This window comes from Perissodus microlepis, chromosome 23 (genome assembly GCF_051167445.1).
Source record: "Perissodus microlepis isolate ML-2025 ecotype Zambia chromosome 23, ASM5116744v1, whole genome shotgun sequence".
Classification (NCBI taxonomy): Eukaryota; Metazoa; Chordata; class Actinopteri; order Cichliformes; family Cichlidae; genus Perissodus; species Perissodus microlepis.
The window spans coordinates 4269261-4330208 of record NC_140482.1 but is presented as its reverse complement, the minus strand read 5'-3'; the positions used below and the strand labels follow the sequence as shown (position 1 = coordinate 4330208).

General features: G+C 41.1%; 1 protein-coding gene, 2 long non-coding RNA genes and 4 other non-coding genes across 8 annotated transcripts in view; 4 read left to right on the top strand and 3 right to left on the bottom strand.

Annotated features, from left to right (window-relative positions):
- Positions 1 to 2045: 2045 nt before the first annotated feature.
- Positions 2046 to 5298, bottom strand: LOC146360779 (uncharacterized). The gene has a single exon (XM_084921129.1). It carries the CDS (start codon positions 5093 to 5095, stop codon positions 2759 to 2761), a length of 2337 nt encoding a protein of 778 aa, XP_084777255.1. The 5' UTR covers positions 5096 to 5298; the 3' UTR covers positions 2046 to 2758.
- Positions 5299 to 14840: 9542 nt separating this feature from the next.
- Positions 14841 to 16486, top strand: LOC146360778 (uncharacterized). 2 transcript variants are annotated; one of them, XR_014799415.1, is made up of 3 exons: positions 14866 to 15566; positions 15809 to 15918; positions 16105 to 16486. It is a non-coding gene; the product is annotated as an uncharacterized LOC146360778 (long non-coding RNA). The 2 variants fall into 2 exon arrangements; XR_014799414.1 differs by having other exon boundaries at positions 14841 to 15566; positions 15809 to 16486.
- Positions 16487 to 23253: 6767 nt separating this feature from the next.
- Positions 23254 to 23336, top strand: trnal-uaa (transfer RNA leucine (anticodon UAA)). Its single transcript has one exon. It is a non-coding gene; the product is annotated as a tRNA-Leu (tRNA).
- Positions 23337 to 25462: 2126 nt separating this feature from the next.
- On the bottom strand, positions 25463 to 25581 carry LOC146360776 (5S ribosomal RNA). The gene has a single exon (XR_014799604.1). It is a non-coding gene; the product is annotated as a 5S ribosomal RNA (ribosomal RNA).
- A 7833-nt stretch (positions 25582 to 33414) lies between these two features.
- On the top strand, positions 33415 to 33497 carry trnal-uaa (transfer RNA leucine (anticodon UAA)). The gene has a single exon. It is a non-coding gene; the product is annotated as a tRNA-Leu (tRNA).
- Positions 33498 to 35623: 2126 nt separating this feature from the next.
- Positions 35624 to 35742, bottom strand: LOC146360774 (5S ribosomal RNA). The gene has a single exon (XR_014799603.1). It is a non-coding gene; the product is annotated as a 5S ribosomal RNA (ribosomal RNA).
- A 23357-nt stretch (positions 35743 to 59099) lies between these two features.
- LOC146360773 (uncharacterized) overlaps positions 59100 to 60948 on the top strand; it is a 10938-nt gene continuing 9089 nt past the window's right edge. Inside the window, exon 1 of the long non-coding RNA XR_014799442.1 lies at positions 59100 to 60948. This exon is cut by the window's right edge and continues 4136 nt beyond it. This is a non-coding gene — a long non-coding RNA (uncharacterized LOC146360773).

The window sequence follows — 60948 nt, the reverse complement described above, 5'->3', positions numbered from 1 at the left end:
AACAGGAATATCTAGACATGAGTGATTACTGCAGTGGGGCACTATCTGTGCTATCTATAAGAAATGTTAGGAACAATAAAACTCTGAGGATCAGGGCTCCATTTCACTCCAGTGTTCAGTGGCATTTTAAGAGAGTGAATACCGACGCTAAATGTCTTTGTAAAGCAAAAGCACGTTGTTAGCCTTTACAGAGCAAAGCTATGGATCAATGTGCAGTGAAGAAAAATCGAGGTGGCCAGTCTGTCCTTTCCTAACCAATCACAGAGCTCCTTACATTGTTGCGCTGGAGAATAACTAAATATAATATAAATATAATATAAAGATGATATTGAAAATAATCTTTTGTAGAGTCACTACTTAGTGGGCAGAGGACAGTTATCACTTTGCTGGATGCTTTAAAGTCGCATGTTCTGTATTTGCTGTATGCAGATTAACAGGATATTAACAGATTAACAGCTTTCATTAGACTTCATATGATAATCAACAGTGAAGTGTTTCTCTTTCAGTGTTTATTCTTGCTCATTGAATGATCTCTGTTCAGATAATATGCTGCACTCATCTCATGTTTCTTTAAATACGGCATCACTTGTCCAGCTGTCAAACTCTGAAAGAGTTACAGTTTCACCACTGAGCACTTTGAACGGTTATTCTTTTATTTAAAAGTATTTATTTGAGCTGCATTATCATCAATACGACAAAAACAGTGACTTCAACAAAAATGTATCTAAAAATATTTAGGGGGAAATGTTCCTACACCCCTCATGTAAATGTTACACCTCCAAAAGGGAGAAATAATCAGAATAAGGCGTAATCATTGTCTTGATAATAATGACCATGAAAATGAAACTAGGCCTACCTTTAGTTCAGCACACTCAGTGTTACATAAAGACATGCGAACATCCCATCATCCATTCTGGAGCCTACTTTTAAAAGAGCGAGCTGTTTATTCTGGCTGAGTAGCAAACAGAACCAACCATGAAAACCTAAACTGGGAAAACACTCGGAAACCTTGAACACTGGGAATATGGAGACACAGGGGGTAGGTGAACAGACACTCTGACAAAGGACAGAGGAAAACAGAGACAATATATATAAGACAAGAAGTAACACAGACACCCTTTTCGGTGACAAAAAAGAGAAAATATCCAGTGAAAGGCAGTTCTCTTGGAAAAACTGCCTTATTGATGTCAACGGTCAGAGAAAAATGTCTGATAGGAAGGCAACCGTAGCTCATACAACCATTTGTTCCAACCAAAGAATGCAGAAGAGCGTTTTGGTCAGCTAAGAACAGGAAATTGAAGCTACAGTTCTCAAAATTTGACATGAGTAGATTGGATAAATGTTGCCTGGTCTGATGAGTTTGATTTCTGCTCTGACATGCAGATGGTCGGGTCAGAATTTGGCATAAATAGCATGAAAGGATGGATCCATGCTGCCTCATGTCAGCTGTGCAGACTAGTGGTGGTGGTGTCACTGTGGGGGGGAGGGGGGGTATTTTCTTGCTGAAACGTTACATAGTGTGTGTGTGTGTGTGTGTGTGTGTGTGTGTGTGAGAGAGAGAGAGAGAGAGAGAGAGAGAGAGAGTGAGAGATAGTAAGAGAGAGCTTGAGAGAAGCTGAGCTTTATTCAAAGTGATTTGAAACAAACTGCAGCAATAAGGGCAAACTAGTGCACAGTTATGTTTACGTGAGCATTATTTTGTATGCATTTGACAGTTCCATAACTGTGAGAATACATTGATAGCATTTAACTCTAGTAACGGGCATTTGTACCAGTAAGCATGAAAAAGTAGGGAAAAGAACTAGTATGTAAGCACTGACTAGTACTGTAAAGTATATGTGTATATAGGGCAATCGTGGCTCAAGAGTTCGCAGTTCATCCTGTAATTGGAAGGTTGCCAGATTGAGCCCCGCCTCCGACAGTCTCGGTCGTTGTGTCCCTGGGCAAGACACTTCACCCGTTGCCTACTGGTGGTGGTCAGAGGGCCCGGTGGCGCCAGTGTCCGGCAGCCTCGCCTCTGTCAGTGCGCCCCAGGGCAGCTGTGGCTACAATGTAGCTGCCATCACCAGTGTGTGAATGTGTGAATGACTGAATGTAGTGTAAAGCTCTTTGGGGTCCTTGGGGACTAAGTAAAGCGCTGTACAAATACAGGCCATTTACTGTGCGTGTGTTTATGCTCAAGTGTATGAATAAATTAGTCAGTATTAAACAGTTGCAATTTAAACAGTAGAAGAGTGGCACTATATTTATATATTTATAAAGAATTTCAAACAACAATTAATTGATGCTCAAAGCAGGTTTATTTAATTAATATTCAGATTTCCAATTAGTTCCGAATTCATTCAGCAGCAAATCATATCACCAGTCACTTCAAGGCTGTATGTATTATTGTAAGGTAGACCCTACAATAATACATACAGAGAACCCAACAATCATATGACCCCCTATGAGCAAGCACTTTGGCGACAGTGGGAAGGAAAAACTCCCTTTTTACAGGAAGAAACCTCCAGCAGAACCAGGCTCAGGTTGGGGCGGCCATCTGCTGCGACCGGTTGGGGTGAGAGAAGGAAGACGTTTGTTGTAGGTCTGATTGAAGGACTGATGTGATGGTAAGTTGTCTGCTGCTCCGCTTTGAATATTGAGAGATTAGTTGATGGATTTCAAGCCAAATTGTGCCCAAGTTTAAGACCATATTCATTGGTTGTTTTTGTTGATGTTATTGTTTTGGGCTTTTTTTCCACAAGAATTTCTAGCTCCCCTAGAATTCTGGCCACCCAAACGATGATTGCTGCTGAGAGAGCACAAGGTTTTGTCCCCCTGTGTTATTCATATCAGTGCAGGGGGTTCTCCTTGAGAGGCCAGGGTCGAAAAAGGGATGCTTCAGAACCTCCGAGGGTGTTATGCGCTGATTTGCATCCAAGGCCAACATTTCTTTGATTAGCCTTACAAATAATGATTGGCCGTTTTCCGGTCCTCGCCTAACCTTCAGCAGTTGTTCGAGGTCATCGAGACGCTTAAGTTTTATCCATCGAGTTTCCTTGGATCGATAATCTGTCTCGTATTGAAATTGTTCTTGGGTCTTAAATGTCCAGCGCTGTTCGTTGTAGTTATCCTCGATGAAATAGCAGTCAGTGTAGAAGCCAGACTTTAGAAGATGATCTGGTAGCTGACCCTGAGTTTCAATTATGAATTTCAAAACATCATAATCGTCTTCCCCAGGATAGAGAGGCACCCCTGTAGCAAGCTCCACAGCTACCAGCCCCAGAGACCACATGTCAATTGCTTCATCGTATGGAATGCCAAGCATAACCTCAGGTGCACAATAACCAACCGTCCCCACACGGTCACCAGGAATCACTGCAGAAGCAGGACATGCGAGGCCAAAGTCTATGAGTTTGACTTTGACGGGAGACTCACTGCGGTTCACAACCATGATGTTTCCAGGTTTGAGGTCAGCATGAACTATTCCCACAGAACCCAGGTGGAACAGAGCATTTGCGAGCTGATGCAAAATTGGCCTGAGTTCTCTCATTGGGAGACCTCGGTTATTCCGGTCCCCAATGTAGTCCCACAGGCTTTGGTCGAGGAGTTCGAAATTCAAGCAAATGCGCTCTCCATCGAGGAAATAGCCGTTCCATTCGACAATGTTGCACCTGTCTGGATCCAAGCGTCGTAGCTGCTCCAGGATGAAAATTTCCAGTTTTGCCTGGAGCAGAATTTCAGGGTCGCTTTTGTTGACTTTAATAGCAACAGTTTGGTTGTTTTTTGTATCGCGACATCTGGTTACCAAACCAAAGCCTCCTTCTCCAAGGAAGGCCTCTACCACGTGGTGATCTCCTAAAATGGTCCCTTCCGTTATTTGAAGATCATCTTCAGAGGCAGATGGGTTGGCTGAGGTGTTGATGTCTCCTTTTTGAGGAAATTCAACTGAGTTTTGGACACTGCAGCTGAATTTTTGCGATCCATGACTTTTCCAGCTTGAAGGCTGCTGAGAGAGCACAAGGAGTTCTCCCCCTGTGCTATTCATGTCAGTGCAGGGGGTTCTCCTTGAGAGGCGAGGGTCGAAAAAGGGATGCTTCAGAACCTCCGAGGGTGTTATGCGCCGATTTGCATCCAAGGCCAACATTTCTTTGATTAGCCTTACAAATAATGTTTGGCCATTTTCCGGTCCTCGCCTAACTTTCAGCAGTTGTTCGAGGTCATCGAGACGCTTAAGTTTTATCGATCGAGTTTCCTTGGATCGATAATCTGTCTCGTATTGAAATTGTTCTGGGGTCTTAAATGTCCAGCGCTGTTCGTTGTAGTTATCCTCGATGAAATAGCAGTCAGTGTACAAGCCAGACTCTAGAAGATGATCTGGTAGCTGACCCTGAGTTTCAATTATGAATTTCAAAACATCATAATCGTCTTCCCCAGGATAGAGAGGCACCCCTGTAGCAAGCTCCACAGCTACCAGCCCCAGAGACCACATGTCAATTGCTTCATCATATGAAGTGCCAAGCATAATCTCAGGGGCACAATAACCAATTGTCCCCACAGCACCACCAGGAATCACTGCAGAAGCAGGACATGCGATGCCAAAGTCTATAAGTTTGACTTTGACAGGAGACTCACTGCGGTTCACAACCATGATGTTGACAGGTTTGAGGTCAGCATGAACTATTCCCACAGAACCCAGGTGGAACAGAGCATTTGCGAGCTGATGCAAAATTGGCCTGATTTCTCTCATTGGGAGACCTTGGTTATTCCGGTCCCCTATGTAGTCTGACAGGCTTTGGTCGAGGAGTTCGAAATTCAAGCAAATGCGCTCTCCATCGAGGAAATAGCCGTTCCATTCGACAATGTTGCACCTGTCTGGATCCAAGCGTCGTAGCTGCTCCAGGATGAAAAGTTCCAGTTTTGCCTGGAGCAGAATTTCAGGGTCGCTTTTGTTGACTTTGATAGCAACAGTTTGGTTCTTTTTTGTATCGCGACATTTCGTTACGACACCAAAGCTTCCTTCTCCAAGGAAAGCCTCCACCACGTGGTGATCTCCCAAAATGGTCCCTTTAGATATTTCAAGCTCATCTGAGCCGAAGGATGGGTTGGCTGACATGGTGTAATGTGTCTGTTTGCGCTGTAAATTGGTGAGAAACAAAACTGAACTTGTTTTGGTTTCTCCTGTAAATTGCTCTCAAAACTTCTCGAAAGGGTTTTAGTTGCTGCAGGTCAACGTCCGTTAAGCATAAAGTAACAGGTGAGCGCTCCTATTTATGGGTTTTGGGATCAAAGCAAAGTTATGACGTCAGAAAAGATCGAAGCAAAGTTACCACTCAAAAGCGATCGAAGCATTCTAATATGTGCGCATGCGCACATATTCGAAGCGATTCAAATATGTGCGCATGCGCACACACGTGCTTGTTTGTGTAATATTGTTCACACTAAATTTGACCCTAATCAATTTAATATCAGTCAGTCAAAGAAAATGTCAGTTTTGGAAAATTTTAAAATGACATAACTGACAGTTAAAACATTTTTTGTTCATGTATTTGTATTGTTTTCGGGGTTTTTTGCATACCATGTCAAGCTTTTCTGTATATAGTCATGTCGTAGATTTCGGAGCAAACAAGAAATTGAATTGGATTTTAATATTGCAGTGCTTGGATTTCGGATTTGGTGCTTAAAACTTCTTGAAACTGTAACCGTATTTCATTCACCACAAATAACTATCTGATTGAATAGTTTCTTATCAGATAGAGAAATAAAATGAGTCGCAAAGTCTAAAAGCAACATTTCTCTGCCTGGGCTGTACCTCTGCACGTTAGTCTGTTTCAATGTGTGACCCCCCACCCCCTCCCTGATCAGTCGGGGGTGAGTGCACTAATGTGCCTGGAGGCCGTTTTAATGAGTGTTTGCTGGAAAACGAAAAATACAAGAAGGATTTGTACGTTTTCACAACGGGGGAGTTGCGTAAGTACTAGTAAATAATTTTCTCGAGTGTGTACGTTACACATGTTATTTTTTAAAAAATTGGTATTATTATTTTGCTAGCTAGCAAACTCGCGGGATAAAGGATTGAAGTGCACTCAGTGCGATACAATACGGTGCCGCTATTCTAACAGTTAGTTATTGCAGGGTAACGTGTAGCATATGCTGTGAATTTAACCAAGATTACACAGCAGTAGCAGTAATACGAGTTACTTCCCTCAAGTGAAAGCGTTAAACGTTAGCCCGATGCTTAACTAGCCAACGTCAGGCTTTCTGATTGAAGGCTAAAAGCGACGTTGTCACCAAGTAAACAGAATATTGATGATATTTTTGTGTCTTGCTGCAGCTTTTTCAAGTATTAACCTGGTGTCTTTGGGAACACCTTAGGGGGAAATGACGGTAATATGACTGAACCATATGGGAACAAAGAATAGGCACTTTTTTGTGCTACCGAAGTTTCCTCCTTTCATTCAAAATCTGTTTATCATTAAACAATTTAAACATAATGGCTTCAAGCTCACATTGAGGCCTGTGGGGCACTATCAGCCACTGAGACAGTAGACAAGTGACTATTTCACACTTTAAGGCTGCCTGTTTATTTAAGGGAGATGAACAGTACATTATAACTGTACATAATAATATCAATGATGATAGATTAAATAAATAGGTTTTTGAAAGACGCTTGTGCATTTTTAAAGTCTAAAGTGTTGAATTGATCTGAGTATGTCATCTGTTCAAAGCCTCTCCCAGTCAGTGCTGTTCTCTATGCCTGTCTTACTCTACATGATGTTATTAGCACAAACACTTTAAAGGTGATAATTAGGTCTACAACAATAACACAGACTGCAATGTAGTTAAGCGTCTTACAGTTAGTTTTGAATGAATGAACTTAAAAAACAACACAAGCAAAGATCTGTCTCCTCCTGTTTTTTGTGTCACATAAGAAAGAAGCATCAATATCTGATGAGAAGACTTATTCATTTGGCCTTTCACGTGGTCTTACTCAGGTGATGCGAAGTGAAATATGCATCCTTTTTATGGTAATGTGCTGGAAAAGTTTGAAAATGGACATTAAACGTGCTTACAAAGTGCTTGAATTTGACCCTGAAAGGTGTATGAACCCAGAAAAAGTCACACTTGGACTAAAAAACTCTCATAGCAAGTTAATCATATTCAATTGATTTGATGCTTTCAGCACAAAATTTAGCCACACAGTCAGGACAGCGTCTGATTTGCCTTCATCGGTAAACGTGTTTATGCAGTACATAGTAACAGTGTGGCTGAGTCCTCTGGTTCAAATCAGTTCCAGTACATTTGGAGATGTAAGTCTTAACCTTTCACATGCATCGGGAAGGAAAATACAACCAACATTTAAATGTCTTAATTCAATTTATTTTAAGTGTCTTAATGAGCTGCTGCATGTGAAAGTTAGCAACCGTTGATTTTACTGGCCAACAGTTACTCAGTGTTAGCTCATTACTCTTTACTCTGAGTTGTTGGAAGAAAGCTTGTCTGTTGTTGGTTAATCTGATTCCTGAGCGCTTGTGTTTGTGCTCAGCCAAAGACGTTGTTTTTTTAAAATGATGAAGCAGCTCCGCTCTCTATAGTATTTATTTGTTGGAGGGAATGTGTTTTGATCATCCTCATGTTCATTTCCAACATGATATTCTTATTCTTGGACTCTACTAGAGTAGCTTTGCATGCTTCTTTATCTTAAACGAAGCTCCTCTTTTTCTCCTCTGCCTGAAAAACAGGGGTTGTGCCTTTAAGCTAACTTTACTCTTATTGGTTGATATTAAAAAGACTTGCTATTAATGATCAAGGCTTTTTTAATATCATGGATCGGGTGTTCTTTTTATTCATGCTTTTTTCTGGGGTCTATGATGGATATTTTTGCATAAATTAAGATCTGATTAAAAATATTAGTCTCACACGTTGCATTAATTTCATTCAAAAGTGAGTCAGGTAGGTGTTAAGTAGAAATACAGCAGAATAGTGAAATTAATCTTGTATTTATCGTCTAATCTTGATCACATGTTCAGCGCTCGTAAAAATATATTTGGAAAACAAAAATATTTGTGCTTATTATTTAGTTTATTTATTACAGAGGAAAAAAACATGACACTCTTCCTCACCACTTCCATTCAACCTCTTTCCTCAGGACTCATTTTAAGCTGCGTACAGAAGGATTCAATCAGTCTGCAGAACACACACATGCATCTGCTTCAGTGGCAATGAATGAAAACATCTGGCTGTGTTATCATGCATACTGAAATAGGAAAATAAAGTAAGATGAATGAGTTGAGCGCTCTGAGCTGGATGTCTTTCTGAAGTACAACTCTCCTGCCTCTGAGCTTCATGTGAAATGTCTTTACTTGCTCAAATTTAATCTCGTAAAAGTCGATCAGAAAACTTATGAAAGCGTGTCTAACTTCCTGGGATCTAACTCATTTTAGATATTTGTTTCTATGTGCTGCGTGTGTTATTTGTTATTCAGATGTGAAGTTTAAAAAGGTTTAGCTGAGTCTTCATTTAATAAATGTTATTTCTGGGGTTTTGTTTTGCTTGCTAATCGTCGATACTGTGACGGTGTGTCACTGTACAGATCCTCCAGGGAAAATGTTTTTGTTTTTTCACATTTTGACTGTTGTGATTCATTATTTCCACCTTTCAATCTTTCCCGTTTCATTATCTAACACACACATTATTCTCTCCCACTGCGCTCCGACTTTTTAATTCTTTCAAAAAAACATTTGATCTGCACAGTACTGCCGAAGTGCAGCGATACATTGTGAAGTGCACATTTCCATTTCTCATACAGTACCGAGCAAAAGTCTTGAACCACCCCCTTACTTTTTCATGTTTTGCCAGGTCAGTCTGTGTTAACGGTGTTATTAACTGCATTCTTCAACTAAAGAAGTGAGAACAAATGATGTGGGGTCTTGTTTTTTTGCAATAGGCTGCAAGTAAATGTGTAAAGATACAATTTCAAATTGGTTCTTTGTTAAGTTTTCTGGTCCTTTCCGTGACTTAGGTGTCTGTTTATGTTTGAATGTTTCAGAGATTAGTGTGAAGGGTCTTAACAGACAAAAACTGGTCAAATACAAGCCCTGGATTAAAAATCAGAAACACTTTAAAAAGCCTGGAGAGCTATTCCTTAATACCACTTTAAAGATTACAGGGAAGTCCGGATCCCTGGAAGCAAATGAGGGATGGCTCAAGACTTTTGCACAGTGCTGTACATGTCATGTTCCCTGTTTTATAGCTCAGCTCAAACTGACACGTTCTCACTAACTGCTTCTCATTTTCTCCACAGTAAACTTTGACCACTTCCAGATACTGCGGGCCATCGGGAAAGGAAGCTTTGGAAAGGTAATGCGGCCTCCATTTTTCACGCGACTTGTATATTGTTTGCCCTTAATTACCCACCACAGTCGTCATCTCTAAAGAATCGGTGCAAGCGAAGCGAAATGTGCTGGGATTACACTTTAGTTCTCGTGTGCTGCTGTTATTTAATAACAGTTATAAATGCAGCTTATGTAATTATTTCTATAAAGTCAGTTAGAGGAGAGCCGATTTATATTTCATCTCACTCAATCTAGGCGGGAATTTTGACCCCACGTCTCAATTTAATTACACAGCAGCAAAATTCTGCGGCTCTATTTGTCATCGCGCTCAACGGTTGGGCTGAAGGCAGGAGGAGAACTTAGTGAGTGAGTGAGTGTGTGTGTGTGTGTGTGTGTGTGTGTGTGTGTGTGTGTGCGCTGCATTTTGTGAGACCAAATTACCCACAGCTCTTTTCAACCTTGTCACAGGTGCCAAAATCACCGCTGGTGGCCATTGTTGATAAAACCGTCATTTTGGATTAACTTGTGGGCCATTTTCTTTCACCTCCTGCCGAAGAATTCCTTTGTGTACACATTGAACGTCTGGATGAGACTTCAGTAATGAATTCAGGACTGTGTGTGTGTGAGATACACAATTGGGGCTCCAGAGATTGGAATAGTTTACCTTCATTTTAAATATCACTGCCCTGTGCACATTGTCGGCTTTAAAATTCAAACTTAAAGAGTTTGTAAGTAAACTGGCTGAGATGAGACAGACGATGCACCGGGTCCTCGTCTGAGTGCTGGCTTTCAGTTGTGCTGTCTCTCTTCCCCAGCCATGCACACACAGACACTGTGCTACACTTACACAGTGAGACAGATGCTCACAGAGACGTCCAGATACATTTTGTCCTTGCTGGAGGTCATCTTGTGTGTGTTTTTTGGCCCACTGTGGCCTCACACCGAGCTCCTGCTGTTTTTTGAACACTTTAACAGCTAACAACTTTTAGCTTCCTGTTGAACACACTTAAGTGGGGGAGGTGTTATTATTAGTGGTAAATGATTTGTGTATTTGTTGGATGCACCTCAGAGCAACAGGAAACATGACACGACACGCTCCAGTAACCTGCAGTCTTTACAGTGAGGACACACAAACATTAACCCTCTGCTCCTTACAGAAACTCTCTAAATCCTTTAAGTTTCTTGACTGCCACTTGGAAAGTTGAAACTTCAGCTCCCTCCACAGATTTTCTACATTACTGATGTCTGGAGGTGGATCAGCTGTGAGAGGGCGCTGCTCTTGTGGCGACCTGCAGCAGGTGTTTATTGGCATTTTCTTTCTCTTTTTCTTTTTGTTTTTACCTTTGTTTTAACTCTGTTCTTAACCGTGGTTTTAACTTTTTATGAAGTTTATTTTGCCGAGATGGAGATCTTCTACACCTTAGTTTTATTGTTGTTGGCGATATTCACCTGGAGTCATTCACTCTCACTGACAATCACTTATACACGCGAGGAACTACTTGGATTACGGTGGTCCTGTTTGTCTATGTACGACTCTTCTAATGCTCGGACAGATGTGATTCTTGGTGAGGATTTATTTTCCCGGTCAAAGACTAATTTTGGAAAGCCCCGCCACTTGAGAAAACGCGGAAAGAAAGGCGGCGTGCGTCAGCGTGTAAGAAAACTTCGGAGGAAGAGTCGTGTTCCTCTGCCTTCTATGATTCTGGCCAATGTCCAATCTCTTAGGAACAAAACGGATGAATTACAAGGAAATGTGCTTCATCTACGGGAATACAGGGAGGCTTGTCTGATGGCGCTTACCGAGACGTGGCTGACCGATATGGACAGTGACACTTCACTGCAAATCAGCGGCTTTGGGACCCCTGTCAGATTGGATCGGAACTGTGGAGTAACACGCAAATCTCACGGAGGAGGGGTATGTTTGTATATCAACCAGGGCTGGTGTAATAACTTTACTGTGCGGGAGCGGTTGTGTCTTCCTGACATCGAGCTCCTTTCAGTATCTGTCAGGCCTTTTTACTTACCGAGGGAGTTCCCTCAAATTTTTGTCACTGTTGTTTACATTCATCCTAAAGCTGACGTTAAAGTTGCTGCCGACGCCATTTTTAAAGTGGTACACAATCTGCAGACTCTCTCACCGGATGCTCCTAATTTTATTCTTGGTGATTTTAACAATGTAATCTTAAGAAATCACTGAACAATTTCTTTCAATATGTCACTTGTCCTACAAGGAATAACAAAACGCTGGATTTGTGTTATGGACCGATTAAGGGGGCATATAAGTCTGTGGCCGGACCTGCGCTAGGTTCTTCGGATCACAATGTTATTCATCTCCTCCCTGCTTACAGATCTGTGATTAGGAGGGAGAAGGCCTGTGTGAAGCGGACTCATGTCTGGACAAAAGACAGTTGTGTTGCCCTTCAGGGGTGTTTTGATTGCACTGACTGGTCCTTGTTTCAAGAGAGCACTTCTGATTTGGATGAACTCACTGATGTGGTGTGTAGCTACATCTCTTTTTGCAAAGACTCTGTGGTTCCAGTCAGAGAATTTAAGACTTTCCCTAATAACAAACCGTGGCTCTCTAAAGATATTAAGGATCTGATTCTTAAAAGGAAAATTGCTTTTAACGAGGGAGACGTTCCCACTATGAGAATATTGAGGAAGGAGGTGAGGGCTGCAATAAAGATCGCCAAGATGAGGTACAGAAATAAGATTGAGGCAGAACTCAGCAGTAACAACCTCCAAAGAGCTTGGCTTGGTATGAAAACAATGGCAGGGCTACACACGAAAGGTAAAAGTAGCATTACCTTAGAAGGGTTTACCTCTGACAAACATCTGGCAGACAGTCTTAACAGTTTTTACCTTCGTTTTGAGAACTTTGACTGTTCTAGGCAGACCAGCACACTGAGGGAAAAGACTATCACTCCCCCATCAATTTGTATTGATGAGACGGGGGTAGCTAATCTTTTTAGACACACCAAAAGCAAGAGTCCTGGACCTGACAACATCTGTGGACAGGTACTGAGAACTTGTGCTGATCAGCTGAGTGGGATTTTTCACTATATCTTCTCACTTTCTTTAGAGCTACAGACGGTACCTAAGATTGGGAAACAAGCTGTCATTGTTCCTGTTGCTAAGGGCAGTTCTCCTAAGGTGCTGAATGATTTTAGGCCTGTGGCTCTGACTTCTTTAGTGATGAAGACATTTGAGAAGATAATTAAGAAGGAGATTTTAATGCATGTTGAACACCATCTTGACCCCTTCCAGTTTGCCTATAGAGCAGGGAGAGGTGTGGAGGATGCTGCTGTCACACTCCTGCATCTTTTGTATAAGCATCTTGAGGCCCCCCACACCCATGCAAGATTATTATTTGCTGACTTTTCATCTGCATTTAATACAATTCAACCCTTCTTACTTGCTGACAGGCTTTACAATCATTTCAAGCTTGACACTAGTCTGGTCGGCTGGGTGACAGACTTTCTGATCAATAGGTCACAATGTGTGAGGGTGAATCATGTATTTTCTGATGTGCTCTCCTCCTCTACTGGATCACCCCAGGGTTGCTGCCTCTCTCCCCTTCTGTTCATTCTGTACACAAATGAGTGTTGCAGCAAATTCACGAACAGACACATCCTGAAGTTTGCTGACGACACAGTAATCGTCAGTCTTCTAGTGGGGGACGAGTCAGGCCATGGACAGGTTGTAGATGATTTTGTGAATTGGTGTGATGAGTCCTTCCTTTCACTTAATGTGTCAAAAACTAAAGACATGATTATTGATTTTAGGAAGTCCTCTTATAGCTCATCACCTACTATCATTAAAACTGCCGATATTGGGATCGTTGAGAGTTATAAATATCTAGGTGTGGTACTTGACCATAAACTGTGTTTTGAATCTCATGCTGATGCCACTACTAAAACAGTTCAACAAAGACTGTTCTTTTTAAGGAAAATGAGATCTTTTAATGTCTCATCTGAGATGTTGTCCTTGTTTTATAGAAGTTTTATCGAATCTGTGATGTCCTTTTGTATCGCTGCCTGGTTTGGTAACCTGACGGTGAAGAATAAGAATCGGTTGGGACTTCTGGTAAAAACTGCTAGCAAAATTTCAGGGCGCTGGCAAGATGGACTTTTGGCCATTTACAATAGAAATGTGCTTAGAAAGGCTCATTCTATTATTAATTGTGTGAACCATCCACTTCACAGTGAGTTTGAGTTGTTGCCTTCCGGCCGCCGTTTTAGAGTACCTGTGAGGAGGACTAAAAGACTCCAGGTCTCTTTTATCCCTACTGCGTCTTGTCTCCTAAATGGCAAATAACTGTCCTTGAACTTTCTATCATTATTATTGTCATTATTATTTTATTGTATTGTTCTGTTTATTTTTATCCTCCTGCTGCTAAACTAATTTCCCCTTGTGGGACAATAAAGAAATTGAATTGAATTGAATTGGAGACTGACTAGACCACTGCGTGATCTTATAGCACTTCTCCATTAGTACATACTCAGATCAGCTTGCTGTGACTCAACTCATTTTCCATTACAATCAAGTACCACCTAATGTGCGTGGGGTCATTACAGCAAAGCGGCCCGATGTCCATGTTGTCATTTATAAGCAACACGAATGCCACAACAAAGGAAGACGTCGCAGCGATGATGTATCTGTGGCTTTTTGTCACACTTGGAAACCACGGTGTTGTGCAGCTATTTGCCTTGTTGCAGGGTTTTAAAAAAACTGCAGTTTTCATTTTAGTGAAAGACACCGTCTCATGACTCATTGAGTGCCGCGACTGACAAGCCAATCCGTGGCATGCAGTCTGACGATGTCACATTTCCTGACTGCTTGGAACCCCGACTAAGTCGTCCTGTAGCCCACATCATAATGTTTCCATCTCTCTGCTTGACTGCGGGGATGCTATTTTTTGCATCACACTCCTATTTCAAAAGGTCAGTTAAAGCCACATAATTGGAATTTCGTTTCATCTCCCCACAGCACTTTCTCCAAAGTCTTCCCTGAATCATTTAGATGTTCACTGGCACTTGAGATGGGCCTATACATGTTTCTCCTTGAACAGGTGGACCTTGGAAGTGCCGCAAGATTTTAGTCTGTTAAAAAAAAACAGCTTAATTTTGTTATTTGTTTATGTCATGATTGCTGATATATTGATAGCAGTGATTGTAGGATAGAGATGTATGTACTGCAGTTATGTGTTAAACAATTCTCAAATCTCATATGTCTCATAACTTTTGAATTTTCTAACTCAGTCACAGAATTTGACTTTTACAACATGCAATTAGTTTTTTGTTATTTTAACCGGTCCCACTCAAACAGGACTATAAGACCCTCTGTGTGTTTACACAGTTTGTTCTGTGATTGCATCTTCTTGCTTCTTCTTGCTCCTAGCCTTTTTCTCTGAGTCAGAGAGACTGAGGTAGCTACCCTATGTTAGCCTAGCTTTCTATCACTGATGCTCTGTATGTATGCTGCTGCCTCTCGTCTCATGTTACTTAAAAAATTAACCCCACAGCTTCAATAACCTTATCTGAAAATCTCTCAGTTACGGTTGTAGGTTTGGAAACATTTTGGGGTAGCCAGTGTTAAATAGAGACAGTGCCACATTCTTTATCTAGTCATTGTAATGAAAGAAGCACATTTAAAAACTATATGAGAGTTTGCTTTTAACAAGCATGTAATGACTCTACTTAATTTAGGTAGTCTTAGGGAGTCAAACTGAAGGTAGCATTTTGTGGATGTTTTCCCTGCTGCCCGATCCCATCAGTCTCTTAAAGCATCATTTTTTATGCGCCCTGGTGTGACAGTGGTTTCATGGCGCTACAGGTTACCTGAGCACATCAGGTATATTACGGTTGAAAACGAGTGCCCGGCCTTCCAGTGGCTGGTCGACCCCTCGTGCACAGCTCAGGAGTCTAAACGACCCAGGGTCCCTGAGCAGTTATGGACATGTGTGTTTTTGGTGTGCTGTCCCTCGTTCTCCCTGCTTGCAGGTATATCTGTGTGTGTGTGTGTGTGTGTGTGTGTGTGTGTGTGTGTGTGTGTGTGGATGCCGGTGTTTCTGAGAGCATTTTTGTGGTTTGGAGATTTTAACTTAAATATAGAAAACAAAAAACGTAAGCGTGTATGTGTCGTTACAGCATGTATAAAAAGGCCGTTTCTGAGGTGTGCTTTCGCTTAACAGCGTGTCTGAACTGCACTTGACTTGATCTCTGCTCATCTCCAGGCTTCACTTCTCATTCGGTAAGAACTCGTTGGCTTTTGTATACTTCCAAGAAAGAGGGAGAACTTACTCTCCTGCCACACTTATACTCACATTCACATATACTCATATCCAGACATTGGCTTAAAAAACATGCTGGCATCATCTGGCTTCTGTGAGGATGCATATCATACATATGTAATGCAAGTACTGCATGTCAGGATGGAGGCCTGTCTTTAGTGATTTATGTTCAAATAAAGTTTATCTTTAATTCCACCTTCAGGGCATTTCAGTCGCTGAAGTCATCTTCACCACCTGCTCTTCCAGAATACGGACTCGTGCCTGAACACCTGCAGTTAACCAACCAAACACTGATCAGTAAAGCAAAAAAAGGTATATGTTCTCATTTGGAAAAATTCGAATTACAAGTTTTATAAATTTCTAATATAATAATTACATTTAGCAAAAATGTTGTCTCTTTGTGATCACATCTATTATCAATATCAGTGCTTACACAGCCGTGACGTGTATGAAGATAAAATTTTTTTGTGACAGCTATTTCCTAACTGCATCCTTCAGGCCTGGTGGGTGTGGCCCTGCCAGGTGGTTGGCCACACCTGAAGACCATCACACAGCTGATCAAGCCTTGTCGGAGGAGCTACTTAAGAATGCGGTGGCGCTCTCTCTGACGCTGGATCATTGCGTGACTTCACGTTAGTCTCTCGGCCAGTCAGTACGGATAGTCTGCCGCATTGTATGTGTCTTACGGCTGCCTGTTTGTTATCTCCCCAGGAGAAGCGTGGAGACGAGAGGGCAGCGAGCACGGGGTGCTCAGACACTGAGGAGCGGAGACAAGGAACACTAGCACTGGGAAGAGGACATTTCACGGGAGTCGGGAACGCACTGCGGATTTATTGTTATTTTCCATTCACTGTAAATAAACGCACTGCTTGCATTCAGAGCTCCATGCCTGGCTCCTCCTTCCTCACATCCCCACGGTTGACGCTGGCCAACCGTGACAAATACCTTTTCTTAGATTCATTATTAGTTCAACATTGACAAATAGTAGTTGGCTAATATCAGGAGCCAAAAAGAAAACAAAAAACAAACGAAATAAATATTTCAGATGCTGAAAATAAATTATTACAGTTATTTAAATTTGCTGTCCGCAAGTTAGGTGTAATACATGTAGTCAATCTAATGAATCAATATTACATGTAAAAAGTACAGAGCTGAAAATAAAACTAAAATATAACGGTAAATGAACTGGTTCTTGTATAAAACTTTTCTACTCTCTACAACTTGCCTCATTCATGCACTCACTTTTTTCTATGCTTTTTCTCTGTAAGTGCTTTCTATCTAACAGTAATACGCATTCATCCTCCCGATGGATGCATCGGAGAGCAACTTGGGGTTGGTGTCTTGCCCAAGGATATTTGGCATGCAGGCTGGAGCAGGCGGGGATTGAACCAGCAACTTTCTGATTAGTAGGTTTCCTACCTGAGCTACAGAAACCCCAATTTGTGGTGTTCTGGAAACAACACGTTCTCATCCCAACAGGTAACGATGCTATGTGACAAATCATCGGTATGTGTAAATGTGTTTTTTGTTCTAATCATGAATCGCTTTGTAAAACAAGACCTGATAGGGTTAAGGTTAAAGTTATGGTTAGAGTTAATGTTAGGGATAGGGCTGGAATGGACGGCTGGAGCCTCTCCTCCAAGTGTGTGTTACTGCCGCGAACAGCATTCTGTTGTATTCTGTTGTATGCTTTTCTCTGTAAGCGCTTCGAGCCTGTACTTTTTTGCTTTAACTGAGTAATGAAGTTGAATCAGTACTTTAACTTTCACTGGAACAATAGTATTTTTACTTCTACTTAAGTAGAGAATGTCTGATCTTTTGCCAACTCTGGCTGTCTCTCAGTCTTGGAATACCCACTTGTTGTCCAGCGGTGTCCTGGGAATATGGGAACTAGACAGACTGGGGAAACAATGGGAGGAGACACAAAGATGGAATCACTTTTACCATCTTTTATGTATTTGCTGGTCGTCTTATTTCTTCTATTTTGCAAGCACAGTGTTGCAATCATTGTCTTTGTGGTACAATGACACAGGTAGAATGCAGGTGTTTTCATGTAACATGATGCCAGAAAGATGAGTAATGTGTTTTGAAGAGAAGATAAAACATCATGTTTGAACAAAGATCAGCAGCAGACACGTCTGTGTGTGAGTTATTCAGGTTCAGGAAGAAGGTAATATGTCTGCAGAATTTGTAATTCTTATGAAGATATTGCTTGTACAATAAACAAAATCCCTTTAACTTCTTCTGGAGAGTGTCTTTATATATTTAGTCATTTTGGGGCGATCCTTTATTTAGTAGTAACCCTAGTCGGGGATATATATCAGAGTTTACTTTCAGATATGAGCATTGTGCTACCTGTGGATGAATGAATTATTTATTTATTTATTTATGTATTTTTTGAAAGACGGGCTCATGTAAAATATCTGAAAGTATGACAAAGCTCTCCTGTTACACTTTATGGACACCTGAGCTTCACCATGAGGGCCTGTCTTTATTCACTGAAATGCACTTTTATAATGAATTCACAGTAATCACTGACACCTTCAGAGCATTACATTCATTAAAGACGTCTTCTACACCTACTCTTCCAGACGACCGACACATACTTCAACCACTGCAGGTTAACCAGCCACTCATCAGTAAAGCAAAAACTAAATGTAAATGTCCTCATGTGGAAAAGACTGAAACACAACTCCCATATATCACTAATGTAACAGATCCATTTAGGGAGAGTGAGAACACTAGGCTGGATGTGTTTTAATGCAGGAACATTCATCATGTCTTGAGTTCAACAAATCATTTACATTTAATATGTGAGCTGGATGGTTACACGATACAATATGATTGTCAACAATAACTGCAATGAACGCTGGTTTGAGGGCGGAGTCAAGGAGGCCATTTACGTGAAAAGGGAAAGACCCTCTCTGAATCGAGGAGGGGGCCTAAGGGTACATCTGTCACCATCTTACAATGCTGTGATTGCAGCTGTTCTCCAACTCTCTGTAAATGGTACTCAAGACCATTGATCAGTGGTTGTTGATCAATGGTCATGAGAATTTGCATAATCATGATTAAGGAACTGACCTCCCAGCCCATTGTTCCTTCAGTCGGCTGGTTCCTCTGACTGAAAACGCTACGTCCAGAAGAACAGAATCAACTTTTGGAGATTTACTTCCCTGGATGATTGAGCACGCATCAAGACCTTTTAATCAGGCCAACAAATATCTTGTACTCAATTTTAGCAGCAGCCATTGTGACACTGATGATAAAACTTGTGTAAAAGTGCGAAGCTGTAAAAAAGTAATGATAAAAAAGCATTTTTGTAGCTGAATGTTACTGGATAGCTGTTTCATCTGTAACACATCAAAATAACCTGCTAAGGTTTAATAGGCTATAAGGAACACACTCACTTCCTGAGCCCTGGGCAATAAGAGACGTTTTGTGTTTTATAATTTATTGATATGTTTGATCCTTTCTGACCTGCGTTAATGGAGCCATTAGAGCACCATGTCCGCTACAATAGTTCTGTAGTTTGATGCTTGAGTCGTTGCAGACTTGTTGAAACTCCCTCACCCGTCAAAGCAGCGTCTTTGTTATTCGAGTCCAGCAGATGGCAGTGTTTCACTGTCTGACGGCTGTCTGAAGCTTCAGCTGGATTATCCGTTTGCTATGTTTGCCATGTTACAGTGGGGAGGAAAAACTCCCTTTTAACAGGAATATCTAGACATGAGTGATTACTGCAGTGGGGCACTATCTGTGCTATCTATAAGAAATGTTAGGAACAATAAAACTCTGAGGATCAGGGCTCCATTTCACTCCAGTGTTCAGTGGCATTTTAAGAGAGTGAATACCGACGCTAAATGTCTTTGTAAAGCAAAAGCACGTTGTTAGCCTTTACAGAGCAAAGCTATGGATCAATGTGCAGTGAAGAAAAATCGAGGTGGCCAGTCTGTCCTTTCCTAACCAATCACAGAGCTCCTTACATTGTTGCGCTGGAGAATAACTAAATATAATATAAAGATGATATTGAAAATAATCTTTTGTAGAGTCACTACTTAGTGGGCAGAGGACAGTTATCACTTTGCTGGATGCTTTAAAGTCGCATGTTCTGTATTTGCTGTATGCAGATTAACAGGATATTAACAGATTAACAGCTTTCATTAGACTTCATATGATAATCAACAGTGAAGTGTTTCTCTTTCAGTGTTTATTCTTGCTCATTGAATGATCTCTGTTCAGATAATATGCTGCACTCATCTCATGTTTCTTTAAATACGGCATCACTTGTCCAGCTGTCAAACTCTGAAAGAGTTACAGTTTCACCACTGAGCACTTTGAACGGTTATTTTTTTATTTAAAAGTATTTATTTGAGCTGCATTATCATCAATACGACAAAAACAGTGACTTCAACAAAAATGTATCTAAAAATATTTAGGGGGAAATGTTCCTACACCCCTCATGTAAATGTTACACCTCCAAAAGGGAGAAATAATCAGAATAAGGCGTAATCATTGTCTTGATAATAATGACCATGAAAATGAAACTAGGCCTACCTTTAGTTCAGCACACTCAGTGTTACATAAAGACATGCGAACATCCCATCATCCATTCTGGAGCCTACTTTTAAAAGAGCGAGCTGTTTATTCTGGCTGAGTAGCAAACAGAACCAACCATGAAAACCTAAACTGGGAAAACACTCGGAAACCTTGAACACTGGGAATATGGAGACACAGGGGGTAGGTGAACAGACACTCTGACAAAGGACAGAGGAAAACAGACAATATATACACTGAGGGGTGATCAGGGAAGTGGACAAACATGGGAACACAGACTAGGATTATCAAAATAAGACAAGAAGTAGCACGAACACAGAGACTGAGATAAGGACGCATAAGCTTGACACTAGGATGGAAATAAACAAACATGCGACCACACGACGGACTGGGGAGACAAGGACAACAGACAAAGAGAGGGACACTGGAAACAGGTAAAGGAGACAAAACCCAGAGACAGCACTAAGACACAAAGAGAGGGAGAGACAAGATGGGCTGGGGACACTAAGGGGACGCTGAAGACAGAACACAGAGACGAAGGCTATGACAGACGTTACGTGACAACAAGACTGACATCCACAGGAGACACAGAAAAAACAATAATCAGAAAATTCACGAATGCAGGAAAAGTAAACTAGGAAACTTCAGTTACTATAAGAACACAACAATAATGATTAAGCAACATTCAAAAGTCCATCAACACAAAACTCTGGGACAAAGACCCAGAACCATGACACACAGACACTGACAGTGTTCTTGTTAATGCTCATCCTCCTCTGGATCTTATTTAATTAGCTAAAGTGGACGGCAGTCTTTCATATTCTGATATTATTAATAGTTTACCTGTATTAGACTCTTTCAGTCCACCTGAATCACACAAAACAACATGTTACAAGCTGTTTTGCTGCTGGCTCAGTGAATTTGAATTTGGTGCATGTTACATCTCTCTGTTCAGATATGATGTTGTACTCATTTATTCCTTTATTCAAATAAGAGCAGTTATTGTTCATTTAATCAAACGCTGTTCAATCATCCATGTAATGAAAACTTTGATTCTGTTCATGTCACGATCCTGAGTCTTTTGACCCAGCGTTTTGAGTTTGAGTTTATTTCTATGTTTAAGTCCATTGTTCATCTCTATTATGCCTAGGTTGTCATTACAGTTCTTTGTTATTAGCAGTGTAGGGACTAACGCGTTACAGTAACTACGTTATTATTGAGGTAACGAGCACGGTAACTCATTATTATGCCAAAATCAGGAACGCCTTAATCGTTACTGGGATTTGGATAGGGTCTTTATTCGTTACTTTGCGTGTTGCGTTCGACTTACCTCGTAAATCAAAACACGGACCTGGGAATGATGTCTCGCTGGAGTAAACGGCGATCTGGTTAGCCTCGTCAGAGAAGTCGGGATTCCAATATGCATGAAAATGCCCTCAAAAACTGTTGTTTTGCTGGCCCTGTACAAAAATAAATGACTATTAAACACATATGCAGCCATAGCTGGACTCGGTGGGCCGATGGTGATTTTTCGTTTTTATGGGCCGAAGTTTTTTTTTCTTTTCTTTTGTTTTTTGTATAAACAATGAAAGGTGGTGGATTGGCCAGATGCTGGCAGATGTGTAAAAATAACTCAATTGTTTGGTGGTGGCTATGGCGGAGCTTCCACAGATTCAGTAACATTAGCAAGTGGTGGAGGCCAGCAGGTGGATGAGGGAACAAGGGAAAGGGGAGGCAGGAGGAGGGCAGACCCGAGGCGGCCGCCGATCCGAGTGTCAGGTGAACTGAACTTCAGGTAAGAAGCTATGACCTGCAGTCTATCTGGGTCAGATATGAACCAAGTTTAGGTGGAGTTTATTTTCATTGTGCTGACTTTTTACAGTCAGTTACAATCGACTATGCGCACCTTAGCATATGCTACTTCCGGTGGGGAATCTCCCGTAGGGCGCTTCGTTTCCGGTGTGATATTCGCGTCTTGTTTAAGGTCAGATTTTCCATAAAAAGTCAACCAAATGGACAAATCAAGCGGTGATTTACATTTCTCAAGATGTCTTGGGCATTTATCGAATATATATGTAGATGATGTTCATCAACTTGTCGATATTTTTCTATCGCGCCTCAGAGCAAAAGAGAGAAAGGACTGAAATTTCTCAGTATTTTTATATAGAGTCCCCTCGTTTATCGCAGGTGTTACGTTCTAAAAATAACCAGCGATAGGTGAAATCTGCGAAGTAGCCAGCTTTATTTTTTACAATTATTTTAGATCTTTTAAGGCTGTAAAACCCGTCACTACACACTTTATACACCTTTCTCAGACAGGCATGGACAGTTTCACACTTTTCTTTCTTGTTTCCATTATAGAATGAAACCAAAGATCAAAACCTGTTTTCAGTCCCAGTGCTTGTGTACAGTTAAAAAATTGAAACAAAAATCATCTCAGCAGCTTATCGGAGACACTCTCGTGATTCTGTTGTAGAGCAGAGCTTCAGCTCAGTGTGACTTCATGAGTCTGAAAGCTCCAGGATGACAAAAATACACCAACATCATTCCTCACTTTACTTTCTGGACAAAGATGCGGTTACACAAGAAAAGCTGCTGATGTGTGAAGATTTATACTCAAATTATATTCTTGTATTTGTATCTTGTATGTGTTAGTTGAAGTTTCCAAATAGAAAAAAATCTTTTACTTCAAATGATCTTAAGAGACTGTGTGCTCTCTGTGAATCCAACACTGAGCCGTTAAAAACAAAAATGTATCATTTTATTTGTATTACTATGGGAAAAAAAGCCATTTTGAAGCTGTAATTATTTTCTAATGTCTGACAGGCGTGTTCGGGTCAGTGTGGCTGTGAGGAACAGGCCTCTTATTGATGCTGTAATACAGTATTTTTTATATTTTGACCTTGTAGTCTCCAAACTGCACAAACATATTTTTTAAATAAAAGCTGTTGCACACGTTCTTCTCTCTGCCAAAGCAACACTGTCCTGTTAATAGGATTTATTTTATTCATATATAACTTTGTAAAAAGCATTTTAATGCTGTGAGTAAGGATTTTACCGCTGGGTGACTGTTACGCGGCTCAGCTCAGTCGGACCAGGATGGCCGAGTGGTGAAGGCGTTGGACTTAAGCTCCAATGGATATGTGTCCACGTGGGTTCAAACCCCACTCCTGGTAGAGAAATAAACCTATAGCCAGCGTACAAATGATCCAGAGGGACTGGAGAAGATTGTGTCTGTTTTCTTAGGAGTGACAAAGCCACACGGACTTTTGGATGTGCTGAAAATTCATGTGGATGTGTCCTGTTGAATACAAAAATGGCTGTGGTGTGGAGGATGATCCAATCCAACATTATTTATAAAGCACTTTAAAGTACCCAGCGCAGGACCAAAGTGCTGTACAGTAAATAAGTAAAAAAAACAAACAGTAGAATAAAACAAAACAGAATAAAATAAAACACATAGTAAAGATTAAAACAGCCCTATATTAAAAAAACAAGACAGAACAGCATATAATCAACTAAAACAACTAACATAAAAATAAACTAAAACTAACATCTTACAAGGTGTCAAAGGTCGGAGTGAAGAGATGAGTTTTCAGGAGTGATTTAAAAACAGGCTGAGAAGAGGTCTGTCTAATCTCTAAAGGCAGATCGTTCCACAGTTTGGGAGATGCTGCAGCAAAAGCACGATGTCCTCTAAGTTTCCACTCAGTCCTGGGTACATTCAGGAACAGCTGACCAGCTGACGTATAAGGCTGTAGCAGCTCAGAGAGATAAGATGGGGCTAGGCCATCGAGGGCTTTAAAAGCAAATAAAAGAATTTTAAAATGAATCCTATGAAATGGGCAGCCACTGAAGTGAAGCTGAAATAAGGGAGATGTGCTCAAACTTTCGAGTGGCAGTTAAAAGACGACCTGCAGCATTTTGCACCCTCTGTAGATGAGTAATGTATGAAGCACGGACCCCCACATAAAGTGCATTAAAGTAATCCAGCCGAGTGCTAACAATGGCGTGGATAACTGTCTCAAAGTGTTGCCGCGAAAGAATTGGCTTTATTTTATCAGCTGCCTGAGGTGAAAGAAGCCTGATTTTACCACTGCCTTAATCTGACTTTCAAGCTTCAGTTCAGAGTTCACTATGACCCCCAGGTTTGTGACAGCTGGCTTATCAGTCACTTTAATTTTAAAACTGTGTAATTTTAAAATTGTGTATATACTGTATACTCTGTGCATTTATTATCTCACTCTTATTGCCTGTTTATGCCCTTTCCTTATCTTCAACGTCATGCTGCTCTGTTGTATCATAATTGCCCCTTGAGGATAAATAAAGTCTTTCTCATTCTGATTGTGATTCTCTGATTATACTGGGCCAAGGTATCTAAATTCACATTGGGGGTCTCAGTGGGGCTACCAAAAACCATCACCTTAGTCTTTTTGTCACTGAATTTTAAAAAGTTAAGAGACATCCAAGCCTTCATGTCATCAAGACACTGAGGTAATGGCTGTACGGAATATGGGCCTTTTTTCTTTATAGGGACATAGATCTGACAGTCATCAGCAAAAAAGGGAAATGCAATGCCGTATTTTCCCAGCATAGAACCAAGAGGGAGCAGATGCAAAGAAATGAGGAGGGGGCCGAGAACTGAGCCCTGTGGGACACCACTCAAGAGAGGAGCAGAAGATGACACATGGTCACAGAGAGTTGTCTTCTACTGAGGCTGAAATAAGTTCATGTAGTTTTAGAAATTTCCACTGAACAGTCTATTACAGTGTCACAACTAAGCATATGCATAGGAACTTAAACACTTTAATTGAGAATAATAGAAATTTTCCATTCCATTATCCATGCTCCATGCAGATGAACTCAACACTTCCTTCACTTTGTGCCCGCACAAGTCTGTCAGATCTGTGTATTTATATGAATGTGATGTGGTGTTTTTCCTGCAAGTCTCTGTTAACTATGAACCAAAACTGTTTGATTGTTTTTATAATGAGATTAAATTCCACTTGCCACATATTGTTTGGCTTTTTTTCTCTCTAACTTACTATGTCTCCATCTTATTGGCTCCCTAGTAAATGTGTTTTGTCCGTTTAATCAGTTATTGACAGTGAGGTGCTGTATTAGGTTTTATGGCTGTTACTGTCAAAAGGAAATATTCCCTATGAGAGGTCTGTAATTAGCAGCTGGGAAATGGTCAGCGAGGCGCTTTTGTGCTTAAAAGAAAGCAGGAAGAAACTAGAGAGAGAAGGAAGGAGTAGTGACAGTTTTAGCGCCCTCTGCAGTTTGTGTGTTGAAGTGCAAAAGCTTACAGCACCTGGTATTCCCAGGCGGTCTCCCATCCAAGTACTGACCAGGCCCGACCCTGCTTAGCTTCCGAGATCAGACGAGATCGGGCGTGTTCAGGGTGGTATGGCCGTAAGCGAAAGCAAAGCTGTCAAAAAGACCTTTTATCGGTGGCAAATGTCACACAGTTTGATATATATTATTGTGCTAAACGTCATATGTTACAGCGACAACATTGAGCTGCACAAATGATTTTCTCGCAGTAACATCGCGATAAGAAGACATGTTCGTTGATTACAGCACAGTGTAAAAGTGACAGAGAGCACACAGTGTGTTCGGACGATTTGGAAGTCCAACATTTTTGTGGTTTGGAGATTTTAACTTAAATATAGAAAACAAAAAACGTAAGCGTGTATGTGTCGTTACAGCATGTATAAAAAGGCCGTTTCTGAGGTGTGCTTTCGCTTAACAGCGTGTCTGAACTGCACTTGACTTGATCTCTGCTCATCTCCAGGCTTCACTTCTCATTCGGTAAGAACTCGTTGGCTTTTGTATACTTCCAAGAAAGAGGGAGAACTTACTCTCCTGCCACACTTATACTCACATTCACATATACTCATATCCAGACATTGGCTTAAAAAACATGCTGGCATCATCTGGCTTCTGTGAGGATGCATATCATACATATGTAATGCAAGTACTGCATGTCAGGATGGAGGCCTGTCTTTACTGATTTATGTTCAAATGAAGTTTATCTTTAATTCCACCTTCAGGGCATTTCAGTCGCTGAAGTCATCTTCACCACCTGCTCTTCCAGAATACGGACTCGTGCCTGAACACCTGCAGTTAACCAACCAAACACTGATCAGTAAAGCAAAAAAAGGTACATGTTCTCATTTGGAAAAATTTGAATTACAAGTTTTATAAATTTCTAATATAATAATTACATTTAGCAAAAATGTTGTCTCTTTGTGATCACATCTATTATCAATATCAGTGCTTACACAGCCGTGACGTGTATGAAGATAACATTTTTTTGTGACAGCTATTTCCTAACTGCATCCTTCAGGCCTGGTGGGTGTGGCCCTGCCAGGTGGTTGGCCACACCTGAAGACCATCACACAGCTGATCAAGCCTTGTCGGAGGAGCTACTTAAGAATGCGGTGGCGCTCTCTCTGACGCTGGATCATTGCGTGACTTCACGTTAGTCTCTCGGCCAGTCAGTACGGATAGTCTGCCGCATTGTATGTGTCTTACGGCTGCCTGTTTGTTATCTCCCCAGGAGAAGCGTGGAGACGAGAGGGCAGCGAGCACGGGGTGCTCAGACACTGAGGAGCGGAGACAAGGAACACTAGCACTGGGAAGAGGACATTTCACGGGAGTCGGGAACGCACTGCTGTCCGCAAGTTAGGTGTAATACATGTAGTCAATCTAATGAATCAATATTACATGTAAAAAGTACAGAGCTGAAAATAAAACTAAAATATAACGGTAAATGAACTGGTTCTTGTATAAAACTTTTCTACTCTCTACAACTTGCCTCATTCATGCACTCACTTTTTTCTATGCTTTTTCTCTGTAAGTGCTTTCTATCTAACAGTAATACGCATTCATCCTCCCGATGGATGCATCGGAGAGCAACTTGGGGTTGGTGTCTTGCCCAAGGATATTTGGCATGCAGGCTGGAGCAGGCGGGGATTGAACCAGCAACTTTCTGATTAGTAGGTTTCCTACCTGAGCTACAGAAACCCCAATTTGTGGTGTTCTGGAAACAACACGTTCTCATCCCAACAGGTAACGATGCTATGTGACAAATCATCGGTATGTGTAAATGTGTTTTTTGTTCTAATCATGAATCGCTTTGTAAAACAAGACCTGATAGGGTTAAGGTTAAAGTTATGGTTAGAGTCAATGTTAGGGATAGGGCTGGAATGGACGGCTGGAGCCTCTCCTCCAAGTGTGTGTTACTGCCGCGAACAGCATTCTGTTGTATTCTGTTGTATGCTTTTCTCTGTAAGCGCTTCGAGCCTGTACTTTTTTGCTTTAACTGAGTAATGAAGTTGAATCAGTACTTTAACTTTCACTGGAACAATAGTATTTTTACTTCTACTTAAGTAGAGAATGTCTGATCTTTTGCCAACTCTGGCTGTCTCTCAGTCTTGGAATACCCACTTGTTGTCCAGCGGTGTCCTGGGAATATGGGAACTAGACAGACTGGGGAAACAATGGGAGGAGACACAAAGATGGAATCACTTTTACCATCTTTTATGTATTTGCTGGTCGTCTTATTTCTTCTATTTTGCAAGCACAGTGTTGCAATCATTGTCTTTGTGGTACAATGACACAGGTAGAATGCAGGTGTTTTCATGTAACATGATGCCAGAAAGATGAGTAATGTGTTTTGAAGAGAAGATAAAACATCATGTTTGAACAAAGATAAGCAGCAGACACGTCTGTGTGTGAGTTATTCAGGTTCAGGAAGAAGGTAATATGTCTGCAGAATTTGTAATTCTTATGAAGATATTGCTTGTACAATAAACAAAATCCCTTTAACTTCTTCTGGAGAGTGTCTTTATATATTTAGTCATTTTGGGGCGATCCTTTATTTAGTAGTAACCCTAGTCGGGGATATATATCAGAGTTTACTTTCAGATATGAGCATTGTGCTACCTGTGGATGAATGAATTATTTATTTATGTATTTTTTGAAAGACGGGCTCATGTAAAATATCTGAAAGTATGACAAAGCTCTCCTGTTACACTTTATGGACACCTGAGCTTCACCATGAGGGCCTGTCTTTATTCACTGAAATGCACTTTTATAATGAATTCACAGTAATCACTGACACCTTCAGAGCATTACATTCATTAAAGACGTCTTCTACACCTACTCTTCCAGACGACCGACACATACTTCAACCACTGCAGGTTAACCAGCCACTCATCAGTAAAGCAAAAACTAAATGTAAATGTCCTCATGTGGAAAAGACTGAAACACAACTCCCATATATCACTAATGTAACAGATCCATTTAGGGAGAGTGAGAACACTAGGCTGGATGTGTTTTAATGCAGGAACATTCATCATGTCTTGAGTTCAACAAATCATTTACATTTACATTTAATATGTGAGCTGGATGGTTACACGATACAATATGATTGTCAACAATAACTGCAATGAACGCTGGTTTGAGGGCGGAGTCAAGGAGGCCATTTACGTGAAAAGGGAAAGACCCTCTCTGAATCGAGGAGGGGGCCTAAGGGTACATCTGTCACCATCTTACAATGCTGTGATTGCAGCTGTTCTCCAACTCTCTGTAAATGGTACTCAAGACCATTGATCAGTGGTTGTTGATCAATGGTCATGAGAATTTGCATAATCATGATTAAGGAACTGACCTCCCAGCCCATTGTTCCTTCAGTCGGCTGGTTTCTCTGACTGAAAACGCTACGTCCAGAAGAACAGAATCAACTTTTGGAGAGTTACTTCCCTGGATGATTGAGCACGCATCAAGACCTTTTAATCAGGCCAACAAATATCTTGTACTCAATTTTAGCAGCAGCCATTGTGACACTGATGATAAAACTTGTGTAAAAGTGCGAAGCTGTAAAAAAGTAATGATAAAAAAGCATTTTTGTAGCTGAATGTTACTGGATAGCTGTTTCATCTGTAACACATCAAAATAACCTGCTAAGGTTTAATAGGCTATAAGGAACACACTCACTTCCTGAGCCCTGGGCAATAAGAGACGTTTTGTGTTTTATAATTTATTGATATGTTTGATCCTTTCTGACCTGCGTTAATGGAGCCATTAGAGCACCATGTCCGCTACAATAGTTCTGTAGTTTGATGCTTGAGTCGTTGCAGACTTGTTGAAACTCCCTCACCCGTCAAAGCAGCGTCTTTGTTATTCGAGTCCAGCAGATGGCAGTGTTTCACTGTCTGACGGCTGTCTGAAGCTTCAGCTGGATTATCCGTTTGCTATGTTTGCCATGTTACAGTGGGGAGGAAAAACTCCCTTTTAACAGGAATATCTAGACATGAGTGATTACTGCAGTGGGGCACTATCTGTGCTATCTATAAGAAATGTTAGGAACAATAAAACTCTGAGGATCAGGGCTCCATTTCACTCCAGTGTTCAGTGGCATTTTAAGAGAGTGAATACCGACGCTAAATGTCTTTGTAAAGCAAAAGCACGTTGTTAGCCTTTACAGAGCAAAGCTATGGATCAATGTGCAGTGAAGAAAAATCGAGGTGGCCAGTCTGTCCTTTCCTAACCAATCACAGAGCTCCTTACATTGTTGCGCTGGAGAATAACTAAATATAATATAAATATAATATAAAGATGATATTGAAAATAATCTTTTGTAGAGTCACTACTTAGTGGGCAGAGGACAGTTATCACTTTGCTGGATGCTTTAAAGTCGCATGTTCTGTATTTGCTGTATGCAGATTAACAGGATATTAACAGATTAACAGCTTTCATTAGACTTCATATGATAATCAACAGTGAAGTGTTTCTCTTTCAGTGTTTATTCTTGCTCATTGAATGATCTCTGTTCAGATAATATGCTGCACTCATCTCATGTTTCTTTAAATACGGCATCACTTGTCCAGCTGTCAAACTCTGAAAGAGTTACAGTTTCACCACTGAGCACTTTGAACGGTTATTTTTTTATTTAAAAGTATTTATTTGAGCTGCATTATCATCAATACGACAAAAACAGTGACTTCAACAAAAATGTATCTAAAAATATTTAGGGGGAAATGTTCCTACACCCCTCATGTAAATGTTACACCTCCAAAAGGGAGAAATAATCAGAATAAGGCGTAATCATTGTCTTGATAATAATGACCATGAAAATGAAACTAGGCCTACCTTTAGTTCAGCACACTCAGTGTTACATAAAGACATGCGAACATCCCATCATCCATTCTGGAGCCTACTTTTAAAAGAGCGAGCTGTTTATTCTGGCTGAGTAGCAAACAGAACCAACCATGAAAACCTAAACTGGGAAAACACTCGGAAACCTTGAACACTGGGAATATGGAGACACAGGGGGTAGGTGAACAGACACTCTGACAAAGGACAGAGGAAAACAGACAATATATACACTGAGGGGTGATCAGGGAAGTGGACAAACATGGGAACACAGACTAGGATTATCAAAATAAGACAAGAAGTAGCACGAACACAGAGACTGAGATAAGGACGCATAAGCTTGACACTAGGATGGAAATAAACAAACATGCGACCACACGACGGACTGGGGAGACAAGGACAACAGACAAAGAGAGGGACACTGGAAACAGGTAAAGGAGACAAAACCCAGAGACAGCACTAAGACACAAAGAGAGGGAGAGACAAGATGGGCTGGGGACACTAAGGGGACGCTGAAGACAGAACACAGAGACGAAGGCTATGACAGACGTTACGTGACAACAAGACTGACATCCACAGGAGACACAGAAAAAACAATAATCAGAAAATTCACGAATGCAGGAAAAGTAAACTAGGAAACTTCAGTTACTATAAGAACACAACAATAATGATTAAGCAACATTCAAAAGTCCATCAACACAAAACTCTGGGACAAAGACCCAGAACCATGACACACAGACACTGACAGTGTTCTTGTTAATGCTCATCCTCCTCTGGATCTTATTTAATTAGCTAAAGTGGACGGCAGTCTTTCATATTCTGATATTATTAATAGTTTACCTGTATTAGACTCTTTCAGTCCACCTGAATCACACAAAACAACATGTTACAAGCTGTTTTGCTGCTGGCTCAGTGAATTTGAATTTGGTGCATGTTACATCTCTCTGTTCAGATATGATGTTGTACTCATTTATTCCTTTATTCAAATAAGAGCAGTTATTGTTCATTTAATCAAACGCTGTTCAATCATCCATGTAATGAAAACTTTGATTCTGTTCATGTCACGATCCTGAGTCTTTTGACCCAGCGTTTTGAGTTTGAGTTTATTTCTATGTTTAAGTCCATTGTTCATCTCTATTATGCCTAGGTTGTCATTACAGTTCTTTGTTATTAGCAGTGTAGGGACTAACGCGTTACAGTAACTACGTTATTATTGAGGTAACGAGCACGGTAACTCATTATTATGCCAAAATCAGGAACGCCTTAATCGTTACTGGGATTTGGATAGGGTCTTTATTCGTTACTTTGCGTGTTGCGTTCGACTTACCTCGTAAATCAAAACACGGACCTGGGAATGATGTCTCGCTGGAGTAAACGGCGATCTGGTTAGCCTCGTCAGAGAAGTCGGGATTCCAATATGCATGAAAATGCCCTCAAAAACTGTTGTTTTGCTGGCCCTGTACAAAAATAAATGACTATTAAACACATATGCAGCCATAGCTGGACTCGGTGGGCCGATGGTGATTTTTCGTTTTTATGGGCCGAAGTTTTTTTTTCTTTTCTTTTGTTTTTTGTATAAACAATGAAAGGTGGTGGATTGGCCAGATGCTGGCAGATGTGTAAAAATAACTCAATTGTTTGGTGGTGGCTATGGCGGAGCTTCCACAGATTCAGTAACATTAGCAAGTGGTGGAGGCCAGCAGGTGGATGAGGGAACAAGGGAAAGGGGAGGCAGGAGGAGGGCAGACCCGAGGCGGCCGCCGATCCGAGTGTCAGGTGAACTGAACTTCAGGTAAGAAGCTATGACCTGCAGTCTATCTGGGTCAGATATGAACCAAGTTTAGGTGGAGTTTATTTTCATTGTGCTGACTTTTTACAGTCAGTTACAATCGACTATGCGCACCTTAGCATATGCTACTTCCGGTGGGGAATCTCCCGTAGGGCGCTTCGTTTCCGGTGTGATATTCGCGTCTTGTTTAAGGTCAGATTTTCCATAAAAAGTCAACCAAATGGACAAATCAAGCGGTGATTTACATTTCTCAAGATGTCTTGGGCATTTATCGAATATATATGTAGATGATGTTCATCAACTTGTCGATATTTTTCTATCGCGCCTCAGAGCAAAAGAGAGAAAGGACTGAAATTTCTCAGTATTTTTATATAGAGTCCCCTCGTTTATCGCAGGTGTTACGTTCTAAAAATAACCAGCGATAGGTGAAATCTGCGAAGTAGCCAGCTTTATTTTTTACAATTATTTTAGATTTTTTAAGGCTGTAAAACCCGTCACTACACACTTTATACACCTTTCTCAGACAGGCATGGACAGTTTCACACTTTTCTCTCTTGTTTCCATTATAGAATGAAACCAAAGATCAAAACCTGTTTTCAGTCCCAGTGCTTGTGTACAGTTAAAAAATTGAAACAAAAATCATCTCAGCAGCTTATCGGAGACACTCTCGTGATTCTGTTGTAGAGCAGAGCTTCAGCTCAGTGTGACTTCATGAGTCTGAAAGCTCCAGGATGACAAAAATACACCAACATCATTCCTCACTTTACTTTCTGGACAAAGATGCGGTTACACAAGAAAAGCTGCTGATGTGTGAAGATTTATACTCAAATTATATTCTTGTATTTGTATCTTGTATGTGTTAGTTGAAGTTTCCAAATAGAAAAAAATCTTTTACTTCAAATGATCTTAAGAGACTGTGTGCTCTCTGTGAATCCAACACTGAGCCGTTAAAAACAAAAATGTATCATTTTATTTGTATTACTATGGGAAAAAAAGCCATTTTGAAGCTGTAATTATTTTCTAATGTCTGACAGGCGTGTTCGGGTCAGTGTGGCTGTGAGGAACAGGCCTCTTATTGATGCTGTAATACAGTATTTTTTATATTTTGACCTTGTAGTCTCCAAACTGCACAAACATATTTTTTAAATAAAAGCTGTTGCACACGTTCTTCTCTCTGCCAAAGCAACACTGTCCTGTTAATAGGATTTATTTTATTCATATATAACTTTGTAAAAAGCATTTTAATGCTGTGAGTAATGATTTTACCGCTGGGTGACTGTTACGCAGCTCAGCTCAGTCGGACCAGGATGGCCGAGTGGTGAAGGCGTTGGACTTAAGCTCCAATGGATATGTGTCCACGTGGGTTCAAACCCCACTCCTGGTAGAGAAATAAACCTATAGCCAGCGTACAAATGATCCAGAGGGACTGGAGAAGATTGTGTCTGTTTTCTTAGGAGTGACAAAGCCACACGGACTTTTGGATGTGCTGAAAATTCATGTGGATGTGTCCTGTTGAATACAAAAATGGCTGTGGTGTGGAGGATGATCCAATCCAACATTATTTATAAAGCACTTTAAAGTACCCAGCGCAGGACCAAAGTGCTGTACAGTAAATAAGTAAAAAAAACAAACAGTAGAATAAAACAAAACAGAATAAAATAAAACACATAGTAAAGATTAAAACAGCCCTATATTAAAAAAACAAGACAGAACAGCATATAATCAACTAAAACAACTAACATAAAAATAAACTAAAACTAACATCTTACAAGGTGTCAAAGGTCGGAGTGAAGAGATGAGTTTTCAGGAGTGATTTAAAAACAGGCTGAGAAGAGGTCTGTCTAATCTCTAAAGGCAGATCGTTCCACAGTTTGGGAGATGCTGCAGCAAAAGCACGATGTCCTCTAAGTTTCCACTCAGTCCTGGGTACATTCAGGAACAGCTGACCAGCTGACGTATAAGGCTGTAGCAGCTCAGAGAGATAAGATGGGGCTAGGCCATCGAGGGCTTTAAAAGCAAATAAAAGAATTTTAAAATGAATCCTATGAAATGGGCAGCCACTGAAGTGAAGCTGAAATAAGGGAGATGTGCTCAAACTTTCGAGTGGCAGTTAAAAGACGACCTGCAGCATTTTGCACCCTCTGTAGATGAGTAATGTATGAAGCACGGACCCCCACATAAAGTGCATTAAAGTAATCCAGCCGAGTGCTAACAATGGCGTGGATAACTGTCTCAAAGTGTTGCCGCGAAAGAATTGGCTTTATTTTATCAGCTGCCTGAGGTGAAAGAAGCCTGATTTTACCACTGCCTTAATCTGACTTTCAAGCTTCAGTTCAGAGTTCACTATGACCCCCAGGTTTGTGACAGCTGGCTTATCAGTCACTTTAATTTTAAAACTGTGTAATTTTAAAATTGTGTATATACTGTATACTCTGTGCATTTATTATCTCACTCTTATTGCCTGTTTATGCCCTTTCCTTATCTTCAACGTCATGCTGCTCTGTTGTATCATAATTGCCCCTTGAGGATAAATAAAGTCTTTCTCATTCTGATTGTGATTCTCTGATTATACTGGGCCAAGGTATCTAAATTCACATTGGGGGTCTCAGTGGGGCTACCAAAAACCATCACCTTAGTCTTTTTGTCACTGAATTTTAAAAAGTTAAGAGACATCCAAGCCTTCATGTCATCAAGACACTGAGGTAATGGCTGTACGGAATATGGGCCTTTTTTCTTTATAGGGACATAGATCTGACAGTCATCAGCAAAAAAGGGAAATGCAATGCCGTATTTTCCCAGCATAGAACCAAGAGGGAGCAGATGCAAAGAAATGAGGAGGGGGCCGAGAACTGAGCCCTGTGGGACACCACTCAAGAGAGGAGCAGAAGATGACACATGGTCACAGAGAGTTGTCTTCTACTGAGGCTGAAATAAGTTCATGTAGTTTTAGAAATTTCCACTGAACAGTCTATTACAGTGTCACAACTAAGCATATGCATAGGAACTTAAACACTTTAATTGAGAATAATAGAAATTTTCCATTCCATTATCCATGCTCCATGCAGATGAACTCAACACTTCCTTCACTTTGTGCCCGCACAAGTCTGTCAGATCTGTGTATTTATATGAATGTGATGTGGTGTTTTTCCTGCAAGTCTCTGTTAACTATGAACCAAAACTGTTTGATTGTTTTTATAATTAGATTAAATTCCACTTGCCACATATTGTTTGGCTTTTTTTCTCTCTAACTTACTATGTCTCCATCTTATTGGCTCCCTAGTAAATGTGTTTTGTCCGTTTAATCAGTTATTGACAGTGAGGTGCTGTATTAGGTTTTATGGCTGTTACTGTCAAAAGGAAATATTCCCTATGAGAGGTCTGTAATTAGCACCTGGGAAATGGTCAGCGAGGCGCTTTTGTGCTTAAAAGAAAGCAGGAAGAAACTAGAGAGAGAAGGAAGGAGTAGTGACAGTTTTAGCGCCCTCTGCAGTTTGTGTGTTGAAGTGCAAAAGCTTACAGCACCTGGTATTCCCAGGCGGTCTCCCATCCAAGTACTGACCAGGCCCGACCCTGCTTAGCTTCCGAGATCAGACGAGATCGGGCGTGTTCAGGGTGGTATGGCCGTAAGCGAAAGCAAAGCTGTCAAAAAGACCTTTTATCGGTGGCAAATGTCACACAGTTTGATATATATTATTGTGCTAAACGTCATATGTTACAGCGACAACATTGAGCTGCACAAATGATTTTCTCGCAGTAACATCGCGATAAGAAGACATGTTCGTTGATTACAGCACAGTGTAAAAGTGACAGAGAGCACACAGTGTGTTCGGACGATTTGGAAGTCCAACATTTTTGTGGTTTGGAGATTTTAACTTAAATATAGAAAACAAAAAACGTAAGCGTGTATGTGTCGTTACAGCATGTATAAAAAGGCCGTTTCTGAGGTGTGCTTTCGCTTAACAGCGTGTCTGAACTGCACTTGACTTGATCTCTGCTCATCTCCAGGCTTCACTTCTCATTCGGTAAGAACTCGTTGGCTTTTGTATACTTCCAAGAAAGAGGGAGAACTTACTCTCCTGCCACACTTATACTCACATTCACATATACTCATATCCAGACATTGGCTTAAAAAACATGCTGGCATCATCTGGCTTCTGTGAGGATGCATATCATACATATGTAATGCAAGTACTGCATGTCAGGATGGAGGCCTGTCTTTACTGATTTATGTTCAAATAAAGTTTATCTTTAATTCCACCTTCAGGGCATTTCAGTCGCTGAAGTCATCTTCACCACCTGCTCTTCCAGAATACGGACTCGTGCCTGAACACCTGCAGTTAACCAACCAAACACTGATCAGTAAAGCAAAAAAAGGTATATGTTCTCATTTGGAAAAATTCGAATTACAAGTTTTATAAATTTCTAATATAATAATTACATTTAGCAAAAATGTTGTCTCTTTGTGATCACATCTATTATCAATATCAGTGCTTACACAGCCGTGACGTGTATGAAGATAACATTTTTTTGTGACAGCTATTTCCTAACTGCATCCTTCAGGCCTGGTGGGTGTGGCCCTGCCAGGTGGTTGGCCACACCTGAAGACCATCACACAGCTGATCAAGCCTTGTCGGAGGAGCTACTTAAGAATGCGGTGGCGCTCTCTCTGACGCTGGATCATTGCGTGACTTCACGTTAGTCTCTCGGCCAGTCAGTACGGATAGTCTGCCGCATTGTATGTGTCTTACGGCTGCCTGTTTGTTATCTCCCCAGGAGAAGCGTGGAGACGAGAGGGCAGCGAGCACGGGGTGCTCAGACACTGAGGAGCGGAGACAAGGAACACTAGCACTGGGAAGAGGACATTTCACGGGAGTCGGGAACGCACTGCGGATTTATTGTTATTTTCCATTCACTGTAAATAAACGCACTGCTTGCATTCAGAGCTCCGTGCCTGGCTCCTCCTTCCTCACATCCCCACGGTTGACGCTGGCCAACCGTGACAAATACCTTTTCTTAGATTCATTATTAGTTCAACATTGACAAATAGTAGTTGACTAATATCAGGAGCCAAAAAGAAAACAAAAAACAAACTAAATAAATATTTCAGATGCTGAAAATAAATTATTACAGTTATTTAAATTTGCTGTCCGCAAGTTAGGTGTAATACATGTAGTCAATCTAATGAATCAATATTACATGTAAAAAGTACAGAACTGAAAATAAAACTAAAATATAACGGTAAATGAACTGGTTCTTGTATAAAACTTTTCTACTCTCTACAACTTGCCTCATTCATGCACTCACTTTTTTCTATGCTTTTTCTCTGTAAGTGCTTTCTATCTAACAGTAATACGCATTCATCCTCCCGATGGATGCATCGGAGAGCAACTTGGGGTTGGTGTCTTGCCCAAGGATATTTGGCATGCAGGCTGGAGCAGGCGGGGATTGAACCAGCAACTTTCTGATTAGCAGGTTTCCTACCTGAGCTACAGAAACCCCAATTTGTGGTGTTCTGGAAACAACACGTTCTCATCCCAACAGGTAACGATGCTATGTGACAAATCATCGGTATGTGTAAATGTGTTTTTTGTTCTAATCATGAATCGCTTTGTAAAACACTACCTGATAGGGTTAAGGTTAAAGTTATGGATAGAGTTAATGTTAGGAGCCTCTGCTCCAAGTGTGTGTTACTGCTGCGAGCAGCGTTCGGTTGTTTTCAAATGGGAATCTGGAGCGTCTCATAAGGATGCGGAAAGATACCTTTCACGTTACTATGAGATGCCTCAGGCCATGACAAACTGTTGGTATGTTACGTGTTGGGAATAAGAACTGAGGGCAGCTGTATTTGGGCCTTCATTGGCTAGGGGTAAGGAAATGTGGCTTCCAGTAATTGTCCTGAACATACACCTGAAAAAATTTCAAAATCAGAAAAAAAGCGTCAAAGTAATCTTAAAATGTGTAATGTGCTTGTTACTCTGCTACAACTGGGATCATGTACCGCATAAAAAGACTAGATAGTCTATGTGATGTGGATGCTAGAGCGAAAGCCATGGTTGATATTTGACCTTGTAGTATTTTATAGTTGCCTTCCTGGAGCCAAATAGAGAAACAAATGAAGGCCCCAATTGCAAGAAGATGCTAGCATAAAACAAGCAATATAAAGACAACATATTTTGATCAAATAGCGCTGCAGTCATTGTCTTCATACTGGTAGTGATGATGCATTTCTGATAAATGCCTGTAAAAGAAAGACTAACCATATATGGTGCTCAGTGGTGAAACTGCTTTGTAAGTTCCTTACAAACCATTTTATACTGATTAAAGAACCAGAAATGAGAATGCTATATCTGAGCAGAGATAAGCAACGGACAGCTGTGAAAGTAAGATATTCAAATTCACTGAGCCAAAGACGCAGCTACAGAACTCATGACTCAAGAGTTTGCAAAATATATCCTTTCAAGAAACAAAGTTAAAAATGAGCTTATTGTTCATTATGATAGCGAGCGATATTCCACAGGGCATTGACAGATCCAAACCACTTCACACACTTTAGAATTAATCCTGAACAGCTCACCACAACATTGTTTTCTCCACGGGATCTGCACACAGGAAAATAAATAATGATGGGACATACTGAACATTTGTGGAGAAATCCAGTACGTTTTTTATGAAGCACGTATCAAGGCTTGCTTATTTAAGAGTGAGTAATGTCTCTGATAAGAAAATTATTAGAGTCTTGCTGTTTCAGAAAGTGGTTTGAGTGCTGGTGTGATTAATGACCATATACAGTGGTCCCTTGTTTATCGCAGGAGTCACTGATAGGTCAAATCCATGAAGTAGCCAACTTTATTTTTTACAATTATTATAGATGTTTTAAGGCTGTAAAACCCCTCACTACACACTTTATACACTTTTCCCAGGCAGGCATGAACATTTTCACACTTTTCTCTCTTGTTTGAACACTCTCAAAGTTCAAATCTTGTAGAAAAATAAGTCCAGTGTTATAGAAGGAAACCAAAGGCACCCGCCGGTGACGATGTTTTGTCGACATTGTTGTGTTTGTTGGGGAGAAAACTTACAAACATACAGTACAGCACGTCAGAGTCACACTGCTAGCGATCAAAGCTTTATGTAAATTTGACCAGCTGAACGCATTCTGTACTGTACAGGAGACACAACACGAGATTGATTGACAATGGTCTAATTGTCTACAGCCAGTCAGGACGCAGAATACAGTGCACTTAAAAAAATAAATAAAAAATGCAACAAAAAAGAAAAAATCAGCGAAACAGTGAGGGACCACTGTATCTGCTATTGGATCCCTGCAAAATTCCTCTGCTCATGTTGGAGATTCACCTTTTTCACCTCTTTTTTTGTGTTGTGCCAAGCAACTGGGGTACAACAACACCTAATCTATATAATCTAAGCAGAGGTGCATCTATCCAAATCTTTACAGGCTTTCTGTGGGATAGCCTTAAACCCCTGCCTACTTAGTACCACGTGAAAGGGTTTTTCTCCAGAGATGGAGAGGCTATTACCAAAAAGAGAAACCAGCTGAGCCAAGGCCACATGTATACCTATATGAAACCTCATATGTTAATGAACCTATGCATATTCATGTAACCACAATAAAAGGAGTGCTATGGGGAACCTGGCTGAGAGTCTGACGGAGGTCAAGTGGGTGGAACGACACTTGGCTCCAGGCAGGCCTCCCTCATGCATGATTAACACAAAGAACTTTGCCTACTTGTGTCTTGCTTTTTGCTGTGTAGTAAATTGTCTTGAACGTTCCAGCGAACAGGTTTATGCTACAAACCTATCACTTCCCATTCTACTTTAGGAACCACAAGTTAGCATGTAGACTCAAATATATTACATATTTGTTGCAATAATTTGTGCTTTTTCTGGATAAAATTCTCAATCAGAATATTGTTTCTGTTTTTTCTTCACCAGGTAATAATGAGGATCCTGTTCCTCTGTTTGCTGCTCGTTGCCACTGAGAGTTCAACGCTTGAAGAAGACGGCTATGGCAAGTTTAGAAGACAGCACATAGACGCCAGCATGACTGCAAAGGATTGTGATGAGGTTATAAAAAGTAAACAGATCTACAATCTTGACAACAGCTGTAAAGATACCAACACGTTCATCCTTGATAATCCAAGTGAGATCAAAAACATTTGTGTTAAGGGAAAAAAAGATGAAACACTTCAAATGACAATAAGTCACGAAAAGTTCAAAGTTGTTAAGTGTGAACTAAAGAATGAGAGAGCCAGAAAACCCAGATGCCAGTATGCTGGTAAGCTCCTCACTAACAGATATGTTGCAGTTGCTTGTGAAAATAAAGTACCTGTACACTTTGCAGGAGACATTCTGGTCTTAGACGGCTAACAACTAGTGTTAAGTATGTTCAGGAAAGCCCCTAATATTATTTTTCTTTTCTCTTTGGTGGAAGCAAAACTTAGCTGTGAAGACTGTTAACCTGTAGCTAAATACACAATGAATTTGAATCTCTCTAAAACTGCAAAGTAATCACAGAACATCGAACGATTCCTGAAGCTCGTGTTGCTTTGAGTTTGTGGTCCAAAGCATTAACGTGTCGTAACAGTAACATGCTGCCACTTGTTCAGTGATTCTGTCATCAGCCATGGCTGGCTTGTGACGCAGTGCCAAAGGTGACTGTGTTTCTGTGATACTTTTACAGTCTGGGGGATGTCAATGACTAGTCTCATGATCACACACATTTCACTGAACACACATGGGCTGTTCCTCTGTCAGTCACAGCAGGGGGAAGACTGTCGCTTTTTTGTCTTTTTACCTTTGATTCTGTCATTTCTTTTGGAGCTTAGTAAACAACCTGAACACGCGTTAGCCGCTTTTTAATTTCTTTCTTTGTTTTTAGCAGCACTCCAGGGCTGTGCGCTGCCCAGCAATTTTGTTTTTCAAAGCATGTTTCTTGTGTTTGAGCAATAAAAAAACGTTACTAAAAAAACCATCTGGTTACACGTCATTTTTCTTTATACTACCTGAGCTGGTACATAATAAATACACACATAATAATAAAAAATGTAATCGAGTTGGCGCATGGTAGTTTGTGTACAGCTGTTCTCAGTGTTTTCTCTCTGGGTTCAATGCACACATTGCTTGAATTTATAACATTATCAAAAAAATAACAAATTAACATAATAAAATTATACCAATGCATTTTTCCCATTTAGTCCATCATCAGCAATTAAAAAATGGCACTGCCTTTGTTGAATATTTGTCTTCATATCAAAATATTGTTCAAGCTGTGATCAGTTATTCACAAAAGAACTTCTATTGAATAGTTAAATTAGCTTTACAGTGTGAATATTATAGATCACTTTTTGTATCCAAATAAATGCTGTGCTCAGTTTTGCCTCCATAAAGTTCTACTATGGTAAGTGGCAGACATAATGCTAAATAATACAATAGTTCCTGGATACTTCCATTTATGTCTTCATCATCTGTCATCTGTCTGGTGAAGGTACAGACATTCTGTACTTCAGTAGAAGTAGAGATACTAGTGTTAAAAAATTACTCCAGTAAAAGGGCCTGCTTAAGTTTTATTGAAGTCCAGCAAAAGGCGATACAAACGTAAAACAGAATATAATAGAACTGCATGCTTTCCAGCATCATTACACATTTCATTCACGGTCGCTGCTCACAAGTGGCCGCGACTTTCCAGTCACCAGTCGAACACACAAACCAACAACAATTCTGCAGGAACCAGTAGAGACTTTAAGCTGGTGTTCCAGATTAACTGGCGTCGCAGATCAACTGGCGCTGGTCGAATAGATGTGTGGTAGACTTGCTTTTAAGGAGCCGCTACCGACAAACCAGCAAATAAACACGAAATATTTCATCTGTGACATTTGTGAGGTTACCTTAACAAAATATTTAAAAGTGTCGTGAGTTTACCTGGTGTTACTCCCATGCACGAGGTTGTGATTAGTAACAAACAGAGCCAGTGTGATTGAGTCGAGCTTGTGAGTGACTCATATGTGTCTGTTGGTTTGTCATCTGTTTTTGAGCGTGGAGGAGAGTTAGAAATCTTTTGTTCTAAATCCAAGTTAGGAATATTCATGATTTAATTTCCAAAACTTGCATATGATCTTCAATTTGTAGCAGTTCTACTGACCATCACAGCAGCTGGAGCAGTCTCAAATGGAGGTCAGTCCACTACTGTCACCTGTGGCCAAGTGCCATAGCCTACTACTAGATTAACTTGTCACACATCCAGGCGTGTAATTTCCAGGGGTGTTAGGGGGGCATTTTATTTCATTTGTAAAAAGAAAATAAAATTATTAACATGATGGTTTTTGTTTTTTTTAGTTTTACAGGTTGCTTGCTTTGTTTTCTACTGAATACTCTTTAGACATCCCTTTAGACAAGTCTTTATGACACCCCCCCCCCCCCCCCCCCCCCCCAATAAAATTATGAATTATCTTGCATAAATAGCTTGTTGATTTTCTTTAATCATTTCAATTATTACCAGCAAAAAAGTTGCATGTTTAATAATCCGACCGGCTTTCTCTACCAAACCTATTTGCTGTATGTTTGTTAGCACAGTCGCTGGTGCTAACTAAAAACTTGCTAACTGAACTGAGACATCAGACATGAAAAGATGCGGACAGACAACACAATTTAATTGTTGGTTCAGACCAACCGCTTGTAAAAAGAAAAGAAGTCCTGACTAAAAGGAGGTAAATACCCATGTTGTTAAGTTAGGTGATGATATGTTGACTGGAGTTGGTCTCCTGTGAGGAAAAGCCAGAGGCTGCCAGTGATGTAGCCTACTGTCTAGGACCAATGTCCGTTTCACTCAATTGCAACTTAAGGAGCTGTTTGCTACAATACAGTCACACGTTTTGGCATTGTTTACCTATCTGCCATCCCTCCTGCTTAACTCTGTCATTGACAGCTAGCTGCTGATGGTTAGTTCAGAGCATAGGCAGTAAGGTTCAGAGCGCACGCCTGCACACACCGACATACGGTGAATGACGGTGCGTGGTTGTAGGTTTGTTTGTTACAAACAGAGGTAGTCTATGACAGAAACGGTGAGTTAAGGATTAACAGCAACATCTGGTTCGCTGTTCTTTAGCTTGTCTGCAAAAAATCTGAAATACTGAATGTAAAATAATTGCAATGTAAGGAAAAGGAAATATTTGCCCTATTCGTTGACGTCTGCCACCATAAATCACAGCAAACTTTGATGTTAACACTGTGCTGTATATGTGGGGAAGGGGGCTTACTGATGATGGCAGTGGTGTGTTTGTGTGTGTGTTTGGTTGGGGGCATTGTGCTGTATATAGACTTGAGGGGAGAGAAAAGGTGACAGTGGGTCAGATGACCAAAGAGAGGGAGAGAAAGCACAGAAGGCGGCTGCACAGGAGGGACGGATGTCCAGGAAACAGGCATAAAAATCAACAAAAATAATTGTGCATGCAAACACACACTGTCAGAACACTGATTTGGTTTGTGTGGTTTCCTCTCTGAGGGCCTGGCTGTTGCCCTGGCCCTCAGAGAGTGACAGGTTTTCTTGTCATGTTTACCAAAAGGACTTGAGCCCCATGTCAGGAACCAGTCACCCACAGATGACAGGGACAGAAAAGGATTTTATGTTTCAGACATCATCACCTGCACAAAGCCTGCACAACCTGATCCTAGGTTTATAGTAGCGCAACTTTTCCTTGGTTGCATTACAGTGCCACTTTACAAGGGGTGCTGTGTTTTCACTGTGCCAAAGTTTATTCAAATCAGTCAATCCAAGCAAGTGTGACCCTGCCTTTGTGAATGTAGGCTTTAGAAATTGGATAAAGGCTCTCTTCAGGTTCTCGGGACATGCAAAAAGCCGGTTACATATCCATGCCATGAACATCTGTGCTCAAAGTGGGAACACTGTAGCTTCACAGCTTTCTTCAGCTGTTGCCAGAAAACAGGAGGAAGCAAGGTATGGATTACTGAAGATTATAGGCTCCATCAAATACTTAGTTTTGCAAGGTTTAGCTCTACGAGGTCATGTAGGTATAGTTGTTGGTATAGTTTATTGGTGTCAATACAGTGATGCAACTGATTGAGTATACATATAAATAAGCAGAGTCACCATGTGGTATTTTTGCCATCTTGCAATAATTTCCTTAGGGACTAATAAAGTATTCTGATTCTGATTCTGAATACAGCAGTGGAGAGGCGACAAGCAAAAATGTTTGAATATGAGTCACAGTGACATTAAAACTGATGAAGACAGTCGTGGTTAGAGGCAGCAATTGTTATGGCAAATGCAGATGGACCCAGGAAGCAGAACGCACGGAGGCAGAGTTGCGGTGAAGACAGTTTATTTACAGTGAGGGGGAGGTATTTACAAGGACAAAATATATACAGTGTATGAATGGGGACGCGGAGCCAGGACGTGCAGGTGACGAAAACACACACAGGTAGTGCACTCGATTTGGTACTGTTTGATGCCAAAACCTCCAGACGGAAAACAAACCAGTCGAGGCAAAATCCTAGGGAGGAAACAAAACTCCTTACAGTCACCAAAATAATCCAAGGGCTCCAGCAGGCAGGGGCAGAATTTCAGACGCTCCAAAAAAGGCCAATACTCCGACACTAGTCTTCTGTCAGGTAGCTCCTAAAGAACACTTCTGAGGAAAGCGTCTGATGAGTAACAGGTGTGCCAGGTCCAGTGACTCACTGCCCCGCCTACCTATACAAAAAGGGAGGCACCAAAAAACACATACAGACAAAAACACCACATAACCAGAACCCAACTCCTAACAGCAATGAACTTAAAAAGATACTTTAAATTCCACTGGTCTAAAATCTCAGGACTCAGGACCACCACAGCTGAAGAAAAATGTTTTAGTTTTTAGTTCAGTTTTCCTGAAATAGAAGTTGTATAGCTGCAGTTTAACAGATGAAATCATGTTCAGTGCTTTGTCCTGTCAGTGAACACAGATTCTTTATTTGCACTGAATGGGACAGCATATTTTCACTGCTTTTGGCATAATGACAATAGAAGATTCAGATTCATTGAGTGTGAACGCAAACATCAACACATATGCACTCGTTTTGCAATTTCAGGCTCATGCTTTAAAAATAGTTGTACACGCTAATGAATGACTTCTTTTTAGTTTCAAAGTCTGACCTGCAAAGCCCGTCCACCCAGTGTCCTCCTCAGTCATGCTGGTTACATGATTGCTGTAGAAGTGCTAAACTACTGTGACCCGATTAATTGAATTGAGCTCACTCTGCAATAACTAATCGGTGATGTGGTAGTTTAAGTACTTCATTACCAAACTGTATGACTGAAGTATATATCTACTTTGTCTAACAGTAGCTTTGCTTAGCCTAGCTTCCTCCTGTATGAAGGACAAGTTTTCTTTGGGTTTCTCGTGTTTGTTGTTCTTGCGTGTAAAAGAAGTCATCTTGCATCACTTCTGATTGGTGAGCATGACTAGTACAAGAGAGACCATCAGTTTATATAACATCATTTTATATAACACTGTATTTCAAACCTCGATCAGGCAAAACATGGAGGCTAATTGCATGGTTTCAAATTGCAATTTTGATTTTATGTCGACTAATTGTTCAGACCTGCTCTGGGGTCTGTCTGAAGTATTAAATTCACATGGACATATATTTGTCTCAACACCTACACAGGAGAACTTTTTTGTAAGTGTGAAATGGAAAATAGAAGAAGAAGTAGAGATGTGGGTGTTCCTATTTACATATTTTTATTTTCTCTGTTTCTTTAGCCAAACATGTTATTTGATCAGAGCACCTGCCTGTACACCTGCTGTTAACCAAGCAGTTATTTTCTAGCTGCTACACTGACCACAAAATCATGACATATGAAGACATATAAATGACAGGAGCTGTCCAGTGCCATGCACAGACATTAAAAATGAATGACAACAACCATGGGTCAAAGCAACAAATGGTGAACATTTATTAAGATATCATGATTTAGGTAATGCAGTGGGATAACTTCTGTTGTTATTATGATATTATGTTAGTGATGATGCCGCTTTGGTTTTCATTTATTCACAGCTTTGTGGCGTATGATGGAGTGTCAGGGCCACATTAAGAAGATAATCTACCACGGCTGCTGTACCGTCTACAACACGGCTTGTGTAGATGAGTTAGTAATATCTCTCCCGAGCTTGCAGAATTAACTAAATTAAACCACATCCCACTTTTAAAGACAGTAGAAGGCGATTTGGCTAGATGGATTTCTCTACCCATATCACTCATGGGAAGGGTCGCCGCTATAAAAATGATGGTCTTGCCAAAAATAAACTATTTATTTTCAATGATCCCAAATAAGCCATCACAAGATTGGTTCAGATCTCTAGACTCGTATATTTCTAAATTCCTTTGGAAAGATAAACCCCCACGTATCAGCTTAAAAACATTACAAAGGACCAAGGATAAAGGAGGACTAGATCTGCCTAACTTTAATCACTACTTTTTAGCCAACAGGCTTCAGTTCATCTCTAGATGGTTTAAACACACCTTCTTAGATGAAACCTGGATAGATGTGGAACAGGTACTATGTAATAACCTAGAAATTTCAGACCTACCATTTATCAGCTCAAACATCAAACGACATGAATGCTTTAAAAGCATCAATATCAGCTCTTCTCTGACAGCATGGTGGGAGTTTCTAAAAATGACAGAGTCTTCATTAATCCCATGCAAACGTACACCTATCTGGAACAATCCGGACATATTACAAAACAATAATATGATCAACTTGCCAGTTTGGAGTTATAAAGGAATTAAATACTTGGAACATATATTAGAAGGAACAGACTTTATTTTGTTTGACAGACTAGTTACACAATATGGGATCAACAAGAAAATATTTTTGGAATATCAACAAATTAAATCCATAGTAAAAAAGAAATTTAATCCCAGTGAAGCTGAATTACAAACACCACCAAGTGTGGTACAATCTTTTAATCTAACACCCCCCCCCAAATTATTGTCTAAAATATACAGAACACTTTCTAAAGTAGATGAATCAATATTCCTTCCTATTGCAAAATGGGAAGCAGATTTATCAATCAGCTTAGACCCAAACCTTTGGTCTCAGATATGCTTAAAAACCTTTCAATGGATCAGAAATCCCAGTTTGCCATTAATACAATACAAAATATTACACAGAGTGCACTATACTGGTCATAGGATGTTCAAGATCGGCTATACGTCTTCCAACAACTGCTCACACTGTCAAGCAAATACACCGGACAATTATATCCACGCTCTTTGGTTCTGTCCACCAGTTCAGAAGTTTTGGCGCAAGATATGTGACGACTTATCAAAGTGTCTGAAATGTAACATTCCAGCCTCCCCTTTAGTATGCTTGCTGGGCAACTTGGATGAGGTCACTGCAGAAATAAACACAGCCCGCATTGTTTTTACGGCCCTATGCATTTCCAAGAAAATGGTCCTCATTAACTGGAAAAATAAAAATAATCTTAATTCTAACCAATATAAAAACCATCTAATAGATCACATTAGTCTTGATACAGCCTCTGCCATCACATTTGATCAATCCCTCTGGACTACTTTGATTGGCTTCATCACCTAGTGGGGGTGGGTGGTCATGGTTTAGTTCTGCCTTCGCTATTGTGGTTGATCTGGGGGTAGGGACGGCCTTAGGGCATCTAGGGAGTCCCTAGGGACGTTTTCCCTGTAGGTCCTAACGCGGGGTTGTGGCCATGACCTGGTTAGGGGCTCTGGTGGCTCTTAGATGGTGTTTTCCTTGCGGCTGCTTACAGCGGAGATGGGGGAGGGTCTGTGCTGGTGGACGTTGGTTACTGGCCTGGTAGCCTGGCTGCCCCTGGGTGGGTCCGGGATGGGCGTGGAGGCTTGGGGGTCTGGGGGTGCTCCGGCCCCAGGCTGGGCCTCTGGCTGGGCCTTGGGGCCTTGGGTCCTGGTTGTTGTGTCGCCGGGGTGGTGCATGGGGGACCTCTGGTGCATCGGCCCAAATGGAGGGCTCTCTAACTGGTGGGGAGGCTGTTACATCTTTGCAGGAGGTCTCCTCTCTACAGGAGCAGACTCTGCAGGTGGGGGAAAGATATTGGAGAGGTGGAGAATGACTCAACCTGGGTGTCTATTGTCTTGTGTAGTCTGGGAGAAGATTGGATGACGGGGTGGGTGCATTTTTCTCTGCGGTGGGGTCGGGTGGGCTGTCCCGGACTCTGTCCCGGGTGGTGCTGCTGCTGTGGGCCCCGGTCCGGATGGGCCTGGGCCCCCTTGCCCTGGTGGGTTCCAGAGTGTGGGGGTGCCTACTGGGGTCAGCAGGGGAGCTTGGGTGTAAGACTCCACCTCTCTGGGGACATCACGGGCTCTCCGAGGTGTGGAGACCTCTCCCCCCTCGGCACGCTCCCTGCCGGTGGCTGGTGCCCCCGGATGTTGGTGTGTTGGTGGTTCTGGGGGCGACCGTGGCTCAGGGATTTGGGAAGCCTCGCTTCTGTCAGTCTGCCCCAGGGCAGCTGTGGCTACAACTGTAGCTTGCCTCCACCAGTCTTATGAATGTGAGAGTGAATGAACAGTGGAATTGTAAAGCGCTTTGGGTGCCTAGAAAAACTCTATATAAATGCAATCCATTATTGTTATTCATTCTTGGTGTCTGGGGCTGGGCGCTCATGTATGTACCGACTCACTCCTGGTGGCCGATTGGCGGGGCCTGGCACCTGTGGCCCAGCTAGGCCCCTTACGGGGGGTCGGGTGCCCTCAGGCCTCTCGGCCTGATGCCCGGTCCTCTCTGGCACAGCTGGCTGCTGGCAGAGCCCGCGGGCACGTCACTGCAACCCCCTCTGGCCTCTGCTCCGTGGCTGCTTGGTGACCTCTCGTTTGGGGCTCTCCTCAGCTCTTCCCAGGAGGGTGGCACGTTGGCCCCCTGGTGGTCCTCCTTGGGTCCTCGTACTCTGGGGCCTCTGGATGTCTGGGGCCTGGATCTCCTCCATACCTGCTTCATGCCCTGGGGGACGGGGCTATGGCTCCCCACACTCCCTAGCAGATCGTTACATGGAGAAACCTTTTGAATACAAGCGTGCTGATCCACACAGGTATGCACACAGGTGTGCACACAGGTGTACACACGGGTGTTCACAGACACAAACTACACCTTTCTTGGCTGCTACCTCAAAGCACATTGTGCGCTGTCTATCTTGCGTGCTGTAACATAACATCTAATACTTGGTATCTACTGTTATCTACTGTTAGCTGTTTTATTGTGATGGTGTTGTGCTTATTATGTTGCTCTTTCTTGTTTGTTTTCTCTTCTGTTTCTTATCTCCATACAGGTGATCCAGGTGTTTTGTTTGTTTTTCTTTCTTTCTTCCCCCCTTTCTCACCGTCTCTTCTCCCCTCTATTTTTCTTTCTCTCCCTCTCTTTCTTTCATTCTTTCTCCCTGTCCTATCCCCCAGTCATGTCTGTCCCGTCTGTAACAACCGAAAATCAAATCAAATAAATATATAATTATAATAAAGGTCAATCAAATGGCCCAAATGCAAGACCATGATGATCCAATTGGTAAAGTAAAGCCGCTTGGCATCTTTCTTAGCCTTCAGACAACAATTCTGATGGCTAAAGATCCAAACGGGAAAGGCAAAAAAAAAAAAAAAAGATGAGTCAGTGAAGCAAACTGATCAGCTGTCTTATTGTGTCTTTTGTGTGTTTGGTTTTGTGTATTCAATGAACCGAACGCCGTCTTTACTGCACGAGGGTGTGACCATCCACATCCTTTCATCTGTCCACTGTCAGCCAATAATTTTGTAAAAATCTGGCCAAGTCTTCCAAGTGTACGTGCTTTTCCTTCTGACCAGATGCAGATTTCTGTACCATCACTTTATTGCCCTTATACTGCTCAGCACACAGTGTATGTGCGCTAAAACAGAAACTGTTTCACTGCTTCTTTGTAGTGGCAGGTTACAAAACATCATAAGATGCTGAGTGGCCATACAAGACAGAATTTGGTTAGCAACAACTCTCTGAGGCCTTTACTGTGAAACAGAACGCTGTCTTATCCGGCTAACTTCAAGGTTTAATGTGGGATTTTTTTGTAATCCAAGACATAATGCCAGGTCAACTCATGCTTTGAACCTAATCTGCTCCAGAGCAAATCATGTTCAAATGTGAGATCAACAGGTAGAAAATCACAACCTACTAACCAGGAAGACCAAAAAAGAACAAAATAAATAAAATCCCCAATCCTGGAAGATCCCTCAGACCGCTGTGTGCAGAGAGTAGGAGGGTGTAAAATCTTTTAGCAGAGTCTGATGTCTTTGTCTTTCCATGGTGAGCAACAATAATGAATATAGATTCTCTACAACAACTTTATTGTTTTGGAAGTATTAATATATTATCCCAAAACTTCTACATTTAACCTTTTAATCAGACCAGCAAAAATCTAGTATTGAATTTTAGCGCAGTCATAAAAAATTATTTGCTAAAAGCATTTTTGCAGCTGAATATTTTAAATTACAGTTAGGATTACTGGTTGGCTGTTTCACCTGTAAGACATTAAAATAACATGCTAAGGTTTAATAGTCTATACGGAATACACTCTGAGCCCTGGGCAGTGTTGTGCTAATAAGTGAAGGTTTGTGTGCGCAGTGAAACAGTAATTTTTGTATTTCACAATTTATTGATATGTTTTATCCTTTCTGACCTACATTAATGAAGCAGCCATTAGAGCACCATGTCCGCTATAATAGTTCCTGTAGTCGTTGCAGACTTGTTGAAACTCCCTCACCCGTCAAAGCAGCGTCTGTGTTATTCGAGTCCAGCAGATGGCAGTGTTTCACTGTCATATGACGGCTGTCTGAAGCTTCAGCTGGATTGTTCGTTTAAATTAGATCGTTGTATAGAATAGTTTGTGTTTGCTAGGTTTGCTATGCAACAGTGGGGAGGAAAAACTCCCTTTTAACAGGAATATCTAGACATGAGTGATTACTGCAGTGGGGCACTATCTGTGCTATCTATAAGAAATGTTAGGAACAATAAAACTCTGAGGATCAGGGCTCCATTTCACTCCAGTGTTCAGTGGCATTTTAAGAGAGTGAATACCGACGCTAAATGTCTTTGTAAAGCAAAAGCACTTTGTTAGCCTTTACAGAGCAAAGCTATGGATCAATGTGCAGTGAAGAAAAATCGAGGTGGCCAGTCTGTCCTTTCCTAACCAATCACAGAGCTCCTTACATTGTTGCGCTGGAGAATAACTAAATATAATATAAATATAATATAAAGATGATATTGAAAATAATCTTTTGTAGAGTCACTACTTAGTGGGCAGAGGACAGTTATCACTTTGCTGGATGCTTTAAAGTCGCATGTTCTGTATTTGCTGTATGCAGATTAACAGGATATTAACAGATTAACAGCTTTCATTAGACTTCATATGATAATCAACAGTGAAGTGTTTCTCTTTCAGTGTTTATTCTTGCTCATTGAATGATCTCTGTTCAGATAATATGCTGCACTCATCTCATGTTTCTTTAAATACGGCATCACTTGTCCAGCTGTCAAACTCTGAAAGAGTTACAGTTTCACCACTGAGCACTTTGAACGGTTATTCTTTTATTCAAAAGCATTTATTTGAGCTGCATTTTCATCAATACGACAAAAACAGTGACTTCAACAAAAATGTATCTAAAAATATTTAGGGGGAAATGTTCCTACACCCCTCATGTAAATGTTACACCTCCAAAAGGGAGAAATAATCAGAATAAGGCGTAATCATTGTCTTGATAATAATGACCATGAAAATGAAACTAGGCCTACCTTTAGTTCAGCACACTCAGTGTTACATAAAGACATGCGAACATCCCATCATCCATTCTGGAGCCTACTTTTAAAAGAGCGAGCTGTTTATTCTGGCTGAGTAGCAAACAGAACCAACCATGAAAACCTAAACTGGGAAAACACTCGGAAACCTTGAACACTGGGAATATGGAGACACAGGGGGTAGGTGAACAGACACTCTGACAAAGGACAGAGGAAAACAGAGACAATATATATAAGACAAGAAGTAACACAGACACCCTTTTCGGTGACAAAAAAGAGAAAATATCCAGTGAAAGGCAGTTCTCTTGGAAAAACTGCCTTATTGATGTCAACGGTCAGAGAAAAATGTCTGATAGGAAGGCAACCGTAGCTCATACAACCATTTGTTGCAACCAAAGAATGCAGAAGAGCGTTTTGGTCAGCTAAGAACAGGAAATTGAAGCTACAGTTCTCAAAATTTGACATGAGTAGATTGGATAAATGTTGCCTGGTCTGATGAGTTTGATTTCTGCTCTGACATGCAGATGGTCGGGTCAGAATTTGGCATAAATAGCATGAAAGGATGGATCCATGCTGCCTCATGTCAGCTGTGCAGACTAGTGGTGGTGGTGTCACTGTGGGGGGGAGGGGGGGTATTTTCTTGCTGAAACGTTACATAGTGTGTGTGTGTGTGTGTGTGTGTGTGTGTGTGTGTGTGTGTGTGTGTGTGTGTGTGTGTGAGAGAGAGAGAGAGAGAGAGTGAGAGATAGTAAGAGAGAGCTTGAGAGAAGCTGAGCTTTATTCAAAGTGATTTGAAACAAACTGCAGCAATAAGGGCAAACTAGTGCACAGTTATGTTTACGTGAGCGTTATTTTGTATGCATTTGACAGTTCCATAACTGTGAGAATACATTGATAGCATTTAACTCTAGTAACAGGCATTTGTACCAGTAAGCATGAAAAAGTAGGGAAAAGAACTAGTATGTAAGCACTGACTAGTACTGTAAAGTATATGTGTATATAGGGCAATCGTGGCTCAAGAGTTCGCAGTTCATCCTGTAATTGGAAGGTTGCCAGATTGAGCCCCGCCTCCGACAGTCTCGGTCGTTGTGTCCCTGGGCAAGACACTTCACCCGTTGCCTACTGGTGGTGGTCAGAGGGCCCGGTGGCGCCAGTGTCCGGCAGCCTCGCCTCTGTCAGTGCGCCCCAGGGCAGCTGTGGCTACAATGTAGCTGCCATCACCAGTGTGTGAATGTGTGAATGACTGAATGTAGTGTAAAGCTCTTTGGGGTCCTTGGGGACTAAGTAAAGCGCTGTACAAATACAGGCCATTTACTGTGCGTGTGTTTATGCTCAAGTGTATGAATAAATTAGTCCGTTTTAAACAGTTGCAATTTAAACAGTAGAAGAGTGGCACTATATTTATATATTTATAAAGAATTTCAAACAACAATTAATTGATGCTCAAAGCAGGTTTATTTAATTAATATTCAGATTTCCAATTAGTTCCGAATTCATTCAGCAGCAAATCACATCACCAGTCACTTCAAGGCTGTATGTATTATTGTAAGGTAGACCCTACAATAATACATACAGAGAACCCAACAATCATATGACCCCCTATGAGCAAGCACTTTGGCGACAGTGGGAAGGAAAAACTCCCTTTTTACAGGAAGAAACCTCCAGCAGAACCAGGCTCAGGTTGGGGCGGCCATCTGCTGCGACCGGTTGGGGTGAGAGAAGGAAGACGTTTGTTGTAGGTCTGATTGAAGGACTGATGTGATGGTAAGTTGTCTGCTGCTCCGCTTTGAATATTGAGAGATTAGTTGATGGATTTCAAGCCAAATTGTGCCCAAGTTTAAGACCATATTCATTGGTTGTTTTTGTTGATGTTATTGTTTTGGGCTTTTTTTCCACAAGAATTTCTAGCTCCCCTAGAATTCTGGCCACCCAAACGATGATTGCTGCTGAGAGAGCACAAGGTTTTGTCCCCCTGTGTTATTCATATCAGTGCAGGGGGTTCTCCTTGAGAGGCGAGGGTCGAAAAAGGGATGCTTCAGAACCTCCGAGGGTGTTATGCGCTGATTTGCATCCAAGGCCAACATTTCTTTGATTAGCCTTACAAATAATGATTGGCCGTTTTCCGGTCCTCGCCTAACCTTCAGCAGTTGTTCGAGGTCATCGAGACGCTTAAGTTTTATCCATCGAGTTTCCTTGGATCGATAATCTGTCTCGTATTGAAATTGTTCTTGGGTCTTAAATGTCCAGCGCTGTTCGTTGTAGTTATCCTCGATGAAATAGCAGTCAGTGTAGAAGCCAGACTTTAGAAGATGATCTGGTAGCTGACCCTGAGTTTCAATTATGAATTTCAAAACATCATAATCGTCTTCCCCAGGATAGAGAGGCACCCCTGTAGCAAGCTCCACAGCTACCAGCCCCAGAGACCACATGTCAATTGCTTCATCGTATGGAATGCCAAGCATAACCTCAGGTGCACAATAACCAACCGTCCCCACACGGTCACCAGGAATCACTGCAGAAGCAGGACATGCGAGGCCAAAGTCTATAAGTTTGACTTTGACGGGAGACTCACTGCGGTTCACAACCATGATGTTTCCAGGTTTGAGGTCAGCATGAACTATTCCCACAGAACCCAGGTGGAACAGAGCATTTGCGAGCTGATGCAAAATTGGCCTGAGTTCTCTCATTGGGAGACCTCGGTTATTCCGGTCCCCAATGTAGTCCCACAGGCTTTGGTCGAGGAGTTCGAAATTCAAGCAAATGCGCTCTCCATCGAGGAAATAGCCATTCCATTCGACAATGTTGCACCTGTCTGGATCCAAGCGTCGTAGCTGCTCCAGGATGAAAATTTCCAGTTTTGCCTGGAGCAGAATTTCAGGGTCGCTCTTGTTGACTTTAATAGCAACAGTTTGTTTGTTTTTTGTATCGCGACATCTGGTTACCAAACCAAAGCCTCCTTCTCCAAGGAAGGCCTCTACCACGTGGTGATCTCCTAAAATGGTCCCTTCCGTTATTTGAAGATCATCTTCAGAGGCAGATGGGTTGGCTGAGGTGTTGATGTCTCCTTTTTGAGGAAATTCAACTGAGTTTTGGAAACTGCAGCTGAATTTTTGCGATCCATGACTTTTCCAGCTTGAAGGCTGCTGAGAGAGCACAAGGAGTTCTCCCCCTGTGCTATTCATGTCAGTGCAGGGGGTTCTCCTTGAGAGGCGAGGGTCGAAAAAGGGATGCTTCAGAACCTCCGAGGGTGTTATGCGCCGATTTGCATCCAAGGCCAACATTTCTTTGATTAGCCTTACAAATAATGTTTGGCCATTTTCCGGTCCTCGCCTAACTCTCAGCAGTTGTTCGAGGTCATCGAGACACTTAAGTTTTATCGATCGAGTTTCCTTGGATCGATAATCTGTCTCGTATTGAAATTGTTCTGGGGTCTTAAATGTCCAGCGCTGTTCGTTGTAGTTATCCTCAATGAAATAGCAGTCAGTGTACAAGCCAGACTCTAGAAGATGATCTGGTAGCTGACCCTGAGTTTCAATTATGAATTTCAAAACATCATAATCGTCTTCCCCAGGATAGAGAGGCACCCCTGTAGCAAGCTCCACAGCTACCAGCCCCAGAGACCACATGTCAATTGCTTCATCATATGAAGTGCCAAGCATAATCTCAGGGGCACAATAACCAATTGTCCCCACAGCACCACCAGGAATCACTGCAGAAGCAGGACATGCGATGCCAAAGTCTATAAGTTTGACTTTGACAGGAGACTCACTGCGGTTCACAACCATGATGTTGACAGGTTTGAGGTCAGCATGAACTATTCCCACAGAACCCAGGTGGAACAGAGCATTTGCGAGCTGATGCAAAATTGGCCTGATTTCTCTCATTGGGAGACCTTGGTTATTCCGGTCCCCTATGTAGTCTGACAGGCTTTGGTCGAGGAGTTCGAAATTCAAGCAAATGCGCTCTCCATCGAGGAAATAGCCGTTCCATTCGACAATGTTGCACCTGTCTGGATCCAAGCGTCGTAGCTGCTCCAGGATGAAAAGTTCCAGTTTTGCCTGGAGCAGAATTTCAGGGTCGCTTTTGTTGACTTTGATAGCAACAGTTTGGTTCTTTTTTGTATCGCGACATTTCGTTACGACACCAAAGCTTCCTTCTCCAAGGAAAGCCTCCACCACGTGGTGATCTCCCAAAATGGTCCCTTTAGATATTTCAAGCTCATCTGAGCCGAAGGATGGGTTGGCTGACATGGTGTAATGTGTCTGTTTGCGCTGTAAATTGGTGAGAAACAAAACTGAACTTGTTTTGGTTTCTCCTGTAAATTGCTCTCAAAACTTCTCGAAAGGGTTTTAGTTGCTGCAGGTCAACGTCCGTTAAGCATAAAGTAACAGGTGAGCGCTCCTATTTATGGGTTTTGGGATCAAAGCAAAGTTATGACGTCAGAAAAGATCGAAGCAAAGTTACCACTCAAAAGCGATCGAAGCGTTCTAATATGTGCGCATGCGCACATATTAGAAGCGATCGAAGCGATTCTAATATGTGCGCATGCGCACACACGTGCTTGTTTGTGTAATATTGTTCACACTAAATTTGACCCTAATCAATTTAATATCAGTCAATCAAAGAAAATGTCAGTTTTGGAAAATTTTAAAATGACATAACTGACAGTTAAAACATTTTTTGTTCATGTATTTGTATTGTTTTCGGGGTTTTTTGCATACCATGTCAAGCTTTTCTGTATATAGTCATGTCGTAGATTTCGGAGCAAACAAGAAATTGAATTGGATTTTAATATTGCAGTGCTTGGATTTCGGATTTGGTGCTTAAAACTTCTTGAAACTGTAACCGTATTTCATTCACCACAAATAACTATCTGATTGAATAGTTTCTTATCAGATAGAGAAATAAAATGAGTCGCAAAGTCTAAAAGCAACATTTCTCTGCCTGGGCTGTACCTCTGCACGTTAGTCTGTTTCAATGTGTGACCCCCCACCCCCTCCCTGATCAGTCGGGGGTGAGTGCACTAATGTGCCTGGAGGCCGTTTTAATGAGTGTTTGCTGGAAAACGAAAAATACAAGAAGGATTTGTACGTTTTCACAACGGGGGAGTTGCGTAAGTACTAGCAAATAATTTTCTCGAGTGTGTACGTTACACATGTTATTTTTAAAAAATTGGTATTATTATTTTGCTAGCTAGCAAACTCGCGGGATAAAGGATTGAAGTGCACTCAGTGCGATACAATACGGTGCCGCTATTCTAACAGTTAGTTATTGCAGGGTAACTTGTAGAATATGCTGTGAATTTAACCAAGATTACACAGCAGTAGCAGTAATACGAGTTACTTCCCTCAAGTGAAAGCGTTAAACGTTAGCCCGATGCTTAACTAGCCAACGTCAGGCTTTCTGATTGAAGGCTAAAAGCGACGTTGTCACCAAGTAAACAGAATATTGATGATATTTTTGTGTATTGCTGCAGCTTTTTCAAGTATTAACCTGGTGTCTTTGGGAACACCTTAGGGGGAAATGACGGTAATATGACTGAACCATATGGGAACAAAGAATAGGCACTTTTTTGTGCTACCGAAGTTTCCTCCTTTCATTCAAAATCTGTTTATCATTAAACAATTTAAACATAATGGCTTCAAGCTCACATTGAGGCCTGTGGGGCACTATCAGCCACTGAGACAGTAGACAAGTGACTATTTCACACTTTAAGGCTGCCTGTTTATTTAAGGGAGATGAACAGTACATTATAACTGTACATAATAATATCAATGATGATAGATTAAATAAATAGGTTTTTGAAAGACGCTTGTGCATTTTTAAAGTCTAAAGTGTTGAATTGATCTGAGTATGTCATCTGTTCAAAGCCTCTCCCAGTCAGTGCTGTTCTCTATGCCTGTCTTACTCTACATGATGTTATTAGCACAAACACTTTAAAGGTGATAATTAGGTCTACAACAATAACACAGACTGCAATGTAGTTAAGCGTCTTACAGTTAGTTTTGAATGAATGAACTTAAAAAAACAACACAAGCAAAGATCTGTCTCCTCCTGTTTTTTGTGTCACATAAGAAAGAAGCATCAATATCTGATGAGAAGACTTATTCATTTGGCCTTTCACGTGGTCTTACTCAGGTGATGCGAAGTGAAATATGCATCCTTTTTATGGTAATGTGCTGGAAAAGTTTGAAAATGGACATTAAACGTGCTTACAAAGTGCTTGAATTTGACCCTGAAAGGTGTATGAACCCAGAAAAAGTCACACTTGGAGTAAAAAACACTCATAGCAAGTTAATCACATTCAATTGATTTGATGCTTTCAGCACAAAATTTAGCCACACAGTCAGCACAGCGTCTGATTTACCTTCATCGGTAAACGTGTTTATGCAGTACATAGTAACAGTGTGGCTGAGTCCTCTGGTTCAAATCAGTTCCAGTACATTTGGAGATGTAAGTCTTAACCTTTCACATGCATCGGGAAGGAAAATACAACCAACATTTAAATGTCTTAATTCAATTTATTTTAAGTGTCTTAATGAGCTGCTGCATGTGAAAGTTAGCAACCGTTGATTTTACTGGCCAACAGTTACTCAGTGTTAGCTCATTACTCTTTACTCTGAGTTGTTGGAAGAAAGCTTGTCTGTTGTTGGTTAATCTGATTCCTGAGCGCTTGTGTTTGTGCTCAGCCAAAGACGTTGTTTTTTTAAAATGATGAAGCAGCTCCGCTCTCTATAGTATTTATTTGTTGGAGGGAATGTGTTTTGATCATCCTCATGTTCATTTCCAACATGATATTCTTATTCTTGGACTCTACTAGAGTAGCTTTGCATGCTTCTTTATCTTAAACGAAGCTCCTCTTTTTCTCCTCTGCCTGAAAAACAGGGGTTGTGGCTTTAAGCTAACTTTACTCTTATTGGTTGATATTAAAAAGACTTGCTATTAATGATCAAGGCTTTTTTAATATCATGGATCGGGTGTTCTTTTTCTTCATGCTTTTTTCTGGGGTCTATGATGGATATTTTTGCATAAATTAAGATCTGATTAAAAATATTAGTCTCACACGTTGCATTAATTTCATTCAAAAGTGAGTCAGGTAGGTGTTAAGTAGAAATACAGCAGAATAGTGAAATTAATCTTGCATTTATCGTCTAATCTTGATCACATGTTCAGCGCTCGTAAAAATATATTTGGAAAACAAAAATATTTGTGCTTATTATTTAGTTTATTTATTACAGAGGAAAAAAACATGACACTCTTCCTCACCACTTCCATTCAACCTCTTTCCTCAGGACTCATTTTAAGCTGCGTACAGAAGGATTCAATCAGTCTGCAGAACACACACATGCATCTGCTTCAGTGGCAATGAATGAAAACATCTGGCTGTGTTATCATGCATACTGAAATAGGAAAATAAAGTAAGATGAATGAGTTGAGCGCTCTGAGCTGGATGTCTTTCTGAAGTACAACTCTCCTGCCTCTGAGCTTCATGTGAAATGTCTTTACTTGCTCAAATTTAATCTCGTAAAAGTCGATCAGAAAACTTATGAAAGCGTGTCTAACTTCCTGGGTTCTAACTCATTTTAGATATTTGTTTCTATGTGCTGCGTGTGTTATTTGTTATTCAGATGTGAAGTTTAAAAAGGTTTAGCTGAGTCTTCATTTAATAAATGTTATTTCTGGGGTTTTGTTTTGCTTGCTAATCGTCGATACTGTGACGGTGTGTCACTGTACAGATCCTCCAGGGAAAATGTTTTTGTTTTTTCACATTTTGACTGTTGTGATTCATTATTTCCACCTTTCAATCTTTCCCGTTTCATTATCTAACACACACATTATTCTCTCCCACTGCGCTCCGACTTTTTAATTCTTTCAAAAAAACATTTGATCTGCACAGTACTGCCGAAGTGCAGCGATACATTGTGAAGTGCACATTTCCATTTCTCATACAGTACCGAGCAAAAGTCTTGAACCACCCCCTTATTTTTTCATGTTTTGCCAGGTCAGTCTGTGTTAACGGTGTTATTAACTGCATTCTTCAACTAAAGAAGTGAGAACAAATGATGTGGGGTCTTGTTTTTTTGCAATAGGCTGCAAGTAAATGTGTAAAGATACAATTTCAAATTGGTTCTTTGTTAAGTTTTCTGGTCCTTTCCGTGACTTAGGTGTCTGTTTATGTTTGAATGTTTCAGAGATTAGTGTGAAGGGTCTTAACAGAGAAAAACTGGTCAAATACAAGCCCTGGATTAAAAATCAGAAACACTTTAAAAAGCCTGGAGAGCTATTCCTTAATACCACTTTAAAGATTACAGGGAAGTCCGGATCCCTGGAAGCAAATGAGGGATGGCTCAAGACTTTTGCACAGTGCTGTACATGTCATGTTCCCTGTTTTATAGCTCAGCTCAAACTGACACGTTCTCACTAACTGCTTCTCATTTTCTCCACAGTAAACTTTGACCACTTCCAGATACTGCGGGCCATCGGGAAAGGAAGCTTTGGAAAGGTAATGCGGCCTCCATTTTTCACGCGACTTGTATATTGTTTGCCCTTAATTACCCACCACAGTCGTCATCTCTAAAGAATCGGTGCAAGCGAAGCGAAATGTGCTGGGATTACACTTTAGTTCTCGTGTGCTGCTGTTATTTAATAACAGTTATAAATGCAGCTTATGTAATTATTTCTATAAAGTCAGTTAGAGGAGAGCCGATTTATATTTCATCTCACTCAATCTAGGTGGGAATTTTGACCCCACGTCTCAATTTAATTACACAGCAGCAAAATTCTGCGGCTCTATTTGTCATCGCGCTCAACGGTTGGGCTGAAGGCAGGAGGAGAACTTGGTGTGTGTGTGTGTGTGTGTGTGTGCGCTGCATTTTGTGAGACCAAATTACCCACAGCTCTTTTCAACCTTGTCACAGGTGCCAAAATCACCGCTGGTGGCCATTGTTGATAAAACCGTCATTTTGGATTAACTGTTGTTTACATTCATCCTAAAGCTGACGTTAAAGTTGCT

Excerpts from the sequence above, each read along its gene's own strand:
- LOC146360779 (XM_084921129.1), bottom strand. The coding sequence starts at position 5,095 with ATGTCAGCCAACCCATCCTTCGGCTCAGATGAGCTTGAAATATCTAAA.